Here is a 71,683-nt window from a genome sequence, read left to right on the forward strand (position 1 = left end):
CTTGTAATAATATGTTTGTCGCATAAGATAGAGACAATAGTAAAATTTAACTCAGTTGATTTATCAGGTATTATTTGGTTTTGATTGAAATTTCAAATTTAAAAAGTATGGGGCTAAAAGTGACCAAATAATAGTTCAGGGATTAAATCCGCAACATACTCACAATGTCCTTTAACTATAATCCAAATCCTATAAACTTCAAAACGTTGTAATTGAGTTCTCGAAATACGAATCTTATATCAATCAGGTCTCTTTGTTAATCTAACCATCAATTTAGACAACGTATATTTTTAAATATGCCACGTTAAATCTGAACTAACATTTAATACCTAAGTTAATGATTATGTTGACAGAAGAACATATTTATTATAATATCGATACTTTAATAATCTAATTAGAATATTTTGAAGTTGAAAAGTAATTTAAAATTCGGGTCTCAGAAAGAGAACATTACGGGCCATTAACCCTAATATTTAAGTAAAAAATGATTAAATCACATTCGTTTATAATGTATTAATAAAAATATTAATAAAAAAGTTAATACATACACTATTTTTTATTCCACAAGCAATATTAAAAGATTATCACATGTTTTTTTAATATTTTATTATACCCTTATAAAATACTTATCAATTTCTTAATTGTGCTTGCGAAAACTAAAAAACAGTGTAACGAATGTTTTCTCTTAAACAAAAATTGATCATATCTGCCCTCCTCAATCCATAAATAGGAGGATAATATGCTTCAACGCATTCACATCCACGTCATCCTACATTAACAACAATGTTCATATTAATCGAGTTAAGACTCAATCAACAGTCTTTTTTTAATTCATTGAATTTAAGAGTGCCGGTTAATATAAAACCCATTAAAGATGGATATAAATAATTAAAAATTTATTATTAACTCTAAAATTAAATTAATTAAGTCAATAACTCATTATAGTTTTTAAACTAAAAATAGCTTACGGACAAAAAATACTTGATTACCGACTAAAATCTTGCATGAAAAGTGTCGGGAAAATTAAATTTTCAAAGGAAATCACAAATTGAAATTTTAAAAAAAAAAATTAGATATTATATAATAAAAATAATTATATAAATTAATTGAATTAGATTCCAAATTCATATGATAAGGTGTTTGGACTACATAATAATGAAAAAAAAGCATGTCATTAATTAGCAATATTTTGTAATCTTCGATAATCATGATTAAGATGAAGGATACTAAAGTTGAACATTTTGTTTTACTATTGTGAATACTTAATCAGCAATGCACGTAATCTCGATGTGACTTATTAACCAATAGTTGGATTTGATCGGTTTTAAGTCGATCGAGTTTTAACTCAATTAATATTGGTATTATTGTTAGTGCAGGAGGATGTGAGTTCGAGTGCGTTGAAACACATTATCCTTTAGTAGTTTTAGTTATTGTATCAAAAATGATAAATATGATAAAAACCTATAATGAAATTAATGTTCGAGAAAAAAATTGTCGATTTTTGGACATTATTTTTTCTAAATTTTTAAAGTTTTTTCCTTGAATTTTTTTTCAAAAATGTTTGTAAGTTATTTTCATTATTTTAAATATAAACTATTTATTTATATAATAAAACATTAAAATTATAATTTGTTTGTTTTAAATTAAAATAGTCATTCGTCGAGTTAAAATAATTTGGTATTCAACATATCCATTTTACCATTTATGTTTAAGATTCATGATTGCTTCTCCCAGCAATATCACCTCTAATATTCAAATTTTGATTCTCTCATTAAGATGCAATGTGTTTTACCTCTTCGCCCAACAGCTTGTTATTATAGTTACAAATTAATTAGTGTAGACAAAATGATAATTAGTAGCCGCAATTAGGCGCATGTGGTGTGATGAAAGAATGTGATTAATGATGTAATGGATGCATAGTTAAAATATTATTGAAGTCCCTGTATTTTTTACATATTTGGAATTTAGTTTTATTATTTTATTTTTTTTAAATTTAGTCGTTTTACATTTTAAATTTCAAAATTTAAATTTACTTAATATTGTTAAAGAAAATATTAAATTATATGATATTTTTAAATAAAAAAATTATTTAATAGTCATGTAATAAAAAATTGTAATCAATATGATTTTAACAAAAATTAATGATATTAATAATCACTCTTACATTTTAAATCCCAAAAAATAAAGGATTAAATTCCTTAAAATAAAAATCAACCTTATTTTAACACACACAATAAAGGGTTAAAATATGTCATTAGCCTCTATACTTTGACAAAATTTAAGATTTAATCCATGTACTTAAATTAAGATTTAAAAATCTCAGCCCAATCATAAAAATAGAAAGTATTGTTTGTCAAAATTCATTTATTCTGCATATTGATTAAGTTGCCTTCATATAATGCGGCATAATTTTAAATTGATAAATTTTAACGAAATTATAGACGATAAAAGCGATTGGACTAATATTTTTAAATTGAAAACATAAATAATTGAATCTTTAACTTTTTAAAGTATATGGATTAAATTTTAAATTTTATCAAAATATAAGTACTAATATTATATTTTATCCAGAATTAAGCTAAGAGGCGACAAAGGTGAAAGCAAAGCAAAGGCAAAATGAGGCTTGAAGCATGGTTATGTAGTTGGATTCCACATGCAAAAACGTCAACTCGGCCACTCAAATCATGCACGTTCGGTTCCCACCCGCGTGCAGTTTTTGATTTGACTCACTCTCAGACTCGGGTGACTCCCCTAATCTTTCACCTTTATTTATTTTGTCTTGTTTCTAATTTTTATGCTTTTATCTTCTTCTTTTTACATTTTTCAAAATTTGCAATTAAATATTTTTTTAAATCATGTTTTAAAGTTTTCTTTAATATATTTAATTATAAAAAATTACAAAACAATCACGTAAATATTTAATTTTATTTTTTTCCATTAATTGCTTAATGTTGGTAAATTTTAAATTTAACATAATAGTAATTTTAACCCTCAATATTTTATATATTGCGTAATTTGGTCTTTTTAGTAATTTTTTTTAGATCTTTCACTTAAAAAACTAAAAAAAAATTAATTTACAGCTAAATTTGATTGAAAACATACAAAAAAAAAACACCGTAAAGTCCAAAATAATAAATTTTGCTTTTTTCTCATTATTTTAAATTTTAATCCTCAATTACACAAAGGAAAGTAAAACTACAAAAAAAAATTACATAATGTATAGATGTTGTGGGTTTTTTTTAGAATCAATACTAAATTGATATAATTTATAAATATTAAAGATTAAAGTTACTATAACGTCAATTTTAAAAACTATCACTGTTAACCCGCTAAGGATTAAAAATAGACCACAAATATACTCAATGTGTAAATGTTAAGATTAATTTTTTTTAGCATCAAAGACTAAATTGTCATAATTTATAAATGTTGAAGGTTAAAGTTGTTATTATGTCAATTTTAGAAGCTTCCATTGTTAACTTGCTGACGAATAAAAAAACAAAATTAAATAGTTTGTTAGTTGCCCATTTTCTATCTAAGATATTTTAGTTGCCGGTTGTTCTAATGTTCCATGTGAGAATGAGGGGAGGTAGGTTGGGAGTATTGGGTAAGCTTGACGGCTTGGATTCGGTTGCTCTTCAGTTTTCTTCTTGTTATTACTTTGAATAATCTGATTATAAGTTTTAATCATATCTGTTCTTTTTGACATAATGCCTAGATTTATCTATAGTCCATTCCCAATCTATAAATGGGAGGATAATGTGTTTCAACACACTCGAACCTACGTCCTCTTGCATATCACATATTATTTTATCTTTAATTGGTTAAAAATTAAAGTAACCACCAAAACAATAATTCATCCAAAAGGAAGTAATTAATATTATTAAAATAAAATATCTTATGTCTACTACATCATTCACTATTTTTTAGTGTTTAAAAATATATTATAGTGTAATTATAATATAATCACATATGAGATTTAGGTAATTATAAAGTAGGACTAATTTACAAATAAATTAAGAATTAGAATAATTTAGATTAAATTCTGTTGGTGATTGACCCTCAATGCGAAAATAAAAGTAAAAATAGAGAAAATCGAACACATAAATATTTACGTGAAAAAATATAGTAAAAAATTACAGGCAAAAGAGATTTCACTAAACGAGCAAAAAATCGAAAGAGTACAAGATGGAGATAATCTCAACAAATAATCCTAAATCTCGAAAGAACAAAATACTTTGGCTAAAACTCGAAATTCTCAAAACTCACAAAATTCAATCTCTAAGATGATTAAGATTATTATTCTAGGTTACAACAACCCTTTTTATAGGCTAAATTTATAGATTAAATATGAAAAAAATAATATAAACTAATCAGAGTTTAAAAGGGAAACAATAGCAAAATTTAACTAAAAGAAGAAAACCCGGAATTAAATTAAGGAACACGTCACCATGTTGCATGCTTCTCGTTGAAATGCTATTTTTCTCGTCGTTGGGACATTATGGTCATCTTGTCACGACGTCGGCTCGTAAATACAATACACACTCTACAAAATCCACATATGATAACAGTCTATAATGGGACTGAAAATTTAGATATAACAATCGTGCACAGTAAAACTTGAGTCTAGGTAAATAAAATCTAAAACTTCAGCTTTTGTTAACAATACCAATGCATTATTGACTACATCATTAACTATTCAACAATAGAAAGAAAATACACTAAAAAAGAGAGTAAAAGTATCATAGCAGTCCTTGTGCTATATCATGAATTACATTTTGGTCCCTCAATTGAAAAAGTGGACAAATTAATTAGATGAAAGGCTAATTTTTTTTTCAAATTTTTAAAAAATAAAACCAATGAAAAACTTTAAAGTATTCTGATTTTTAATAAAAATTCTAAAATTTAAAAAAAAGTAAAAAAGTGAATAATTTGTAAAGAAAGGCTGAGAGACAATTTAATCCAAATAAAAGATTATGTGTCAAAATTAAATAAAGATGAAAAGATTGAGAATTAAATTTATTACCATTCTTTATACATAAAAAATCAAATAAGCATTTCATCACACAATTTTAAATAAAAATTATTTTATTCCTTCATTAAATGTAAAAGGACCAATTTGATTATTTAAAAGAATTACTACTTTAAAAATAAAATTCTGAAAACCATGCCAAAAGTGAAAGCAAAGGTCCCCCCTACTTCCTATGGAAAACCTAAGAAGCATTAAATCCTATATGTTGCCTTTACTATAACGTTAAACAAACAATCAGTTACGTGTGGCCACACAAAATTTTCCCGAGAAAGTGAAGGATACCAAAGAAGAAAGTTTTTGATAGACACTTGGCTGGGTCTTTGCCACGTGTATAATATAATTACATGCAATTTTATAATTAAGAAGACAAGCTGTCAGGATTAGTTTAATAATTCACATCTTTATTCTTTCTAATTAAATAATAATCTTTGCTTGGAAATTGTTCCCCTTAAGCTCACAAATTAAAAAAATTGATGATTTAATTTAATTTAAGGGTAAATTGTTAAAATAGTCACTTTTATTTATTTTAAATTATATTTTACTTTCTGAACGATAATTTAACGTAACATTTTAAATATTGAGTTTACAATAATAATGTAAATGCCTAGTTGGGATGAGAAAAATTATATATATATTTATAAAAATTGAATGCAAAATTTACTGTAAAACCTAAATCATTTACGCTAGACATCCCAAAATTTTGTATTTTATTTTCATAAAAAAATTTTAAATTTTTTCATCCCAACTGGACATTTACATTAATATTTAAAATCCATTTTCACTACCACGTCGGACTGTCATTTGGAGGTAACAGATCTTAACAATAGAGTAACTATTTTGTAACAAAACGATAACATAAATAACTAAAACGTAACATTTCAAGTATAAATAACTAAAATGTAACCTGACGTAAACAAAAGTGACTATTTTGATAGTTTACCCTTAATTATATTTCAAGTAGCCCACGAGATACTGTTTCAAATCTTAAACCCTAGCCATTAGTTTTCATAATAAAATATATAGAAACTAAGACAGAAAGATTATACAGACACATGTGAACATAATGTTTCCTCATTTGTAATCCAAAACAAAGCTTTTTGTTTGTGTCCGGTCAGATACATAGAGAGAATTACGAAGAAATATTAAAATTAGAAAGTAATCAAATTGCTTTTTCTTTTTGGAGAAAAGTTAATTACTCAATTTATACAATTATTTTATAAATTTAATATTTAAGTATTAATATTTATAATAATTTTTTAAAATTTTTGTCAACAATATTGACTAGAATTGCTTTGGAACATTACACAATCATGCATTTTAATGTTCAGAGAATCTATAAGAGTCGTAATTGACAAGAAAATAAGAAAAAAGAGTTGTATAAGCTAAGAAAAGCATGACTTAAAAAGTGGTGGAACGAGTCAATGCTTAATTAAATTAAATTAAAAAGTTGTATGTGATTCATGTTATTTTAGAGATTTGTTATGTCGAGATTAAGATATTGGTATTAAATATGTGCATCGAGAATGTGATAGATAACTGATAGCTTAACAAAGGCTGCAGATTGAATGGTTATTGGTTTTTATTCTTGGTCCCAACCTCTTAATTTTGCTTTGAATGTGCTGCATGAGAATGTTACCGATTTATCTTTTCTTAGATTGATTGCTATGTAATAAATTTTGCCCTTCTTAATAATAATAAAAGATAAATTAATGGAATTGTGGATTACCGAGAAGAATCGAAGAGGAGAGAAGAGAGAAAGTGAGAGTTAAGAGTCTCAAAAGAGTATCCTACCGTGTCTTGATGTACACGAGCTTTGGATTGTCTTCAGTGATTCTTAAGGTGCCACATGTCCATATATTGGTTCTAAATTCCTCGAGATTTAATACTATTGATGTCTTATCGTTATAGGTATGAATTATCATATTAGGACAATGGATATATGTAACATGTAAATGATAGATACATTATTCATTTCAAGCGTAGAGTCCCAATGGTATGAGGTTGTAAAGTTATGAGTTTGCACGTGTTTTTAGCTTGTAAGATGATTCTTCTAATTAAGGACATTAATCTATGAAGTGAGCTCGCAAAATGTAAATATATATATTTTTTATTATGTGTCATTGTGATTCATTGACAATGTATAGAATTATATTATCAATACGTATAGATGTTAACCAAAGAAAAAAACTAATAAAAGGTGTATAAAAATTAATCTTTTGAAGTTGGTAATTAAACCTTTTCAATAATATTACCTTTAAAATTAGATTTTAGAATTTATATGTCAAACTTGCCTAACCACGAAATCTCAATAAGCCATTGGTTAGGCCATTATGGAGTAGGCTCTTTCCATTGATATTAACATCGAAAGCGATGAATGATCAATGCAATTGCTGCAGGCGCATTTGAAGCTTCAAGAAGAAAAAAGAAGACACCCATTCAAGTACATACATATATACATATTTAGACAGAGAAAGAATCTGACATGCACACTAAAGAGACAAGTTCAGTGCCGTGGACCAGCATTCCAGCACTTTAATACCTGCACCCCACGAAAGCTGAAGTGGGGGTCCTCTTTTTTTTTTTTAATCTTAATTTTTCATAATCATAATCTTAAGCTTAACCCCATATTTAAGACATTCTGGAATTGAGAGAGCCTTCATGTCTGAATTTGATGTTTGAGTTGCAGAGAGTGAAGAAGAAAAAAAAGATTAACAAAGGGTTTCACAATAATTAAGAGCTGGACCAATGTACAGCCTCTGAGAGAGAAAGAGAGAAACATAACATGGTCTTGTCGGTTGTTCTGCAAGAAAAAAAATACTGAGTTGAGTTTCACCAGTAATCTCTAGTGGCCCATCACCTGTTCCTTACATAGATGGATTTTACAAGCTTAGATGGGTAAGTTAGAAACATATATATATGTATGTATGTATATTTCCTTTGCTTAATGCTTCTAGTTTTTAAGCTCCAAAACTTTTGAGTTTCCCCAACCTTAATCTATGCTTTAAAAAAAAGAAAGAACTTGTTCCTTTGCATTGTTTTGGTCTTTTACTACTATAGAACCAAGCTACAAGGGGCCCATTTTTTTCTCTTTATTTTTATAACATTAAATCTCAAAATTTTTCCTTTGTCTCTTTACACTTTGCTTACGTCTGGATGAAAAATGGAAGGTTTCTTAGGGTGATGAAAATTGGTGGGTTTAGCACTAAAAAGTGGGGGGAAAAGACCATAAATTTTTTTTGGGGGGGTTAATTAGCTGCTGATTATACACTATCTTTCCATGATAATGATGATGATGAGTTTGAAAAAAAAAAACATATTTTAGTTAATAGTATTGTTTTGTTTTGTTTTTAATAAAGGGTTTGTTGGGATCAAAGACTTAGATCTAGGTTTTACATTAGAAAAAAAAATTATATCAAAAAATGGAACTGAGAGACCAAGATAAGGAAATGGGGTTGCCATTGCCATTGTCAAGCTCACAAACCCCAAATCCAAGGCCACCCCAAACCCTAAACCATTACCCTAATATAGATCCAGTGCCACCTGGTTCAGTTGCAGGTGCTGAGCCTGAACCAGTAGGTTCAAGCCTTGTGGTTAGGTATAAGGAGTGTTTAAAGAACCATGCAGCCACCATGGGAGGACACGTTGTGGATGGTTGTGGTGAGTTCATGCCAAGTGGAGAAGAAGGTACCATGGCAGCCATGAAATGTGCAGCTTGTGAATGCCATAGGAATTTTCATAGGAAAGAAATCAATGGTGAATCACAGTATATACCACCATTACCAAGGAGGAACGGTGTTGTTCATCTTCAACAACAACCAGTAAGGTTTCCGGCGCCGGTTATGATGAGCTTTGGTGGCGGCGGTGGTGGAACGGCGGAGGAGTCTTCGAGTGAAGATCTGAGACATGATGAACTTATTAATGTTCCACAATCATCAAAGAAGAGATTTAGAACAAAGTTCAGTCAAGATCAAAAGGAAAAAATGATGGAATTTGCTGAGACATTGGGATGGAGAATCCAAAAACAAGATGAACATGAATTGCAGATGTTTTGTTCACAAGTGGGAGTTAAGCGACAAGTTTTCAAAGTATGGATGCACAACAATAAACAAGCCATGAAGAAAAAACAAATGTAAGAACCACCAAAATTTTCCTTTCTTTCAATTTTTTTTATGACATGTTACAATTCTTACAAACTTTTTTAAACATTTTGGATAAATGGGAAGTAATTTTCATATTATATACAAGAGAAAAGAAACTGATGGGAAAATTTTTATGTATTCTTCTTTCCTTTTTTTTTTTTTTCTTTTCTCCCAAATAGTTCTCATATATATGCCCCATTTAATCATTCTACCTTTGGTTGCTCAACCCTACCATGAGAAAATCTTCTATTTTACCTCTAGAATTAAAGCCGGCCAAAACGGAAGTTCACGAGTTTTCATGATATCGATATGATTAAAGATTTAGCTTTAGATAATAAAATTCGTAGTATTTACCTTCGATAAATATATTAAAAAAATAAATTTATATTGAGTGAATCAAATAATATCATCTAATTCATTATCAAATCCCATTCTTTCTAGCTAATTTCTTATTAAAGAAATATAGGTTGAAGGAGACTTATCCTAGTTATTGAGAGATTCTTTCAAAGGATGTGCTTGAAATTGGGTAAATACAAAGGATATTAATTGTATATATAGTATATTGATAAGCTTAAGGTAGTATATATCTTTCTCATTTTCTTTTCTCTAAAAAAAAATAAATGAGACATTTGAATGTTTGACTTTATAATTGATATAACTATTATATATATATGATCATTCCATGATTTGATTCAATGATTTTTACTCAAATTATTGATGAGTGATGCTCATACATAATCCTAAAGAGAAACATCCCTTTATTCCATATCTATAAATACCTCATATGCTAAGAGATAAGCTCAAACCACCTCCAAACAATGACCCTTCAAGAATTTTTATCGAAAGAATCGATCTCCTCTCGGCAATATATGTATAAATTCCTCAGTGATAATTAGTACTTTGGATGTCTTCGGCAGCACCTTGCACTTGATTTCTTCACTTCCCAAGCAAACCTCCACTGTTAAACATCGTCACCACCACTTCCTTTGCCTCTAGTTTTCCATATCTCTTCTTTTATTTTCTGTAAAGGTTTTGTTTGTTTCTTAGGGGAAAAAAAAAAGAGGAAAAATTAGTAGTGCAGTAACCAAGACCAAGATCAAAACCCAGATATATTTGAAGATGCTGTGTTGTTTTTGTTGGTTATTTTCTTATTTTTCTCAAAATTCTTTGGTGTTGAAACGTGGCATTGCAATGGGCAACGTGTGGCTGAGTAAGGAGGGCTAGCTGTTTAGGGAAACAACAGCCATGATGTATAATTGAATTGGAATACAAAGAATAATTTATTCTCTTGAGAATTTTTTGAAATTTTTACAGTTTTATCACTTTTAAGTGTATTTTTAAGAATCCGAACTACAATCTTAAAGATTGTATTCGGTAAAACGGATATATTTATTATGCAAAATGTACTTTCAGAGGGGGAATAAATTAATGAGCAGATATTGTTAAATGCATCTATCACTCCATAGCTGATACTTCGTACGCACTATTTCACCACTCGATTTGCTTCATTATCGATATATAATTTTAAAAATTATTATCATTTCTATAGATATTGAATGTATCTATCTTTGTCCGACTTTATCTCGCTCCGTTTCAGTTTAATATTATTTATTTGTTTTTAAACATTATTCTTAAACAAAATATTTAAACATAAAATATATGAATTTTTTCTACAATACGTTATTACAAATTTACTCTTTTAATAGTTTATATATATTGATAAATGATAATTTCATATAGTGAAATGAGACGGAGCAAGCAATTATTATAATTAATTGGTATCCACTACTCAAACAAAAAAAAAAATCATCCCATCTCATCTCACCCCACATTTACTTTTCAAAAAGAAAAAAATTTACTCTATTTAAAACGAATCAATTTATATTCTATCGGGTAATTCAAATTTTATCTTTCCTACTTTTTTGTATAAAGATATAAGTTAACTAGTGTGCATCTAACACTAACAAAACATAACACAACACTTCTTGAAAGTGTATCATGATATATATATATATATATATATGAGTTTAAATCTCTTGAAGTGAATTTAAGAATGATAAAATCTTGAAGAATTTGTGAATACTAAAAAAAATTAGTAATTTCAAATTATGCATTACGACATGATTTTACATGATTTGAGGGGTCAGATCAAATCATTTATACTCTCTGATATTAATATAAAAATAATATTTAATTTTATTATAGATTCGGATAATATTTTTTTTGAAACAATACTTCGAATTATCTATAACCACTCTCCAACCCATAAATAGGAAAATAATGCACTTCAACGCACTCGAACTCGCGTTCTCATACATTAACAACAATACCTATATTAATCGAATTAAGAATCAATCGGCTCAAATTAATTTTTTTTAAATTCAAAACCTAGCTACAAGAATGAGTTTTTCGCAATAGCATTAATATGACAAATTAATGGAACAATGAAACCATGAAATTTTAAGAGGTTGAAATAAAGTAGTTATAAATAATTTAGTGCTGAAAGGATTTAAATTTAAATTTAAATTTTTAAAAGAGTTGAAAGTATAATTTTAAACCCAGTACAGATTTTCTCAATTATGCACTTGGTAGCATACGTATCCAATAATCATAATCAATTTTCATTTTAAAATTAAAATAGGATTAATTCAGTGTTAATTTCTTTACCAGGTGCAATTGTTACGAGTAGCAGATCAAAGTCTGTGATTAACGCACAAAGAGCATCTCGTGAAGGTCAAGTGATTAAATGAGGTTCACTTGACCTACTTGAATTAGTCTGATTTGTGGAACATGTAGAGAAATCATCTACTTGAAGCGTTGGTGATTTAGTGAAACACTTAAAAGAAAAATTAGGGTTGTCATGATAATATTAGGGTATCATGTAAATCCCTTAAGCATCTCAAATTGCAGATTGGCTTAATCTCGTCCATTGATGTAAATTAACCTGTACCGATAGATCTAGGGAAGCTCAATTATAAATAGAGTCATTCCCTCTCATTTTTAATCATCCCACTTAGTTGTAATCCTTCATGGTAATTGAATACTATTAAGAGCATTTACTCAAACACTTACATGCTTTTTCTTTCTTATGGTTTTTCTGTTCTTTCGTTGTTTTTTTATTTTTGAGTTGCTTCCGCTTTATTTTTGGTACCTTAAAGAATTTCTATCGGGAATTTTTACTTTGCATGAGTTAGATTAACTTAGGCAGATTTAAATCTAAAAAACAGCCAAAAGAACATAGAGGATTATTAAATCCTACTCCACCCATAATTGGTATATTATTAATTATGTGTTGTTGCGAAAATTAAAAATACAAATATGATATTTAATAATCGTCCTCTGAAATATAACAAAATGAATTAATTTTATAAATAAATTAAAATATCAAAATAAAATATTTCATCCAAGAAATTAATTGAAAACTTTTACATTTTTTTTAAAAGAACATTTCGTAGCAACATGCTACGAAACTCCATTGATATAAATTCCCTAAATTGTTATCATTGGATCTCTTGAATGTTCGTAAATTGGTGATTAATCGGCTCAGATTTCCTTAGGATGCCCAACGATGTAGGGCCTAGGGTTTAGGGCTGAATGCTAAGGGATTCGGACAACACTTGATAGACTTCTTCTGAATAAATAAAAAAACCTTCTAACACTTATCAATCTAAAATACGAGAGAATTAAAAGAGAATTCACACTCATGGTTATAACATTTAACATCCAAACTAATGGCTAAACTGGCGAAAATGCCTAATTAATATAATAGGGATACTTTATGGATTTAATTAAAAATGTTATAACATTTAGTGACCAATTTAAAATCTAAATAATATTGTGGATCAGTTGAATAAATATTGCCACCAAGACCATTACAAACAAAAAGAAATTGGGTTTTGAGCCTTGGGGCTTAGTACCCATTCGAGCCTCCTAAAATTGGCCACAACAGCCTATTTGGGTTCACTATGGTCTAAAGTTCAAATATTTCGTTTTTTCTTCAAGGGAATAATAAATTTGATACACAAATAAAAAAAATATTTATTTCGGATCAATAAATATAATTATTTGTGTATATAATAAGTATATGTAAAACGGTTTCATGTTAACCAGAGGCTAAATTAAAAATATTTTACGAGAGAATAGAATTGATTAAACTTAAAATTATATAATCTGTAGAAGAATTAAATTATAATTTTACAATTTTTACAGGGACTAGAATTGAATTATAAATTTTTTGATAAATAAAAATATTATATATTATTTTACAATTTTATAGTCTGTAGAATAATTAAACTATAATTTTACAATTTTTACAGGGACTAGAATTGAATTATAAATTTTTTGATAAATTAAAATATTATTTATTATTTTACAATTTTACAATCTGTAGAAGAATTAAACTATAATTTTACAATTTTTAAAGGGACTAGAATTGAATTATAATTTTTTTGATAAATTAAAATATTATATATTATTATATTAATAAAAAATTATAATTTTTAAGCAACTATATTTAATTTATTAAGATGTTAATAAATTTATAAAATTTAAATAAAAATTAAAATCTTATATATATAATTCTACTAAATCAAAATTTAATTTTAAATATTTTCTTAAATAAAGTTGAAGCAGCCTGTATTTCTTTTTAAAGAAAAACTATAAATAAAAAATAAAAAAATTGGTACAACAGCTTGTTTCTAAGGTCTAGTTCATGGATGTCAACTTTTCACCCACTTATATATATAGAGATAGAATGTCAGATGCCATATTATATTAGAGATAGAATGTCAGTGGTGCATTCAGAATATTTTTTTGGTCGGAATTAAATTATATATTTTTATGATAATAAAAATATAATTTTATAATTATTAATTTAAAATTTTATAAATTATAAAAAAATTATATAAAAAAATTTTCATTTTAGGCTACTAACTCCACCACTAATATATATTACAGATAGAATATCATATACAACATGTTATGTTTTGAATGATTTTTTTATGTCAAGTTGGAGGATTAAATAAAGTATCATACTTGTGTATATAATATGAATAATCAACTGTCTAAGAAAATGAATATGTTGGAATTAGTGAAGGGTTTATGTCACATAGCCTAAGAAGAAAAACATAATATTTAATAATAATAAAATATTTAGTTTATTGGGTCTTATTCGATTAATATCGACATTATTGTTAGTATAAAAGGACTTTGAACGTATTAAAGTGTGTTTATTCCCTTATTTAAGATTTTCACAAAATATCGAAATAGAAAAATTACAAACTACTCAGTTGCAAAGCGAGTTGTAACTATAACATCAACAGATATTAACTAAGACAAAGTCAATGGGGAGGCAAGGGACTTGACCCCGGGCCAAATTGAAAAATATCATTAATAGTTTTTCAAGTATATATTAATCATTCACTTTAAGTCCTTCAATCATTTGAATAAATGGAAAATTTGTAATTTTGACCTCTCATACAAATTAAACTCCTTTTATAATAAAATTTTAAAATTTTATCTTAAACTATAAATAAATTTTTTGACTTCGTCCCTATAAATAAGTCTTATGCAATTAACCCGAATCAAAAAGTTTTAGATGTTAAATTAGTGGTCAAACACTTGCCATGCAGATAGGTTTTGTTGCAAGTATCAATCGACATCCTTGTCCTAAACAACGTGAAATAGCCTGTCTCATTTATTACGTTCTACTATTTTTATCCTTGTCCCACTTGCCATGCAGGTAGGTTTTTACATTTTTTGTTGCAATTGTTTTTTTCTAATATCTTAAATTAGAATTATTTATTGGTCGGGTTGGAGTTTGACAAAATTTTAGGTCTGATTAGATCTAATAAGTGGATCTAAAATTGTCGAAATTAGTCCGGATAAAAATTTTAAAACCCGGATCGAGCCAAGTTCATTCATATTAATTTTTTTATATAATTTTTATAAAAATATAATACATAAAAAATACTAAATTATTAAAATAAATGTTTCTCAACAAATTGAAAATAAATTAAAAAAATTATATTTAAATAACACTAACTTATGTGCTACTTAACAAGTAAATGTCTCTAAAATAGTAGCAAAATTAAAAATAAAATAAAAGTTATACAATATTCAAATAATAACAACAAAATAATTGCAACATAATAGTAAAATGACAGAAAAACATTGAAAAAATAGCCTGAAAACAATAAGAAAACAACAAATTTTTTTTTCTTTTTACAAATTTAGGCCAAGCCAAAAAACATTACTCGAGGTCTGGCCCGTTTTCTAAACGAGTTTTATTTTTTGTCCAGATTCATTTTTGAAATCTATATTTTACTTAAATTCTTTTACTTTTCGAGTGGACTCGTTTACAAGTCTAATCTTAATGTAAACATTAGAAGAAGAAAAAAACGTGTTATTAGCCTCCAAAAAGTACATAATTAAAAAGGGAACTCAAAACAAATTTTACAATTTAAAAAGACGAGCGAAGTCAAGTTTCCTGAGGTTGAAATAGGAACATACCAAAACTACTGGAGTAATTAATTATGGTGTTTTTATTTTTATTTTTATTTTTTAATTTTAGAATTTACTTATTTTTTAACTTAGAATTAAAATGTGATCACACTTTGCTAGTTAAATACGAGAATAAGTGAGTATTTTTCAAACTATAATAATGAGGTATGGCAACGAGATAAGGTGATCTTTTACCTATTTGATCCTTGACTTGATTACTATTTGTATATACTCGAATTCATTTTGACCCAAATATTATTTATTATTTTCATTTTTTACTCTAATCTTGACTTTGAAATAAATTCTTCGTTCTCACCTCGCTTTTTCTTAAATTTTTTAAATGATATTTTATAATATGTTATTTTTTAGAAAATTAATTGAATATACATTATAAAAACATTTGAACACAATAAATTATAATTATATATATAAATATTTGTAAAATTAAAATATACTATAAATTATTAAAAAATTTAATTAAAAAAATGATTACAAAATTAATATGGAAGTGTTTTAGTAAAGAGACGTATTTTACCTAAAATAAAATTATATCTTTGTCCAATGTTGCTTAGATTCAAGTTTTAGATGGGTTAATTAATGGTTAAGTAATTTTGCCTTGTCAAAATATTATGTAGATTATTAGAGTTGTGTAATCTGAATCTCGTTTAATTCGACTTAAAAAGTTCGAGGTGCAACTCACTTATTAAAGAAATAAAATAAAAAGGTAAAACTGGATATAGTTGAAAACCTCTTGTATTGTTATTTTTTCCACCTTGGTAAATTTTTCTTCCTCTACTTGTGATTTTTTCCGATAAGAATTTTTCACGTAAAATCTACGTGTTTTTTTTTTACGATCATTTCTATTGTAATTATCGTTTGCTAACATAAAGTAAAGCTAGTAAAGATTTATGGGTTAATTAAGGTTAGCAATCATCCCCAAACCCTTTTCATTTACTTTGACTTTGGATACTTATAGTTTTGATCAATGTCAACCTATGGTAGAAATTTTCATATTATGCACCCAATCCCTTTATTCTTTGAATTTTAATTTTAAGAATTCGGTCTTTATACTTGTCTAATATAAAAATTAAAGTTTAGTTGATAGCGTCGTTAAAATAATTTTTTTTTTAAAAAGGATCACTCACAATCATAATGATTAACAATTAAAAATTTTATTTATCTAAGTCACTATAGCCAAAAAATTAAATATTACAAAATACAACTCGAATATAACCCACTTTCGACTAGATTAACTCCGGGCAAGACTCTAATAAGGCGAGATTTAAGCCAGATATAAATCTAGACAGCTCACACATGATTTGTGGAGGGTGAGACTCAAATTCAGGCACTTGAATGTCACATATTCAAATTTAACAGAAATACATTAAAGTATTTTCAATGTGATTTTAATTTTTGAATCTAACGAATAAATGAACTAATTAAATTTATGGAATTAAAAGTAGAGAGCTTAATTTCAAAACTCTAAAAAATATAAGGATTGAGGGAAAAATTAAACCAATTAAATTAGACCAAAAGTACATATATATATATATATTATGAAATTACATCAAATAATTTTAGTCTCACTTATTTACTTAATTGACATCATGAAAACATCATTGACCTGATGTATAATTTTTCCATTATTTTAATTAATGGTATGACTTGAGAATGGTTTTACGCTTTCAAACTTACAAAATAGTTTATGGTAGTATTTTACTCTTTCAAACTTACAAATAATTTTTCATTGTGCTCTAAAAGGGGGCTACTATAACTTTTAATCCCTAATTTTCCAATCAAGTTTGCTTTGGTACCTGTACTTTTTCTTTTAGTCCAATCGCTACCTAAAGTTGGCAATTAGGTCCATTTTGGTCATTGAACTTAGATTCTATCAAAATTTGATGATGTGACATTTTGAGATGACTTAATATATTATTTGGTACCAGAGTTTGAGACTTTTTTCTAATGTGGTACTAATGTTGCTTTTTGGTCCAATTTGATACCTGTATTTGATAAAAGTTATATATTTTGGTATCAAAATGTGACAATACTAAGTTTTTAGTGTTCGATTAGAGTTTTAGGGTTGATTTGATGGAAGTTAATGACTAATATCAATAGGTTTGAATTTTTTATAATTTTTTAATAGAATAAATCTTTAAATGTGAGTTTATTTAATTTTGTGTTTAATTTATAATATACAATCCGATTAGTGTGATTTAATTCAGGTTTTAAGGTTGATTTGATGAAAGCTAAATGCTAATATTATTAGTTAATTATATATTTTCATCAAATCAACTCTAAAACTCAAATTTAACGCTAAAAAATTAACATCATTACATTTGAGTATCAAAATATATAACTTTTGTCAAATATGAGTACTGGATTGGACCAAAAAATAACACAAGAACCACATCAGAAAAAGTGCCAAACTCGCTTTTATATTTGTCAAGTTTAGGTACAAAAAAATAGACTTAGTTGTTAAGTTCAAATATCGAAATAGACAAAAAAAAAGTACAAATACTAAAGTGACCTAATTGTAGAGTTCATGGACTAAAAGTTATATTAACCCAAGAATCTTTAAAAACTTTATAGATAAGTTATTCCAAAATATTTATAATTATATATAAAATTAATAGATATATATATAAACTAAAGCATCATTTTTTTTTATGCTTTTTGCTTTTGCTTTTTGTATGGGCCAATGACAAATTTTATTTTATGCTGGGATGTTGCATCAATTGGAAATTGACAGGAAAGTCCTTTTCCACGGTTTAATTCATGGGTCGGCTGATCGGACCGGCTCATGATTCGGATTATAATTAGATAAGAATATTTTAATCTCGATCGATTTAATTTAAATAATAAAATATTTTATTAAAATTTTTATTTATAACCTAAAAAATATTTAAATCCCAACCATGATTCAACCCCGTTGTTAAAAGGGATAATATCCATTTAGCCTCTCTCATAATATAAATCATTCAAATCAATTCTTTTAGTTTTTAAATAAATGAAAATTTTGCATTTTTGGTCCTTCCAATATAATAATGGTAATGTAATTTAAGCATTTTAACACAAATTTTAACTTTAAACCCTCTAAAATTGTATAATTTTATCTCGACCTCCTAAATAAAATTTCCAACTTCGCCCCTAATTCAACCCGATCTAAAAAAAAAATCTAAACTCTTTATTTATTTAGCAAAAAACAACCTAGGAATTTTTTATGGCTAAGATTGCTTTTCAATTTCACCTAATCTTCAACTCTTTTTCTCCGTTGCTGTTGATGCTCTATTTTATTAATTACGATAGATTAGGAATTATTTCATTTTCTCAAATATATACAGAAAGATTTCTAATTATTTCCGAAAGAAATTTGTGAAGTATTGTTTATTTGAAGTCGATGAATCTCTCAACAGGTCTAATATTGTGATTAAATCTCTATAGAAAAGAATTATTGAACATTTTGAGAGGTAAATACTCAATGGGCTTTCGTATCCAACTTTTTTCAAAAGAATCAAAAGTCATTATGTTTAACGGTAGATCATAAGATTAAGTTTCGAAAAGCCTAATTAAAATTTCCAAAAATTTTAGGAGTTTAAAGAGTTTTTTCCTGAAGAAAATTGGTGGTCTAATTTAAATTTTAAGAGTATTGTTTATTTGAAGTCGATGGACCCCTCAACAGGCCCAGCATTGTGATTAAATCTCTATCGAAAAGAAATATCGATCATTTTGAGAGGTAAATACTCAACAGCTTTTGTGTCCAACTTTTCTCAAAAGAATCAAAAGTCCTTCAATAATATATAATCAATGGTAGATAATGAGATTAAGTTCCGAAGAGCCTAATTAAAATTTTTAAAAAATTTAGGAATTTAAAGAGTTTTTTTAAAGAAAATTGGTGGTCTAATTAAAATTTATAAAATTTTTGTGAGATTAATAAGAATTTTGAAAAAAAATAGAAAAAATTAATTAAAAATTTTCAAAAAAAAAGGGCATAATGAAAATTTGAAAAATTTAAGACACTAAATTTTAACTCGTTCGAATTAATTTTTTTGAATAATCTGATTATAAATTTTAATTATATCTATTTTTTTTACCCAATACATAGAACTACACATAACCCCTTCTTAACCCATAAATAGAAACACTCAAACCCACTCCTTCTGCACTAGTAATAATACCAATGCCAATCAAGCTAAGACTCAATCGACCGTTTGAATTAAAATTTTTAAATTATAATTATTATAATTAAAAACTCAATTATACTTCAAATGAGTTAACTCGGTATATTAAACTCGACTCAACGCGTTTTTAACTTGTGGTTGAAATTAAGCAGCCCATTTTGTTCCCATCTTAATTTAGTAAATGATGTTTAATAGGGAAAAAATATCTCCTATATATTCATATACGAAAATAGACCTAGTTTAGTGCATAAGTTGACAATTTCTAACTTTACGTTTGAACATGTTGCATTTTTAAGATCAATGCATGGTGTGTTTGATTTTAACATTAACTTTTTTTTAAAAATTATGTATAGGATATGGTATTGGTATTATTGACAAAGATTAAAGTTTTGGATTATTCAATACATAAATTCGATTTCTAACATATATAACTACCACATGCTTAGTTGTCACATGTGAGTTTTGTTTGATTATATTCCGATTTATAAAAATATGTTTGACTTCAATCACCCAATCCTCTCGAATCAAGAGCAAACAATCTTAAATGAAAATGTTCAACATATGAGAAACTTACCACCCAATTAAACGAGTAACACCCAACCCCTCCCCATCATAAGTCTTCCTCAACTCCCCAAAATCCGAACACCACTGGCCGTATTAAGGATTACTTCTTTAAATTTATGTGAATATATTTTTTGTCTACTTTGTTTGTAATGATTATGTAAGTGGAATAGTAAAGTGGGTACAAGGATTTTTCCCCATTAAAATGGTCTTTAAAACGTGATGTAAGTTCATAATTTTTTTTATACACGATGTAAGTTTACATTTAGTCATATAAGAATCCAATTTTGTTTTGGTTTTTTATGCCAAAACTTGGTTAATTCATGTGCTTACTTGATTTAAAATCTAAAATCTAATGATAACATTATTAATGATTTTTTAAATTTAAATATATGAAAATTTAATTTTTATTTCAATTAATAACATTGTTAAAATTTTAAATCAAGCAAGTAGAAGATTAAATTCTAGAAATTAAAAATAGGAGGACTGGATTTCAAAAGTATAAAAGTTACAAGACTAAGAGCATAATTAGACCTAAATTAAAAAGTTGGTCAACGTTTTAATTTCTCGGCGAGGGGCGGGCTTTTCACAATAATGATTAGCTGAAATAAGTGGCACTGAAGCATGGTCCTTTCCCACTCTCAGTAGCAATAATTGAAGATAAATTCAATGTATAAAGTGATAAATAAACTAGGTTAAAATATGTTATAAGTATTTATATTTTTCAAAATTTTGAAATTTAGTCTTTTTATTTTTATTTTTATAAATTTAGTCCTTTAACTTTTCAAATTTTAAAATTCAGGTCATACTGTTAGTATTATTAAATTTTTTTAGTGTGACATTTTGAAATAATAAAAAAAAACCTCACTTAATAGCTATGTAATGTAAAAAAAGATGTTGTAAAGACCTTTAATTTAATAAAAAAAATTAGTATTAGTAGGCAGACGTGAATTTTAAGATCTAAAAAGTAAAGGGACTAAATTCTAAATTTTCTAAGAGTACAAGGATTTATGGCGTCTTAAAAGTATTTTCGATTTTTCTATTGCGAAGTGTCGTTCACTCGAAGAATCTCTTAACATGTCTTATATTATTCCTGATGGAGTTTTGTCTCTTAATTTTATGGAGAGTTCGAGTGCTCGAAGAGACAGCAGGTTCATAGAGTGTGAGCATCTCATCAAATGCTTGACAAGGTGAACTATGAGCAACCCACCAGGCAGGGGCGAAGGCAGAATAATTTTTTAGGGGGCAAAATAAAATTTTAATTTTTTATAGTCTACATCTTTATAATTTTTAAATGATTAAAGTAAATTTTTATAATTTCAAGGAGAAGCGAAGCTTCGGCCTCCAGAATAGTAAATTTTAATTTAATTACTATACAAATTTTGAAGTGTAGATTAATATAATGGTAAAATGATAATTCCGTGGTATTAATTTTTTATTATTTTCTTCTTAAATAAATTAAAAACTAGAATTTTTTATTTTAAATATACCCCTCCTTTTTTCAAGTTGGTTTTGATTTTAGTCTTTTGACCATTAAAAAGGAAAGTCTATGCTTATAGATTTCAGTTGAGGCATTTATATTTATTATTTAAAAAAAAACTTATTATATTATAATACCAAATAAAAAAAAAACAGTCGACTCTTAATATTTATATATATTATATGTTATCGGATAAAGAATCAAAGGAAGAACAATTTTTTTAAAAATAATTTACACAGAAGAATAAATTAAAAAAATAAAAATTTAAATTAATGGATTAGGAAACTGTATAAATTCTCTTATTGTAATAAATAATAGTCATTAGCCACCAACTATTTATTTATTCCACTTTTAATTTAACAAAATAAAAAATGGTTAAACTGCAAAAGTGGTCACTTTTGTTTGCCTTAGATTACATTTTAGTGACTTATGTTTGAAATGTTACGTTTTAGTCACTTACGTTATCGTTTTGATACAGAGTGGTCACTCTACTGTTAAACTCTGTTACCTCACTAACGACAGTCCTACGTGTCAGTTCAAATGGGTTTTAAATGTCAACTTGGATGTTCAAATTCTAGGATGAAAATATGTTTTTAATTAAATAAATTTAATTTGAACTACCACGTAAAATATCCAAGTTGACATTTAAAACCCATTTGGACTGCCACGTAGGATCGTCGTTAGGGAGGTAACGGATCTTAACGGTAGAGTGACCATTTCATAACAAAACAATAATGCAAGTGACTAAAATGTAATATGAGGCAAATAAAAATGACTATTTTTGCAGTTTACCTATAAGATATATATGTATATAGAATGTGTTGATTAGCTTATTTATTAGAAACATCCTTTTGATTGAATATTAGCTCAATTAGTATGGATATTGTTGTCAATACAAGAGGATGTGGGTTCGAGTGCGCTGAACCGTATTATCTTCCTATTTATGAATAGGAGAAGAGCTATGGATAGTTGTAGACATTCTGTCAAAAAAGAACCAGATATAATTAGACCTATAATAATATTCTTAAAAAAATCATCCTAAATCAAACTAAAATAAAAAAAATTCAGAAAGAAAAATACATTTTATCAAATAAATATTATATTTAAATTTAGGGAAGAATACATAGATGTTGTTTATGCTATGTGTGTTTGATATTAGAGCTAAATTTAGAATTTTTTTTGGGATTTGAAATTAAGTTATATATTTTTTATAGGAGTAAAAATGTAATTTCACCATTATATTAATATACAATCTTAAAAAAATCAAATCAAATATTAACTAATGAATTTATGGACTTTATAAAGTCTAAAGAGAAAATTTTCCATTTTAGGTTGTCAAGGCTAAGCTTTTGCTTGCCTTTGCACCCACCCCTGCACTCTACTATAATTTGATCATATTTAATCCATTTAATTTTTTTCGAAACATGTATTTTTAATCACGAGACCAACTATTTTTTATTTGAATTAATAAAAAAATTTGGCTTCGAAATTAAAAATACATGTTTCGAAAATAGGATCGTTTAAAAATACAGGGACCATTTATAAAGTTTGACCTAAAATTTTATACAAATATACGAATATCTCGCACCTTAAGCCGTTCAAGAGAGACTGCAGGTAGAAATGTTCTATACGTAGAAATGTCAGCGTCTCTTTGGTCAACATCACGAGCTAGCTACGCTCCCATCATCGTTGGATTCAATCAAGTGACCCACGATGAAGATCAACGGTAGTAAATCAATCACAGACGCCACCAGAGAGGCGTGTGGGACAACACGTGTGACTGTTACAAAACGTCTGAAAACTTTTACCTTTCTCAAAAAATCATGGGTAAACTACACCCAAGTCACTAACTTATTAGTAAACTTATATTTTGGTTACTTAACTTCAAAAAGTTATAAATAATCACTAAATTATTCTAAAATTTGTATTTAAGTAACTGAGTTGTTAAGTCTTTTTCTTTTCAGCTAGCAAGCTCTAAGTAATGATTCAAAGATCAGTATGGTGAATCAGTATCTATCGACGAGTAGAAGAACATACATTATATTCCAGTATTTGATGGTCTGTCTCAAAATTGAAAAAGAAAGTTGTTTCATGAAAAAAACTAAACTGTAAAAAATAAGAGGAAGAAAAATGTCATACAATAACAATTTTAACAGCTCAGTAACCTAATGAAAACTTTGAATAGTTTAGTGACCATTTTCAAACATTTTAAAGTTAAGTGACTAAAACATAAACTTACTAATAGTTCAGTGATCTTCGGTGCAATTTAACCTAAAAATTATTAGTGGAGATAGCCAGTTGACGGGTCTTTGTATATATTTTTTTATTTCTCCCCACAAAAAAAAAATCAAAATTAAGAAACTCTTTTACTTTTAAATATCATTATCGTCTTCTTTGCAAAGGCTTTTTCTTTGTCCAAAAGAAAAAAGAAAAGCAGCTTTATTTACAGCTTTTGATTTGATTTTTTTTGTTAGGTTTTTGGTTTTCTTGTTTGCCTTATCTTTGAAGAGCTCTAAAAAGCTAAATATTTCACTATATTTTGCTGGGTTATTGAAAAAAAAATTTAAAAGCTGTTTTTTTTTTCTGTAAGCAAGAAGATTATGCAATCGATTTGTTCATCTTTAAAGCTTTACTTGAACTATTGTTTTCTTTTCACTTTAGTCATCTATGGTAGAGCTGCAAGAATTTTGCTTTTTTTGGCTTGAAATTCTCTTCTTTGTAATTTTTTTCGTTTAAATTTGGTTTTGTTTATTTTTTATTTTTTGCTTAAAAATAGAGTCTTTGATTCTACTGGTTCAAGTTCTCTGCACATTTGGGGTTATTCTATATCTTCACAAGAAAGGTAATTCCCTAATTTGTTTCTCAAATCCCATAATTTTTTTATCATGATTTAAGTTCAAAATTAGTATCTTTCAAGAAAAATATTGCATCTTCATGCTTCAAATTTGTTATGTTTACCATTTTCTTTTATATCTATCTTCATTGACTGAAAGTTTAGTACAAAGTCTATGAGCTAAAGATGTATAATTAATGCAAAAATCATAGAGTTGGACTTAGAAATGTCACCATATGAATCAATATAGTAAAAGGGTTTTCATCATTATATGGTGGGGTTCAAAGGCCTGGTTGATATATATATATACACATATATCGTATCTTTCTTCATTGACTGAAGTTTAGCACAAAGTCTATGAGCTAAAGATGCATAGTTAATGCAAATCTTTGACCTACACTTAGAAATGTCACCATTAGAATCATATAGAAAAAAAGGGTTTTCAATTTTCATCATTTATAGCTTGTTTGCAGTTTTTGATCTGTTTAATTACTTGACTTGTGTTCTTTGTTTATATATAGTCAGGGATATATATATTGAATGGGGACTGATGCTATTGAAGCAGGGGAGACTCCATTTGACTCCTATCCTAGTTCCTTTAAGGTACTATTTTCGAGTTCGTTTCACTTTTTTTCTGTTCTAACTTGGAATATATTACCGGGAATAATTACATGCATTTGTTTGTGTGTGTATTTTTTTTTTTTTGCTTATATGTTAAGGATCATATCATCATACCATGTTTGTTTTAAGGTGTTTGATCTTCGTCTAATATGGTATGCTTTGATTGTAGGCGCACCACTTGATGTGCACAGAGCTTAGGAAGTTTGTTGATAGAATTTTAAAGATATTTCCGGAGATTGAAGCTGCTCGACCTAGATGTTCCTCGGGAATAAAGGCACTATGCTCATTGAACAATGCACTTGAGAGAGCAAAGTTGCTTCTTCAGTACTGCAACGAATCAAGTAAACTGTATCTGGTGTGTATTTTTGTAGTTATTGCCTTACTGATTATGGAGGAGTTTATTGCTATTTCGGGTTTTTGTTAAAACGAGTATGAGTTTACAATCTGGCTGTTGCACGACTGTTTCTTTTATAACAATCTGATGGATGAAAGTACCATAGAGGCCATTATATTAGGAGTCAAATTGCATTTTGCCTCCTCTACTCAAAAAAAAGGAAAATTAGTCCCTGCACATTAGATCAAAGAGCAAATTAGTCACTTCTTTTAAATTTTTTATCTATTTGTACTGTTAAAAATTGATGCCCCTGACGGAATAACCAGACTTGTGCTGACGTTAAGAGACCAGTTTTTAATAGTAGAAATGGATGAAATTTTTAACAGAAGGATCAATTTGCTCCCTGATCTAACATATAGGGACTAATTTGCCTATTTTTTTGAGTAGAAGGGCCAAAATACAATCTGACTCCTACTATAGGGGCCTCTGTGATACTTTTAACAATCTGATGATATCTTGTAGTCTTCCAAAGAGTTCAATTTTTCATTATTGGCCTCTTTTATAGAAATAGAACCTCCATGGAAATGTTTTGTTGGTGTTTGTGAGCTTAATCGTTTCTCTTTATTTTATTGCTCATTTGATCGATCAAGTTATACCCTTTGGTTGATAGTTCTCCTTAATCACTTTCAGGCAATAACAACAGATGCTATAGTTTCGAGGTGTCAAAAATCAAAGAATTTTTTGGAACAAGGTTTATGCCAAATTCAGAGTATGGTTCCAGTTATGCTTGCTGTCGAGGTTTGTCAATTACATATCTTATTGTTCTTGTTTCCTATTGTCCCAAGCAAGTGGTCTGAAAATGATCGATCAAATCCCATTTGTTCTTTAATTAGCCTGTCGTTATTTATTGTTGGCAATCTTAGTATAGTGATTGAGGATGGTCCAACATGGCCAATATAACGTTTGGATAACTTGTAAACTCGGACAGGGTTCATATTTTCTTGCTTTTTGTTCCCTTGAAAGTTTACAAATTCATGAAAAGCAACCGTGACTTTTGCATGAAACTAACTCCAATAGGGCCTGGAGCCACCTTACTGCCAAATCAATTATACTTATGTTTTACTTGAGAGGTCCTTCTATTATAGAGACCTGATCAAATTAGTTCCTCTACAATTAAATAAATCAATTTAGTCTTTGTACTATTAAAATGAATCAAATAAGGCTAAATTGAAATAAACGTTTATTGTTTAACAAAGTTAATATTTTTAAATTTTTTATAGTTCTGTAAATGAAATCTTTTGTTTGAAATTGAACTGCAATTGAAAAAGAAAATTTCAAGACAGTTTTTATATAGTAAATGTTAACTTTGTTACAATTTGGACTTATTTGATTCTTTTTTATGGTATAGGGACTAAATTGATCCAGTCCCTATAATACAAGGACCACCTAGGCACTTTGACCCTTTTATTTTAGATACCGTTTTTTCCATATATCAAGTTCTTTGATTAAGCTGATAATGGAATGTCTGTGCAGATCTCTCAAATTGTTGATGATCTTCGAGCTGCGTGTTTCGTCCCTGATAAATTCGAAGAAGAGGCTGGGAAGGTTGTTAGAGAATTGCTTCATCAGGGAGCAACAACGTCGGATTCAATGGAACTTGCTGAAACGAGTGCTCTTCAAACGGCAGCATCTCGACTTCATATTAATTCTCCAAAAGCCATCTTGATAGAGAAAAGATCCATTAAGAAGTTGATGGAAAAGATCGCAGATACCGACATACAAAAGAAGAAAATCTTGAAGTATCTTTTGTATCTGTTAAGGAAGTACGGTCACTTGATTATCGGGGAGCAAACAGACAACACGGTTGATCGTAATCAAGGAGCTTTTATGGTTAATAACCCCAGTAGCGATATTGTACCCGATGTGGCATCTCACAAGGAGTATAAGCAGCACGATGTTGAAGCTGATAAGTTAAGCGGATTAATACCACCCGAGGAATTTAAATGCCCTATATCTTTAAGATTGATGTATGATCCTGTTGTTATTGCTTCGGGACAAACATACGAAAGGGTTTGGATCCAAAAGTGGTTCGATGATGGTAACGATACGTGTCCAAAATCCGAAACGAAACTGGCTCATTTGTCATTGACACCAAATACTGTCATGAAGGATCTGATATCAAAATGGTGTGCGAAGCATGGAATCACTATTCAAGACCCTAGCTTGCAGTCAGATGTGCTTCATTTGTTGGAAAATTCTTCCACTTCCGTAGCTAGTTTTGGTAGTTCTATATATGATATGCGCTTCCCGGTTGACATCAGCAATGTATCACTTGGATCTTTAGATACTAGCTATACTTCTGATGGATCACGCAACAAGATTGCAGAGGGGTTAAGTTTGAAACCGGAGCAGGGCAGTGATGATCTTCGCCAATATCAAAATCCTCGCAATGCAAGTAAAATGAATTTGGAGTCTCTATGTAGGCTTCCCGAGCTTGATTGGGAATCACAATACGAAATGGTTGAAGATATGAAAAACCATTTGAAACGTGACGAATTAGCTTGTATGTCCTTGTCATCCAAGAATTTCATCGAACCGTTGATTGAATTTTTGAGCTCTGCTCTTGATATGCACAATATTAGAGCACAAAGAGCCGGATTTCAGTTGTTGTTGACTTATGTGAGCCAACACAGGTAATGAATTCATGCATGTGCTGCATCTGTACCATGATTTACCTTTATTTTTGACATTTTCATTCCTTGGGCTTCATGCAGGAGCGGGATAAGGTACTTAAATGAAGATGCATATAGCCTGCTATCATCGTCTCTCGACTCAGAAGTGACTAAAGAAGTTCTTGACATTATTGAAGTATTGTCCGGCAATAGCGGTTGTTGGTCTAAGATTGCTGCATCTGGTGCTCTTGTTTCCATTTTAAATATTCTCAACTCTAAGATCACAGCATTCCAGGAACGAGTCATTAAAATTTTGCACAATCTGTCCTCGAGCCACGATATTTGTTCCAATTTAGCATCTTCTGAATGGATCCCAAAGTTTGTCCCGTTCCTAGAAGATGCTTCTCTCGCAAGGCACTGCATAGTAGTGCTGAGGAACTTGTGCAACAACCAAGAAGCCCGGGCTTCTATTACTCTAACTCCAGGATGTATTACTTCTATTGCTATGTTAATCGAGACCGGCACTCACGAGGACCAAGAGCATGCACTGGCTATTCTTCTCGCATTGTGCTCGCAACGTGTTGAATATTGTCAGTTAGTAATGGATGAATGCGATATATTCCCTGCCCTTTTCGATGTATCTGTCAACGGGAGTGATAAAGGAAAGGCAAGCGCAATGGAATTGCTACGGTTACTTAGAGATACGAACCATGATGATGATGAACAAGAACATCTTCAATATGACAATGTCATTTCCGAAGATGCCAACAACTATCCCAAAGATAAAAAGTCTCATAAGTCATTGTTCGGAGTGAAACTATCTATGTTCTCGAGATCCAGTGCACAAAAGAAGAAGAAATGAAATTCGGATTTTCTCATGCTCGGGTTAACAAACATCCTCCCTGGTAAGATTCTTTCCCCTTTTTTGGGACACACTTTGCTTACCAGACTTGAGGAACCGATATCATCATATTGTAACTAAATGTAGTTAGTTGGTAAATGATTTTGTCCGGCTCAAACAGTACTAATTACCACGATCTAGTTTCTTAGGTTTGATTTATGATTATTTGTATGATATATCTTATGTCATATCCTGGTTGTATAATTCTTATGAATGTACAGTTTTCCAGCAAGTGGTTGAATTTCTCTTTGTATCTACAAACCTAGTGATCTGTTTACCTTCCTAGGCATGCATGCATACATACATACATACATACACATGAAATGATATATATATATAATTTTTGTAGTTAAAATGGAGTTCATGTGGTAAAATTACCATGGAGGTCACTATATTGAAAGTTAGATTGTATTTTGTCATTTTTTACTTAAAATGGACAAACAAGTCTATGAACGTTAGATCAAAGAGTAACTTGATTTTATTAAAAGTTCCATCTATTTTTATTATTAAGTGTTGACGCAATTAATGGAGCAACTAGACAATAACACTTGGTGTCATGTATAACTCATACTGACATGAAAGGATTAATTCAAGTAAAATAAATGAAATTTTAACAAAAGGAATAGAGAATTTTCTATAAACGGTGAAATTGATGGATTTTTTTATGTGGAGGAATTAATTCAAGTAACCAAATAGTAATACGTCATCACTAATAATAGAAATTAATGGGATTTTTAATAGGATTAAGCTGTTTTTTTTATCTAATGTACCGAAACTAATTGATCTTTTTTGAGTAGAGGGATAAAATGCAATTCGACTCTTAATATAAAGGTTACCATAATAGTTTTGCCAAGTTCACTCTTATATATAAATGATATTATGTATATTTTATGTTGTGTTAAACATGGTTGCCTTAAATGAATTGGCATATATCTATAGATATATACATGGATGTCGGTAGGTTACTTCAATGAATTGGCATTGATGACAATAGCCCCAATCGTGGGGTTAGTGAGGATTGAGGAGCCTTAATGTTGATGGCTAAGTATCTAAATTTTGGTGACATGCATACCCCATATAAAGTTAATGGAGGACCTTCAATACACACATTAATTATTCAAGCTATTTGCACTCTTAATTCTTGGATGTTATTGCTAAATCTTATATAGTCCCTAATTTTTCTTTGTCATTACTAGTAACTATAACTAAAGATATTTAGTTCCTTTTTAATAAATTATAAACAGAGTCTGCACATAGAAATTGAACTTGGTATATATACGTGTATATATATAACCTTATATTTTGATCAAAGAGCTTCAAGCTGTATAAGAATAACACTCAAATAAAACAAAAGCATACATGTGTATATTCATACGTACATATATAGACATCTGCAAAGTACTTATATTTAATAAAGTTGCTGTTTTATCACGTGCTGGAGTAGCTCAGTCGGTTAGAGCGTATGGCTGTTAACCATAAGGTCGGAGGTTCGACCCCTCCCTCTAGCGTTTTAGTCTTCCTGAAACTTTTGGTTTAATTCTGGTTTTACCCCTTTTGGGTTAATTCAGGCTTTAGTCCTTCTGAAATTTGACTTCTTTATATTAATCTGTAATAATTAGGTGATCTAATAATCTTTTTGTTTAATTATGGTTTGGGTTCTATTTAATAATTTTCTTGTTTAATTATGGTTTTAGTGCTTTTAGGTTTTTTTTCCAACTTAGCCCCTAAACTTTTCTTTATCCACATTAGTCTCAAGACTTGACAACTTGTCTCAATTTGATCTCTGAACTTGGATTATATTAAGGTGTGATGACATGCTACTTACTCAAAGTGCCACATCATCACTTGAGATTTAATCTTTTTTATATAAAATCTAAAAAAATACAAGAAAAAATTAGGTGGTGAAATAACACAATCTCATAGTGTTATATCATCACACAATGGAATCCAAATTTAGGGATAAAATTGAAAAAAAATTATCAAATTTCAAGACTAATGTAAATAAAAAAGTTTAGGATCTAAACATTGTTTTATCTCTTCTTAAAATAAATTTACTTTTATTTTTAATTAAAATAATTAACGATTTAATTGAGTTGGTGGCACGAGTTAACGGGACACCATTTCAATAGAGCAACGATTAAAATATAGTAAATTTACAAAGTAGAGTATATTATTTTGAGGTGTTTTTATCTTTTTATATAACTTTTTACATCTTTTATAGAAAGAAATACAAAAATATAGTCACAAAATATTTGAACTTTAAACACTATGTTTTCCAACATTTCAACTAAAATTTAATTATTTTTGGGTAAACTACATTAATAGTCACCCAACTATGTTTTTGTTTTTGATTTTAGTCACTCAACTATGAAAAGTTACAAAATGATCATCAACTATTAGTAATTTTCTTTTTTGGTTACTCAACTATGAAATGTTACAAAATGGTCACTCAAGTATTAGCCAAAATTATCTTTTTTGGTCATCCAACTATTTTTATTTTTGGGTGTTTTCATTTCTAGGTTAGTCAGGTGGTAATCAAAAAAAAAAGTTAAGTGATAATTTTGTAAATTTTTATAGTTGGGTGATCAAAAATAAAAAAAAATGTAATTGAATGACTAATAATACAGTTTACCTTTTATTTATATATATATATATATCAAGGTACTTAGATTTCTAATGTGTTCTTATTATAAAAATTTGCATGTTGCATGAAAATAAATAAATAATTAAGGGGGGAAAATTGCAACATAAACCCCTCCTCAATCTTATATAAAATTTATTGGTGTTCTACAAATTATATTTTAAATAAGTCCTCCAATATGTTTAAAAAATTATATAATATATTCAATATTTCAAAATAAGTCCTCCAACATGTTTTTTATTTTTAATTTTTTCTTTCATTTATGTCACTTCTTTATAATCATTTAGGTAAAATATACCATTCTGACAAAAAAAAATTGTAGTTTTAAATTTTTTTTAATAACAATTAATTTTAATGTTTAAATAAAATAACTTTTTAATAACAATAATTTAATTAGACACCAATCCTGTTTTCCTAACTTTTAAATGGCTGTTTATATTTTGGGAGGGCCTTTAGCATTAGCGGGGATTTCAAAAAAAGTCAAATTAGGGTTTTTCAATTTCAAAAAATGGCTACGGAATCTTCAGAATCGGAAGAAGAAGGGAAGATCACAGGAGGAAACCAACACCTAATCGTTGAAGATGACCTGAGAGAGATGGGCAAAAAAGCAGCTTGGAGTGTCAGCTCTTGTAAAACTGGCAATGGCGTCTCTTCTCTCCGTGACGACAATCTCGAAACCTATTGGCAGTTAAAAACACGTAAATCTGTTCCCAAATTTGACCCAACTTTACTTTCGATTCTCACTTGTTTTCATTTTTTTAATTGGTTTTTCAGATCAGATGGTGCCCAGCCTCATTTAGTTAACATTCAGTTCCAGAAGAAAGTTAAATTGCAGGTAATGGAGAATTTTACTTTTGTTTGAATCAATTTTTTTTATTAACTCTTGATGATGGATTTTTGAAGCTAGTTGTACTTTATGTGGATTTCAAGCTTGATGAGAGCTACACACCAAGTAAGATCTCTATTCGAGCTGGTGATGGCTTTCATAACTTGAAGGTATATAATGTACTATCTTCTTTGTTGTTATTGTTGTGTCTTTTTTTTTTTCGAATAGTGGCTGTAAGATCTTTACGATGTTGTTTAATTTGTATGTGAATGTTTCTCTATAGGAGATTAAAACTGTGGAACTTGTCAAGCCTACTGGTTGGGTTTATCTTTCATTATCTGGAAATGATCCCCGGTGAGTGAGAAAAAAGCTTGTTTCAGTGCAAATTTTTTCGAATTATTTGAATTGATCTTGTTTCTCTTGTTGGCTGCTATACTGTTAATCATGTTTAAGATACTAATTCATTGCTTTTTTCAAAAATCTTTGGAAATTCTTCTTTGGTACTATGTGGAGTGCCATTGAAGACATAGTATGGATCAAAAGTCAAAACAAACGGAGATGTTTCACCATTTTGTATCCTTGTTTGTTTAAGTAACAATGTTAATAGTTAGTTCTGTATTACTATTCTGCTGTTAGTTAATATAAACAATTTGCAAATTGAGCACAAAGATGCATATACTACATAATTATTGAGAAAATTGCACTTAGCAAGCAGAGATTTATTTTGTGCACTGATTGATTAATGAAAATGTCTTGCAGTGAAACTTTTGTCAATACATTTATGTTGCAAATTGTGGTTTTGTCAAATCACCTTAACGGGAGAGATACTCATGTTCGCCAGATCAAAGTTTATGGACCTCGACCGTATGTACCATACATCATAAACGTCTTTTTTGTGCATAAGTTTTTGGAGGTAAAAGTACCATAGAGGCCCCTATACTAGGGCTTAGATTGCATTTTGGCCCCCTTACTAAAAAAATAGGCAAATTACATCTTGTACGTTATATCAAAAAGTAAATTATTTACTCCTTTCAATTAAAAATTTCATCCATTTCTATTGTTAAAAACTAGCATAGCTGACATACAGGGACCAATTTTGAACAGTAGAAATGGATGAAATTTTTAACAGAAGGACCAGTTTGCTCTTTGATCTAATGTATAAGGACTAATTTGCCCATTTTTTGAGTAGAAAGGGCAATCTGACTCCTAGTACAAAGGCCTTCATAGTACTTTTACCATTCTGGATCACCAATGTTTGAATTTATACTTGTTTTGATGTTTAAATGCTCTATTGCAGGAATCCTATTCCACACCAACCATTCCAGTTTACGTCAAGGGAATTCATTACATACTCCACTTTGAGGTAATAGATGTGACGGAATAGCTAGTTTGGGGTAGAAATGAACATGGCATATGAAATGTAGAATATTGTCTCTGATAGAAGAGATACGAGCTCGTTAGAACTATGAGGAGTCTGTAAATCTCTCAATGTTGGTAGGAACAAAAAGAGAATGATATTGTCAGTATTCACTCTCTTGTGCTTGTGCTGTTCAGATGGTACTAGCTTTGATAGTATCCCATTTCGGGTTCTTTTCTGATCATTTTCCTCTGTCTTTAGACATTGTGACATTCTATTATTCAAGAAAAGTCCATATAGTTTTGATTTGTCACTCTGCACACCAATTTCCTTTTTCCTTGTGTTCCCATGTCATATATCGTATTTAATCCAAAGTTTTATCATCATTTGAAATATTGAAGTTGGGAATGCATATTCCAACTTGAGATTCAAATCATCTGGTATACTTTGGAATATTATGTATTGCTCTCATATATGTTGATAGGTCCCTGGATTCCGGGCATTGCTTTAGTAGGGCAGCTGATTGTATTATAGGCCTTGGTTCATTTTCGGTTCAGATGAGTTTCGGCTGGGATGATACTAAGATAAGGAAGCTCCCAAGTGTGTTCAAATAGAGTTTGTCCCCCAAAACAAATCAAGTGGATATAGACAATTTGTTGTTAGCTTAGATTTGATTCTAAGATGATAAAAGTACATACTAGGCTAGTTGGGGATCTCTAACCAATAGTGATCATTGACAAGCCGGTTTGGTGTCGAAGCTGCTTAGGCATATTGCAAAGGCTTGGAAAGCAGATAGAGGGTATCCATAATCCATGGTGAAGATATCCTTTCTGATGTTCCCAAACTGTAAGACTACCTTCTCTTGCTCTTCAGGTGATACGTTATGGGATTGATCAAGAGCTGCAACAAGCTGGAAATTCTTAACAGAAGCCGTGGTCACACGCCCTCTGAAGTTAAGGCACCAGCACTGTAACTGTTCATAGGAGCCTTGTTTTTAAGGGTTAATGGCTCTCCTGAGCCAAGAGAGAATACCAATGTGGCCGGGAGCCTTGGGGAGCTGATGTCTATCATCGATTCATCGAAGGATTGCATAAATGCTGATGGTGTCAGAGCAGTGCCTCCTTCCTGAATAGCTGAGACAGGAATTGAGTACAAAAAATGATGCATTCTCCATGGTCCTTGTGCTCGAAATACGTTGAGCTCGTAGGTAATGGCACCTATGCTGTAGTTGCATGCTGGTAATCTTGGAGAAACCTGCTTGAAATTGAATCTAAGATTTGATCGGGAAGTTAATGGGATTATCGAGTCACATGGCGATTGACTGTCGAATATGGTGAACTTGGTACCCAAAATTTTAGACCTGAAAAGAAATCTCAATGTGTTCATCATGGACAAGAAGAGAGATCAAAGAAATCGAAGAAGCAACATAAGTGACTTTAACTCTCAAAAAGCAAGGAAGCTTCATAATAGTCAATATATTCAATGAGGTTTCTAAGGTTTGAACACATTATTAGGTGAAAAAGATGTGAAACAACTACAAAGCTGAGTAACCCCAAAGAAAATGGCACACTATGTTTCACAACCTTACAATAACAAAGGACAGACTATCGAGCAAAATTTTTTAAGGTAAATTACATTAGTAGTCATTCAATTATTAATTTTTTTTTGTTATCCAATTACGACAAGTTATAAAATGTCATTTAACTATTAGTAAATTTTTTTAATTACTTAATTATGAAAGGTTATAAAATTTAATCTTAGAAAGAATATTTTGGTATAACCTTTTTTTCAAGTGTATAGCAAAATTCCTGCTTCGCATCGTTATTTCGTCTTTGAAATATTATAACTTTGATTTAAAAATCGACTTTATTCATGATTTGACCCGTTAATTATATTTATTTTTCATTTTAGAATTTAATTTTTTTTCCATTTTGGTAATTAAACTATTACTTGGTTATGATTTTTAGCCCAAAAAATTGATGGTATTAAAAAAATAGGTAGCATATTCAACAAATAAAACATGTCATGCATATTGATTATGTGGCCATTGATTAAGCGTTGATCGGCCTATAAATATTAAATTGAGAAAATGGGTGTAGTTTAAAGATTAAATCGTAAATAAAACTTAAAAATTATTGGAAATTTTACAAATTTTAAAAAATCCTTATCCCTCACAGCCCCCCCCCCCAAAAAAAACTAAAAATGAGGATACTTTTATATTAAATATCAAATTTTAATATAGAAGGGGGATTAAAATCAAAATTAAACCTCTTTTTTAATTGGTCAGCAAGATATGTGTGTGGAATTCCTTTTCAAAGGTACCCTTTGGATTCATATGGACATGGAATTTTCCGAGATTTTTCATTATTGTGCAATCAATTGTAATTTGTAATTGTAATAAATAGAGTAAAAACCTCGTAAATAATCTAAAAATGTCTGAAAATTGGAAAGATTTATAGAGGGAAAAAAATCAAAACTCCGGTGCATGGCTTGGACTTAGCCACAACTCCTCAAAGTTACAGCAACCACAGAAATGGCCGGCATAGAACCTTAAACCTTTAAAAACCATGTCTTTAAATATCATCCTTTTGTATCTTTCAATGTCTCTCATTCATGTTCTTAAAAACCCCAATTTTTCCCCTTCTCAGCCATTAATTAAAGGCTTCTCCTTTGTTAGTTTCAGGGGTTTTAGTTTTAGAAAACATGTCTTCATCTTCTTCATGTGGTGTCTCACCTCCAGTTAGGACTGAAATTTTAAACCCAATCTCTAACAGGTTCTTTGCTCCTTCAAGAATCAATTTTCAACCAAGTAAGCTAATTTTGAGCTCAAAATCCTCTTCTTCTTCTTCTTCTTTTTTTTAAAATTTGGAGGTTTTGTTTACTTTATTGTTTAATCTGCCATTGTACTTGAAGGAAGCAAATGTGAGATGATAAACAGGAGGGGTTTTGCTTTGAAGGGGATTGTGGCATCTGGTCTCTCAGTTATGGGATCTTCTTTGACCAGTGAACCTGTTCAAGGTTAGTTTTTCATTTTAAAGATTATAATATGCCATAACTCGCTCTACTCTTTGTAAATTTAGATATTTTTATTTTCAGGAATTTAGTTAATTTACTTTTCTAGATTTTAAAATTCAGATCATTTTGGTAGATTCAAGTTCATTATAGCATATTTTTTTCAATTACTAATTATTTTTTATTTCAAAATGTCACACTTAACCAAAGAAAAACTACAATGTTAACGATTGGACTTGAATTCTGTAATCTGGAAACTAAAAGGATTAAATTCCTGAAAATAAAAGTATAGGTATTAAATTCCAAATTCTTGAAGAGTACAGGGACTTGTGGCATATTTTATCCTTTTTTAACCACTGGTTAAATTGTTCTTTGCTTTTTGAACTCTGGGTTTGTTTAATGGAATTAGGGTTCTTGCAGAAGTAGTAGTTTTTTGGCTGAGAAAATTGTGATGTCATAGATTAAGACCAATTGGTCCATAACTAGGTTTTATTCACATAGGACAGTCTATAGTTGAGATTGCTGTACCTAAGCTGCATTTTGGGAATATAGAATTCTTTGGAGAGATTACTGTTCAAGCCGGACTGATACAATATCTGGACATGGCGCTGTCGGAAAATAGATAGGGCAGTCTTTAGCTAAGAAATTGTGTGTTCTGTCTTAGATTAAGGCCAATTGGATCATAACTCAGTTTTGTTCACATAGGACAGTCTAGAGTTGAGATTGTTGTACTTAAGCTGCATTTTTGGAATATAGAATTCTGGGGAGAGATTACCGTTCAGGCCGGACGGATACAATATCTGGACATGGCACGGTCGGAATACATAGGGCAATCTTTAGCTGAGAAATTGTGTTCTATCTTTAGTTTAAGACCAACCTATTGTTGGACCGTAACCAGGTTTTGTTTCACATAAGGCAGTCTAGAGTTGAGATTGTACCTAAGCTGCATTTTGGAAATATAGAATTCCTTTTATGAACAAAGAATTTTTCTATATTCTTGGGATTTCTTTTGGCTTAATTTTGGTTTTGTGCCCGACGGATACAATTTCCAGACATGGCGCGGTTGGAAAATACATTGGGTGGTCTTTAGCTGAGAAATTGTGTGTTCTGTCTTAGATTAAGACCAAACTATTGTTGGACCATAACTAGGTTTTGTTCTGTCTAAAGTTGAGATTGTTGTACCTAAGCTGCATTTCGGGAATATACATTTCCTTTCAAGAACAAAGAATTTTGATCTATTTTTGTGATTTTCTTTTGCTGAATTTAGGTTTTCTTTTTCTTTTTTTTTTGGTTTAGGAGTTGAGAGATTACCGTTCAAGCCAGATGGATACAATTTTTGGACATGGCGTGGTCGGAAAATACATTACGTAGTACAAGGAGAAGGATTCCCTATTGTTCTTATTCATGGATTTGGTGCTTCAGCTTTTCATTGGAGGTTTGCTATCTAATGCTCATATTAATCCGAGTAGTTGAAAAGGGTTTGAGTAGCTACTGACCCAAACTACTTCCGGATCGATTTTTGGTTGTTTGAACTGTAAATAGTGTACCTTTTGATTTTATATTTAATCACAGTTTCTGGTGAAAATGGAACGAGTAGAATTAGAGGCTCGAAACGTTGTTGTGATCTCGGGTTCTACATCATATATGCCTTAAATGATCGTTATGTTTTTCTAACTTTCGTAGGTACAACATACCTGAATTGGCTAAAAACTACAAAGTTTATGCCGTAGACTTGCTAGGATTTGGGTGGAGCGAGAAAGCGATTATCGAGTACGATGCGATGATATGGAGAGATCAAGTTGTCGATTTTTTGAAGGAGATCGTAAAAGAGCCGACGGTTTTAGTCGGAAACAGGTAGCAATCGAGAACTAGTTAATAGTTATCTCTCATGACTTATAATCTTAACTGCACGGTTATTTTAAATGCTATTCGCATATGAGTCTGAATAACCACTCAACACCAAGCTTCGATGGCAATTGATGAGGTAAAAGTATCATGGAGGCCCCTATACTAGGAGTGAAATTGCATTTTGCCTCTTTTACTCAAAAAATAGATAAATTAGTCGTTATACGTGATATTGAAGAGCAAACTAATTTTGTTAAAAATTTCTATCCATTCTATTGTTAAAAACTTGCATAGTTGATAGAATCACTTGATGCCATGTATACCTTATTTTGACATACAAAAATCAGTTTTTAACCATAAAAATGAAAGAATTTTTTAACATAAAAACTAGTTTGCTCTTTAATTTAATTTACAGGGACTAATTTGCCTATTTTTGAGTAGAAGGGACAAAATGCAATCCAACTCCTAGTATAAGGGCCTCCATTGTATTTTTACCCAATTGATGTAGTTTCCATGCTAAGAGCTTCATCTTTACTGTCAAAATTCCGAAATTTGCATTAGTATAAAGCTTGCTGTGAGCTTTACTTTCTTTCTTTGTGTTTCAATGAGTTCCTTGTCCAGAAAATTCGGTTTGGTCCCTCAAGCTGGTACCATTGTTCATGTATCTTCAAATGATCACCGGTGTATTAGATTACAATATCTATAAGATCAAAAGTAATCTACTTGACTGCTGGTTTTGTTTTGCTGTATGATGAGGATACATTCATCCTCCGAGTCAGGTTTAGAGGTTTCTCATACTAGATGCCCATTGTCGCTTTATCTGCGAATTTAGATATATGCATCCCTTGTGACAGTCTTTTTGTTCATTGTAAATTTCAGTCTTGGAGGGTTCACGGCTTTGGTTGCAGCGGTGGGGTTGCCTGAACAAGTGGTTGGCCTAGCATTACTGAACTCCGCAGGACAGTTTGGAGACGCGAAGACTAAAACCACGGAATCTGAGGAAACATTCCTGCAGAAATTTGTTTTAAAGCCATTGAAGGAAGTTTTCCAACGTGTAGTCCTTCAGATTTTATTCTGGCAAGCGAAGCAACCAACTCGGATCGAATCCGTCCTAAAAAATGCAAGTTACTTGCAGCTTCAATTAATCAGGTTCTTCACTGATTATCGTACATTTTTAATATCGCATCGGTTTCGTAATGCAGGTATATATCAATACCTCCAATGTGGATGATTATCTCGTGGAATCCATTAAAATGCCTGCGGATGATCCCAACGCTGGAGAAGTGTACTATAGGTACTTACGTTGTTCCGACTCTTTTATTATTCTCAAAGTAATCAGTGTTTGAAGCCCATGTCCAAAGCATATTCAAACGGTAAAAGTATCATGGAAATCTCTATATTAGGAGTTAAATTACATTTTATGCCCTTTAATAAAGAAAATAGATTGAAGAGCAAACTGATTTTTTCTATTAAAAAATTCATCCAATTTTAATGTTAAAGTGACTGGCGGAATAATCAGATAGTTACATGTGGTATGCTTACGTACATGGGTCAGGTTTTAACAATAGAAATAGATGAATTTTTTAATAGAATGACTCTTTTACTCTTTCATCTAATGTACAATAATTAATTTACACATTTTCTTAATAGAGGGGCAAAATGCAATCCGACTCTTTTATTATTCTTAAAGTAATCATGTTGGAACCCGTATCCAAAGCATATTCAAACATGATTATAGGAATATAAAGCCTCCTAATAGGGTCCGACTCTTTTATTATTCTTAAAGTAATCATGTTGGAACCCGTATCCAAAGCATATTCAAACATGATTATAGGAATATAAAGCCTCCTAATAGGGGCGTAGACAGGGAGGCGGCGGCTAAGGCTGCGCAGAAATGGTAAAATTGCCTTGTATTCCCTTCAAAATCTAAAAGATTACAAGTTAATATAATGATAATTTTGCTGTTTGACCCTCCAAAAATTTATGATTCATCTTTAGCTTCTCCCCTAGCTCTTAATACATGAAAAAACTTGGAAAACTGAGCTGTTGCCACCGGTTCATATGCGTTTTATCCCACATTCATTCGATTTCACTATTTGGTCCCATTGGTTAACCGCAGGTTGATGACACGGTTCATGCTGAATCAAACCGAGTACACCTTAGACAGCTTCTTGAGCAAGCTAACATGTCCGTTGCTGTTGCTGTGGGGTGACTTAGATCCTTGGGTCGGTCCAGCAAAGGCTAATCGGATCAAAGAATTCTACCCGAACACAACACTCGTAAACCTAAAGGCGGGACACTGTCCGCACGATGAAGTCCCAGAACTTGCGAATAAGGCTTTGGTGGATTGGTTATCCACTATAGCAACAAAAGCTTCTTCTCTCCAAACAGTGTGAAAGATACCCATTTTTATGACATTATATCTAATCACTCTTTGGTAATAGGATTTACTTGTAATATAATTGTTAATACATTGATTGAATTAAATCCATGAATCTCACTATATTAATCCATTTTTCAATCATATGCAAGACAGTTTATAAGTGTTTATTACAAGTTTTTTTTTTGGTAATACTAATAACAAATTGTTGTTTTGCGGTAAAAATACCATGGAATCCCGTATTAGAAGTCAATTGTATTTTGTTCTATTTATTGGAAAAAATGGGTAAATTAGTCCCTTATAGTAAATCAAGGAGTAAATTGATCTTTTTATTAAAAATTTTATTCTTTTTTACTATTAAAAACTTGTCATTATATGTTAACATGAGATATACATCGCACATCGCATGTAAGTCTTTAATTATTCCGTTAGCTACGTAGACTTTTAATAATAGACATGGATGAAATTTTTAACAGAAATAATCAATTTACTCATTAATCTAATGTATATGGATCAACTTATCTATTTTTAAGAAAAGGAAGCAAAACGCAATATTCGACTTATACTATGATAGTTTCCATGGTAGTTTTATGTATCTCGTTTGCTATGATTCATTAACGGTGTAGGAGATTCATGTATAAATAATGCATCAAATACTTACTTTTATTAAAAACATTTTTTAAAATTAAAATTTGATCGGAACATGTTTAGTTTAGAAAATTGTCAAATAAAAAATTTGTAATTTATGCACTCTTCGTCCCCCTTAAATAGCAATATCTTTACATTTAAGATACCAAATCATCTTGCCCGAACTTAAAAACTTAATTTGAATATAAGATCAACTCAATTTGATTTAATTATAAAAAGTTAATAATATTTATCTATCCAGTTTGAATCCTAATTAACTAAAATCCAAAATACCCAAATTTAAAATAACCCGAATAAGTAATCTTAAACAATTCAAATAATTCAAATCTCAAACACGAATAATTCGAAACCAAACCTTAAATAATCCAAACAAAAGCATAAAGCATTTAGTGTCAAATGGAATATATTTTATTTTTGGAAAGCCTTGTGTGCAATCTAAATGACAATATTTCAAGTTGTCTTTAATGTTTTCTGCAACACCTTGTGTAATTTTTTTACAGCTAAAAAACACAGACAAATACAACCAAAAGGTGCTGACCTTGTTTTCTTAGTTCCAAAAACATTGTCGACTGATACTACAATATTTGTTTAAAGAAAAATCAAATTTTAACTCAATTCACTTTAATAGACAATAATAACGTTTTAAGATAAACTATATTGATAATCATTCAACTATGAAAAAGTTATAAAATAGTTTCTTAAGTACTAGTAAATTTTTTATTTGGTCATCTAACTATTCTATTTTTGTCTTTTTGGTCACCAATTAACTGCTTTAGAAATTGGCATAATAACAACTTTAGCACTCAATATTTATACATTGTGTCAATTTAACCTTGATACTAAAAAAAAACTAACTCTCAGTATTTACACATGATGTAATTTAATCTTTTTTTTACAATTTTGCTTTTCTTTGTAACTTTTTCACCTAAAAAACTTAAAAACAAATTTATCGGCTAAATTTGATTGAAAATGTACAAAGAAATGGTAACACCCAATTCATCTTTTTCTCATTTTTTAAAAAAATTAATCTTCAATGTCACAAAGAACAGCAAAATTGCAAAAAAAAAAAAAAAACAACTTGCACATTGTAAATGTTGAGGATTAATTTTTTTAAAATCAAAACTAAATTAATATAATTTATAAATCTTGAGGATTAAATTGCTATTATGCTATTTTCAAAAGCCACCACTATCATCAGCCATCTGGTAAGGAAAAATGTCAAAAGTGAATAATTAGGTGGTCATTTTCATAGTTGAGTGACAAAAAAAATTTACTAATGTAGTTTACCTTTTAATAGGCAACAAGAGCATCTAAATAGTATAGAAAAGGTCGTTTATATGATACCGGCAGTGAAGAATGAGACAAGGAAGCTTAGAAATTACAGGAAACTAAAGAATAAGGAGGCTGTGAAATTAGTTAATAAAAATGTTATTTTTAAAACTGTCCATTTCAAATGGCCATAGTCTTCAACGATGCATATGCTTTGTAATCACCGGATTCCACGAATTTAATGAGCATCTTAGTTCATGGTTCTTTGGATGATCTTTCGGACATTATTAAACATTGTCTTAAAACCGGTATGAGAAAGAGAAAAGTACCTGTTGGCTAAGAGTTTTGGTTTCAGGTTTCATAGAAATGGAGAGCTTGTCAAGGAGCAATAGCAAAGGTGGCCAGCCTCATGTGTTAGTTCCATTGAAGCAAAGGCGGAGTGGATACGAGCCATCAGATACAGAGACTGAGTGGCAAGAAAGTCCCTGGCATGATCATAATAACCGACACAACGGGACATCGGATCTTGTCGAAGCGGATAACATTAAGTCCAATTTGCCGAGAAACCTTAGCCCTTTGAAACTGAGCCGAAGACAGATTCCGAAGGTTGATTATGATAAAGGGTCTCCTCCTAGAACTAATCCACTTCTAAGGAGACATGGAAGCAGCAAGTCTCCTTACAAGACACGAAGGGATGATGGTCGGAACATAAGCCCCTTGCCGAAACCCGAGCATCGGCGGCATGTCTCTCCTTATAAACAGGGAGGAGTGGAGCATACATTGAATGATGGCACGGGAAATGGTGAGATTGCTGGCTTAAACATGAAGCAAAGTTGTAGATCTCCTACAAGAGATGAAATAAAAACAATCAGCCAGCTTATCGAGGGTGGTAGAGGGAGTGCAAAATCAAACTATCGTCGATCAGTGACTGCACCACCAAGACAAAGAGGGGAGAGGACACCGTCACCAATCGGAAGGAACACGTTTTGTAAGCAAAGAGAAGCTTCCCTTGGGAAACAACAATCAGTAGGTGAAATCAATGAAATGGTTGCAAATGCAAAGATTCCTAAAAGTCCTACATATAATGATGCCATTCTCGAAAGCACAGAGTCCATTTCACCCGGTGATATCTTCTTTTCTCGTGATGCTGCAGCCTTGGCAATGCAGAAGAAAGGCTTGCCAAACAATGGTGGCTTCGGAAACCATGTTGTCCCCAAGCCACCATTGTTGCCCCAAAAAGACCCCACTTCCCATCAACGAAAAATGGCTAACCGAAACATTGATCCAAAAGCTCGATCAAACACTGGTTTATCAAGAACAACTATGACTCCAAGTTCAGCTACTAGCAGACAGAGTAGTTTAAACTCCAAGCTTAGTGATACTAGTGGGAGTAGTTTAAACTCGGAGAAGTTCGCAGCCAATAGACGAAAGAGCCAAAATGAAACCTGGTTTGGATGTGTAATGAGGAGAGGATCCTGCAGGACCTCAAAAAAATCACCCGAAAGAGAAACACAATCCTTCGATGAGGCCTCGTTCATTGGGAAGGCATTTGTTGTCGAAAAATTGAGGCAGTTTTGGGCCGATAAATACCAACCAGCTTCCTTGAACGGATTCACCTGTCACAAACAAGAAGCTCAGCTTCTGAAGCAACTAGTAAGTGTAAGTCCTTCACCTAAAAGTCTTTCATATGATGCAAGTTATTCGATATACGAAACCGTAATGTTTTACGCTAAACTTTTAGGCATCCCATGAGAATTGTCCTCATATACTGTTCAAAGGACCATCTGGTTCAGGGAAAAAAGCACTAACAATGGCTTCCCTGCGCGAAATGTATGGTGACCCTAGCTGGAATGTATCTCATGAATTAAGGCAATTCCAGGTTCAGGTAAAAATACAATATATATATACAGATACATATATATAGCCTGAAGATGACAGTATCACCATTGATTCTAGAGTTTGAAATCTTTATGATTTGAATATGTGGATAGGAAAAAAAGCCAAAGCAAGTTCACGTTCCAATTGCTTCAAGTGCTCATCATGTTGAGCTTAATGTACACTTGGAAACAAATGCGAAATATGCATTAATGGGATTAGTTAAGGAAATAAGCACCAATTTTACCACTATCCCAGAAGTCAGCATTGATTATTTCAAGATAAACTACAAAGGTTTAGCTTTTTTTCTTTTTCCTTTTTTAGTTTCTTGTATGTAAAGCAATCGACTTATAGCTAATGAGGTTTCTATGTATATTTTCAGTTATAGTTCTTTATGATGTTGACAAGGCACCAGAGAATATTCATCACTTGATAAAATGGATCATGGACTGTCATTCGGATTCGTGTAAATTCATAATCTGCTGTGAAGATGACATAAGTATCCTAGAATCAGTAAAGAGTCGCTGCAAAGTTATAAAAGTAGATGCCCCGGCAACACATGAAGTAAGTATTCCTACAAGTTTCGCAGTATAATTCATATTATATCAACATACCTCGGTTTGCTTCCAATTTGTATTACGGGACGGACCGGCCTCGGCCTTTCCGAGCTCCTCGATATGAAGACTGAATATGCTTGTATTGCAATGGTATCATAATGATGAATCTTTTGGCTAAGATCAGGCATGTGAAATGTTGGTGTATAGGGTTGATCAGATCATAACATTCCTTACAAAATGCTTTAAGATCTAATCGTGTCACTGCTACGACTGTTGATTCTGCAGGTCATGGACGTACTTATCCAAATTGCAAGGAAAGAAGACTTTGAACTACATACGAACTTTGCTGCAAAGATTGCTGCCAAGTCAAAGCAAAACCTGAGGAAAGCAATCATGGCACTTGAAGCCTGCAAAGCACACAAGTAAGAACTTAAAGCAAATCTCCAATAAATTGATTTAAGATATAAAGGCTCCATATTTGTTCTTAGATGTGAATGTCATATACTCTGCCATTGCAGCTATCCTTTTGCTGATGACCAACCTATTCCACTCGGATGGGAAGAGGTCTTGACAGAACTCGCAACTGAAATCCTGGCCGATCCATCACATAAAAGGCAAGTTCTTTTATCTTTTCTGTTCCGAAAATACTCTGTTGATTTCAAATAAAAACAACGACACTTTATGTGTATGCATGATTTTTTCAGGTTACCTTTTGTAAGGCTTAAGCTTCAAAAGCTTCTTGGGGACTTTGTTCATCCTAAACTGGTCCTCCAGGTGATGAATTTGAAACCATTTAAAGAAAAATAAAAACTGCAAAGAATCCCTTTCTCTGATAGTTTTTTAACATGCTGCAGAAGCTGGTAGAAGAGTTTCTTAAGAAAGTTGAAGTTGGTTTAAAAAGGGAACTTTATTACTGGCATGGTTACTATGTAAGTTCAGTTCCTGCAATTGTCTTCTTGTTTTGCAGACAGGCAAAAGTTTTAACTCAAGTTTGTTGTTATAGGAAAAGAGACTCCCAACAGGAACAAGTGCTTTGTTGAAACTAGAAGGTTAACTCTGTCTGTTCTTATGATGCTTTAATTACGTCTTGTCTTAAAAGTTTGATAAGAATCCTAAGTTTATGCTCCATCTTTTTTTCTTTTTCTTTTTTTGCAGAGTTTGTGGCCAAGTTTATAGGCATATATAGGAAGAGTTCTGGTAATAATCAGTTTGTGTAATTTAGGTTAACTATGCTTTGGTTCAAATCATTTTGCTGCAGTAAATAGTGAAATTTTCAGAATAGGAGCTTTTACTGCAAATATTGTGGTAGAAGTATCGTTATCACTATGGGTTTTTGGATAAGAACAATGGAGCTCAATTATCAAACAGAAGAAGCATATTGACTTGTATCAATGAATGAAATGCAGTTCTAATTTTGCATATTTGTTTCACGGACTTTGAACTCGAGTGCGAGCATACTTGTAAATGTCCAACACACGTATATTCATTTTTTTCTAAGTTCGAGTCCCCACAACATTGGACTATTGTGTCAAACATGCATACATGATAGTTTGAGATTAAGGGTTTTTGAAGTGAAACCACCCCCCCCCCCCCGCCCCCAAAAAAAAAATCCACTCATCCTTAAAAGATATGAAAATCAAGGCTCATTTAGATTTGTGCATAAGCCATATTTAAACCAGATGCTGAGTAATTGAGTTCCTCGAAGATTTGTGTCACAAACTTTACAATTGTAATAACACTATCAAACATGTATGAGAGAGAAAAGTTTGGAGGGAAGAACATAAAGAAGAATGTCTCAAGATATGTTTCTTGGCTATATTTATCAACTAGTATGACCACACATTGAGAAAATAGCATCTTCAGTACATATAACAGTGGTTAACTACATACATGAGAACCCAAACTAAAAACCTTCTATTTTTGCCTAGTTTTACCACATAACAGTAAGTAGAGGTACAAGTAGTCAACTACATAGATGACAACCCCGAACTAAAAACCATAACATCCTATCCAGAAAGTTTCTAAACTTTAACACATGCATGTTCTGTTTTGCTTTTGGGATAACTAAAAGCAACCAAAAACAAGTTAGCTAACCAAATTTCACTTTTGTCATCACCCTTCAGTTTCTTGGTGTACCGCTACTACTTGCAGACTTCTTATTGGTATACCTCTGTCGATATGAACAGACATATTATAAGTTTCAAGAAGAATGGAAGAAATTGAAAGAAAAAAACAAAAGGGAACTTAATGAAGTTAGTCAGCTAAGCTAATACCTGTTTCCCAATGTCGAACGGAACATATTTGTATTTGATCATGTGAAGAATTTGGCGTTTCATTGTGAGGAAAAATAGAAAAATCCAGTAGCATAGCAATATTGGCCAGAAAACAGGTACATCCAACATGGAGAAGAAAGTCAATACAAATGCAACTACAAAGGCCTTTGTGATGGCATACCTGAGACCACGAATGAATATTTAGTGAAAATATTACTTCAAAACTCTGTACAAGGAAAAAGAACAGAAGTCGACAACTTAAAAGCTTACATGAATGGAATAAATTCAAAATTAAGCTACAACTTTCTTAAGAACCACACATGAAACCAATACACAAACAAAATAACATCATGGACCAAGTGAACAAATGCTGCAAGCTAAGCTTGAATGGTAGAAAACACTTGCATTAAGCTAAACTTTTAAAGAAATTATGGCAGAGATCCCTTAAAAACTTGCATAAATGGGATAAATTGAAATTAAGCTACAACTTCTTATGAACCACACATCAAAACAACATAAAAAACCCAGTGACCAAATGCTGCAAGCTAGCTCAAATATAGTGGAAAACACTCACGTTAAGCTAAACTTTTACTAAAATCATGACAGAAAGCCCATAAAACTTACGCATAATGGGATAAATTGAAATTAAGCAACTTCTTAAGAACCGCATATCAAATCAATTTACAATAAAACAACATGAAAAACACAGTTACTGGATGCTGCAAAGTAGCTCAAACAGTATGAAACACTCACCTAAGCATTTTAGGATTTGTTCATGTCTATGCAAAACAGATAAGTTCACCTCCAACTGATATGGAAAAGTTCCCAATTAACGGTACACAAATTCTAATAACATGTATCATTAGTAAAAATTGTCACGTGATACTAATTTATCCCATAAAACAGATGTAAGCAGAAATTTTCCAATATAGTCTTAATTTGGAAAATATGAAAGGAAAATTTAATACATTACAAGAAAACATCAAAATAAGGAATAATTAGAACTTGAACTCATGTAAACAATGAATAAAAGGCTTGAATTGGTAAACTACGCTAGTTGTTATGACATGGATTTTTCTTTAAAAATAACATCAAATTTTATTATTGGTCGAAAATGATTGACAACATTTCTGCATTGCTCTAATTGTGCAATCCAATAACAGTAAAACAATTCCATATCATCACCTTAAGGCAGCAACTGCTGGTGTTATCAATTAGGACCTACTAATAACAGCGTAAAGCTAGCAGAACAAATTATGTCAAATTAGAAGGATTACATTTCAAAATTCAACATAGTACAATGACTAAAACCATAATTAGACCCAGGAATTTTCCAACATAATCTTAATTTGTGCAGAAATGAAAGGAAACCATCAAACAGTTAATACTTAACATCCAAGAAAACACCAAATTAAGAAATTTACCAGAACTTAAATTCAGGCAAACGACGAATGAAAGGCTTGAATTCATCAGAACCTTTAGTTGGCAACGAAGCACCATCCAAAGCTTCAAGCTCAGGATCAACTTTAGGAGATAAAAACCCAATCAAGAGATTCAATACGTAAATCCCTAAACCGTATGAAATTACATAAAACCCTTGAACGTAGTAAACCCGCAAAACGTAGATCATCGCCACCGCCAATGTCCCCAGCCACCTTTCCATCGTGTGTGGTGTTGACCTGTCGAGAAAATACTGAAACTTCCTCGAGAACTCGGTCTTCCACTTCGCGATCGGCGTAACATTTCCGTCATTTTCCGATCCCTCCATTTCAAAAAAAAAAAGTTGGTGATTTTGCAAGTTAAAGCTTGAGTCTTTGAGAGTTACCAGTTTTTAGGGTTTTCGAGTTGAAAATTGGTAAGGGCCTTTCAGCAAATACTTTATTGGATTCTCTGGTTTTTCAATTATTTTTCAAATAACTGCGTAAAATAGAATTTTTAACTTTTCTGTACGGATAAGGTGATGAGCTACGTGGCAAACAAAATGGCCGTTAAAGAGAGATGAAACTTGTTGGATTTTGGGCCTTGTGGCCCGTTTTCTCGGGCCTTTTAACAGTTTGTAACCAAAACTTTTAGAGTACATTGCATCAAAGGTCCCCAAACTATGACTCTTACTCTAATTGGTCCTCAAATTTTAAACCGTTTTAATTACATTCCCGTACTTTAAAGGCTTGATCAATTAGAGCCTGATATGTCACTTAATTGGCAAAGCATTGAAAGTGTGGAGATGTGATTAGAACATTTTAAACTTTGAGAATCAATTTAAAATGAAAATCATAGTCTGGGGATTGTGTCTAGCTGTCATTTTCACATAATACACGCACATACAAAAACAAGGTCATTTTAATAAATGAGTTCAACAATCACCGTTTTAAGATAGAATCGAAATTTCAAAATTCAAAAACTACAAAACTAAAAGTGATCAAATTGAAAAATATGAACTAAATTCACAAGTTACCTACAGTATAATATTAATAGCATAATTTGACCTAAAGAATTAAATACATCACAATTGAAAATGCAAAATTAAAAAAAAAATTGATCAAATTAGAGTATATATGTAACACCCAAATATCTGTGTCGATTACTAGAGTAGGTTCATAAAACATAACATGCTCAACTTTTCAATAGAACACTTGAGATACAAAAGAAATTTGAAAAATGAAATCTTAAAATTTACGAATAACATTACCCGATTAAAACCCTTCTATTCATTTTATGATTTATCCCCTATTGACCGAGTGCACATACATAATATATATAATTCAGTCATATCACAAATATGAAGTTCTAAATCAAGATTTATAACCAAAACATTTTCAAATTCATACATAGAACTTTAGCCATATTCGTATGGCTTTATATACAATTATATCAAAATAGCTAACCTCCCAAAATTACTATCCTATACATGCCATAATGTCTACTAAAGTTTCAAACAAAAGTATCAAAAAGGTTGACAAAAGTTGCGATGACTTCGTGATGGTTCCCAAGCTTTCCTCGAATAAAATGATCTATACCAAAGCGAAAAACACACTAAGTGAGTTATTAACTCAGTAAGTCCTAAGAAAATTTCAATACTATAATAATTCAATTATCTACAAACTAAATAATTAACTCAATACTATTCGAACTTAGCCATGATATCACAAGGAAATATATTATGTCACAAACGTACCTTATGCATTTGGTACATACTTACCCGAATACACCATATACTCCTACTCTAAATATTCACAATTAAAATACCATGGCAATGTCATATACAACCATTGACGTATATATATGTATATATATAATATACAAAGCCTAAAATTTAAAGCATAAACCAAGCCACTCCATCTATCAATCAAATCTCCAATTTAATGTTTAGTTGCATTCTTAATTGCCACAAATAATACTCCATAATCAACATTTCACACTTAGTGCTCGATTTGAAAGTCCGCACACACAGTGCTTTTACTTATTCACACACATAGTGCAATGTTTTCTCGCACACATAGTGCCACATAGCTTCGCACACATAGTGCTGTATTTTCTTATCTTTAATCATCATATTATCATAGATTGATCAATAATTTCACATTCGATTCCCAAGAACATATATATACTATGATATCTTATCTAACTTAATTTGTCTCATCTATGCTCAAAGTTAACTATAACTTGATTACCTAAGGACTTACCTTTTTAATTGGATGACAACTACGATCGGCTACTCCATCACTCTTGCTTTCCCTTTTTCCGAACTTGGCTCCCTTTGATCTTGAGCTCCAACTCCAGCTAAGCAAATAAAATAACTAAATCATCGTAACCCCAATTTATACTTCTTCCTCATAGACAACACACAAAGATTCGGTATTTGCTCATACATAATTTAAAATTTAAATCTTTAAACTTAATGTATATCCAACATACTTCTCATATATTCCTATAATTCAATACATTATAAGATCAATTTCGACAATTCACATTTCCAAATTTTATTAGCTAAGTTCATTTTCGGTTAGTGCTCTTTTAAAATCTATCAAGCTCGTATTCATCTAATTTCATGAGTTCAACGTCTTAGTGCCCATAGTAACTACTCAAATAAATTTCGAATACATAAATTAAGTCACCCCAGACTATCTTGATTTAAAATCGACAAACATACACATGTCAAACTATTTTAACCAAATTTTACTTATCACTTATACTAAAATATGCACTTAAACTTTCTATGTTTACATCATGCCTTACACTCCCAAAACATAAGACATCAATCTATTTCCTTCTTCCATGTCTCAGTCAACTACTCATTTTACCTCATAATCTTGAATTTTGCATTTTAACGTATCTATCATGACTTATTCGACTTACATTGAACCATTACTCATACAAGAAAATAGCAAACAAAATGAATATTCCATTCAAATCCTCATATGGCCGAATACACAATGTACTACCCAACTAATAATTCAACAAGTTCAATCTCATTCTCTCATCTACATATTCAAAACAACATGAAAACAACCTCCAATTCTACTACATTGATATACGGCTTAGTGCCCAGACTACCATAGAACTTTGATTTCTTTTTTTTTTTTTTGACATTGCCAAAAGATGCATTTACAATTAACTTAAACATTTAAAGGAAAAATTCCAAAAATAACTTCAAATCTTACCTCCAACTAGCCAAGAAGGTGCCGAATTGCCCTAATGAAATTTCTCTTCTTTTTTTTTTCTTTCCCTTTTGTTTCGGTTTGTAACCAGGAAGAAGATGAACACTTTTCTTTTCTTTTATTCATCTTTTTATTTTTTTATTCATTATGATTTGAATATTTTATTCCTTTGCCAATTTAATATACAAATTAATTTAAATTAGTGGAAGGGCATCATTACTTGGCTGGCCACTTAGTGCAAAAATGGGCATTTTGACATGAAAATCCATGCTTTCTCACCTTATTGTTATTTAATCCTTACAATTTACCTATCATCTTTTCTAAATTTCTCAACTAAGTCCTTTCAAGAAAATTCACATTCCTAAGGCTAATTTTAAGCATTTAATTTTTTTTTCACACATACACTATCACACATAAATATATGCAATTAAAACAAAAATAAATTTTTGTGACTCGGTTTTGTGGTCCCGAAATCACATTCCGACTAGGGTCTAATTAGGGCCGTCACAATATAGCCCAAATCCATATTGGTTATGAATTGAGTCCATTTTTATTTTTTTAAAATTTGGGTTATTTCAATTCAAGTCATTTCAAGTCGTATCGTTGTAGATACTAGACGTTTTTTCAAGTTTAAGTTATTTTAGGTTCATTTGGATTTTCCAAGCAAGCCATTGTGGGTAGATCAATTCATGGGTTGGACTACTTACTTAGGCCAAAAGGCCTACCCAAAATTGAGAGAGATTGGGCTAAAAAATTTAGGCTCATTTAAAATATGGGCTTAGCTTGGGCTTGAACATTCAATGCCCCAGCCCAACTCGTTTTTAAGTTTATAATATTTTATATATTATGTCATTTATAACACATTAAAAAAAATATACTAAATATATAATATTGCTCAAATGCAAAAATTAAAATAATATTAAGATGGTTAAATAAAAAAATATTAAAATATTAAATATCAAATTAAAGTAATATAAAAATTTTAAAAAATCTATATGGGCGAGCTTGGGCAATTTTTTGGGTTAGGTTGCGATTGGGCAAATATAAAACATGTTAATATCATGCTTAAGTCTAGCCCAACCCATGAATACCTCTAATTATGGGTTCGAAACTAAAACAACATGAATTAAGGTATTTAGACAATTTATGAAATACAAAAAAAAAATACTTGGACCCTTTTTTTTAATTAATTTATTTTTTATTAGTAAAATAATTATTGTATATTTAAAATAGTGAAATAACTTAAAACTTCTATATAAAAATTTTGATTATCATGCACTGTCCAAAAAAATTTTCAAAAGAAGCTTAATCTAACTAGACTTACCCATAGTTTTGAATAATTCAATTTCAAATCACTTTAGTCTTGTCGAGGGGGACTGACTCATTTGGGAGAATTTTTCGAAGTGCCGTCCGTTAGGGAGTCGATATTACCCCCAACAATTGTAGGTATTGTTTCAGGACTCGAATTTTGTCTCTCAACTCCACTAAGAGCCCTAATGGTTCACGGAGTGGGAATGTCTCGATTGGTGGGGAGAGTATATATCTGAGGGACACGTATATAATTAATCGATGAAGTCACGAGCGATGTGGATCAAACCACCAACCAATACATAACTAGCATTTTCAAGGAAACATGATACCTCTGCCTTGGTTGGTACTTCGATTCACATCATGCACGACTTTATTAATTAATTGTCTAAGCGTTCCTTAGGTATGGACTCTCACCACTAATTGAGTGCTTACACTTCCTGAACCCTCTAAGCTTTTTACATAGTTGGGAGACAAAACCCGAGTCTTAAGATAATACTTACGATTGTTGAGGGCCATATCAATTCTTCTGCAGACGACACTTCAAATACTTTTCCCGAAAGAGTCGATCCCCCTCAACAAGGCTCAAGTTTTATTTTGAATTGTTTATTCTAATCATTTCAAGTATCTAACTGGTCATTCAATTAAAAATTCATTCTATTTTTACTATTAAAAATTAATAGTCATGAAATACATATGACATACTATATGTCACTATATGATTATTTCGTCACTTATATCAATTTTTTAACTATATAAATTAATAAATTTTTAATAAAAAATTCAACTTATTCTTTGATCCAATTCATAAAAATTAATTTATAATTTTTTTTAAATAAAGAAAATATAATTTAACAACCTAAAAACGATGGTTTTAATGGAAAATAACACGTGGCAGAAAATGATTGATTAACAGAGAGGAACTGTAGGACAAGTAACCGTATGGAACGAGAAGATGGTCACTGAAACGGTGGGTACTGTTTTTTTATCTCCATTTTTCTCCAGTTCAAAAGCTTCACTTTCGCAGCTGCTATTTTTTTTTTTGGGGTTCAAACCCTCAAATCTATTTTCTCCATCAACCTGAAGTAGAAGATGGGAACATTGGGTAAAGCAATCTACACCGTTGGATTCTGGATCAGAGAAACCGGCCAAACTCTCGATCGCCTTGGCTGCCGCCTCCAGGGCAACTACTACTTCCAAGAACAACGTAACGTTACCCTAAAACCCTAACACCTCATTCATTTTTTTTCGTGATTGGATCGATTTAGCTACGGTGCTTCGTTTTTATATGCAATTCTGTATTTTTCGTGATGTAATAACCATTGCCTTTTCATCAATCGAAATACGAAGCTACATTTGCGTAGATCTTGACCGGTTATAGCTGATTTTTTAAAGTAATTGTTTGTATTTGGTTTGTTGTCAGTGTCGAGGCATCGGACGCTGATGAACGTATTCGACAAAGCTCCTGTTGTTGATAGGGATGCCTTCGTGGCACCTAGCGCTTCTGTCATAGGTGATGTTCAGGTCGGACGAGGTTCTTCTATATGGTATGGATGTGTTTTGAGAGGTAAGCAGTTTTAACTTTTTTATTAGTTCTTTTCACTCATTTGTTTTTATCGAGTTTTAGGGTTTGGATGATTTTATAGTTGAACAAGTGTTGTTTTTAGGAAAATGAAGCTAATGATACTTGTTACTGCAACAAATGTGTTGATAGGGATATAGTACTTTACATATTGCATTTCTTAGATGAAACATTTTGCCATCGAGATCCGCGTTTGAGAACATTGATGATGTTTTATAAGTGAAAGCAATTATGTGGCTTAGATGCGAGAATGTGTTTCAGCACAGGGTATACATGTTTTTCTATCTTGTGCTGTAAGTGCAGAATTTAGGAAATTTTGAGTGACGGAGCTGGAGTTCACTAGAAACTTATAATGAAACTATTTTGTGTATAATTAAAGGTATGTTCATTTAACAGAAGCTATAATTCACTACATGTTGGATGGTGTTTGCTTTTATGGCAAATAAAAATATGAATCTCATAGGTTAGTAATTATCTAGCTCTCGAAGTAATACAAGACTTCAGAAATTCATGACCGAACGAACCTTGATCCATCCATTTTCCTACTGAAAATGAGATCAATGTAAAAGTTTCCAGTTTTGTATCTTGTCTCACTTTCTGAATAATTGCTTTGTCTCTTCCCTTTGTTCTCTCATATATGTGTGTTAGCAAGTTAAATTGAATTTTCTGTGTAAGTTCAGAAATAAGAATTTTTGAGTGATGGGGCTGGAGTTCGCTAGAAACTTATTATGAAACTATCTTGTGTATGATTAATGACCAAAAGCGGTATGTTCATTTAACATAAGCTATATAATTCACTACGTGTTGGATCATGTTGCTCTCATGATGAATAAAAATATGAATCTCATATCTAGTCATTATCTAGCTCTCGAAGTAATAAGAGACTTCAGAAATTCATGACCGAATGAGCCTTGATCCATTCATTTTTGTTGTTCCTATTGAAAATGAGATTGATGTAAAAAAGTTCCCATTTTTGTATCTTGTTAAACTTTCTGATTAATTGCTTCGACTCTTCACTTTGTTCCATCATATGTGTGTGTTAGGAAGTTAAATTGAATTTTCTGTGCAACTTCAGAATTAAGAATTTTTTAGTGACAGTGCTGGAATTCGCTAGAAACTCATAATGAAACTATATTGTGTATGATTAATGACCAAAACTGGTATTTTCATTTAATACAAGCTATTCACTACATGTTGGATCATGTTGCTTTTATGACAAATGAAAATATGAATCTCATAGGTTAGTACTTATCTAGCTCTCAAAGTGATACAAGACTTCAGAAATTCATGACCGAACCTTGTTCCATCCATTTTTGTTGTCCCTATTGAAAATGATATTGATGTAAAAGTTCCCAGTTTTATATCTTGTTGAACTTTCTGATTAATTGCTTCGTCTCTTCCCTCCATTCTCTCATATGTGTGTGTTGTTGCATGCCAAGTTCATGCTGGCTGTTCATTTCCAAATCTGATTTCGATGCGCACAGGTGATGTTAATAACATCAGCATCGGGTCTGGAACAAATATCCAAGATAACTCCCTTGTTCACGTCGCAAAATCTAACCTGAGTGGAAAGGTTTTACCAACTATTATTGGAAGTAATGTTACCGTGGGTGAGTGTCCTGTCCTTTAAAGTCGTCTTTGTCTGCAGTTTTAGTATGTTGAAAATGTAATTACTGATAAAAACTGAACAGGTCATAGTGCTGTTTTACATGGATGTACTGTTGAGGATGAAGCGTTTGTTGGTATGGGGGCTACCCTATTAGATGGAGTTTATGTTGAGAAGCATGCCATGGTTGCTGCCGGAGCTCTTGTGAGGCAGAACACTAGGATCCCATGTGGAGAGGTTTGTGGACATTTTACTGAAATTTGGGTGTTAATCTTGCTTTAAATCCTATAGATTCTATTTAACTTCATAACTTTGTTATTGTTTTGTTTTTTTTTCTGGTTTAGATATATACATGAAACGCGTATTTTCGTTCTTTGTTAAATAGGCACACTTGGACTCTAAATTAGACACAGTACTTAGTAGTTTAGTACTCCATATGTAGACGACATGTAGCGATAGATGGGCAAAATGCTATAGATTGCTGTTGTAATTGGTTGACTGTACTGATTTCTAATGGAAGTCGAATCAACTTGCATTTCTAGTATCAGTTGGTATGAATGTTACATATTTTTTAAGTGTTTTGGAGGGAGAGGAATTAATGGCAATTCGGATTGTGGATTCGGATGATATTGGATTTAGATTTTAAAATTACTATCTGCTGAGATTGCGGATAGATACCCCGGACGTACATTATCTGAATCTGCATTGCTTTTTTAGATAATGAATGTGGATTTGGATCCAAATCCACTGGTTATAAAATGCTTATAATTTTGATTTTATATATAAAAGAATTTTAGTGAAATTGAATTTGAAATTTTTTTCAGATTTTGATATTTGAAAAATGATTGAAAATTTTGAAATTGGCTTTTTAGCGGACTAGGATATCTTTAGGCAGATTTACGGATTCAGATAATTCAAAAAATGTAGATATCTCACCTGCTATCATTCCTTTGAGGAAACCTCCTGCCATTACTCGATGAGTAGCTTTGAAGCAGCGATTAGCTTCCTGCTTTGCCGTGCCTATCATTGAGTTAAGATTAACCGGTTTTCTCTTTTGTAATTTACAGGTTTGGGGAGGTAACCCGGCCAAGTTCCTAAGGAAGCTAACGGAAGAAGAGATGGCCTTCATTTCCCAGTCAGCCTTAAATTATTCCAATTTAGCTCAAGTTCATGCTGCAGAAAATGCAAAGAGCTTCGATGAAATCGAATTTGAGAAGATGCTGCGCAAGAAATTTGCTCGCCGGGATGAGGAATATGATTCAATGCTCGGTGTTGTTCGTGAGACACCTCCCGAGCTTATCCTTCCGGATAATATTCTCCCCAATAAAGTCCCCAAAACCGCTTAGGCGTTGATACTCAATAATGCCTTTCTAGGTTAATTCTCTTGAGATTCAATGTTCCCGGATATTTTGTTATGATCTGCGGATATACAGAGAATGGCTGCTTTTTCAGTTCCAATAATTTTGGGGTACGGCCTCGCTGAGATCTTAAAAGTTGAATCATGGTGCCGACATTTTGGCTACGCCTAGCGTCTCCTCGTAGTTGCTAAACTGGCAAAGACAAACTGGATGTGCAACTCATCTAAGGTAGTCTTGTGTGGTAGTAACAGAGCATATGAATTTGCTTCTTTATATATATATATATATATATGTTTTACTGGCAATAAAATTTTAAAAAGAAAAACCAATGTGCTGAGTATGATGCATGCAAGTTCATAATGAATGTTTAATTCCTTTCAACAGTTTTGAACCAAATGTTTCTTTCCAATGGTTCCTGGTGAAGAAGACAAGTGCCTGAAATTTTATTTCCCCCATGTTTGCTAAATATTTAGGTCGGTAAAAGTATCATGGAGGTTTATCTTTTTTACTAAAAAAGTGAGTAAATTAATCTTGATACATAAAATTAACGAGTAAATTAGTTCTTTTGTTAAAAATTTTTCTATTTTTGCTGTTAAGTGTTGATGGAGGAATCAAACAATGATATTTGATTTATCACGTGTATCTAATGTTGACATGGAGAGACTAACTTAAACAAAATAGATTAAATTTTTAATAAGTAGTGGAAGGGATGAAATTTTTGGCATGGAAGAATTAATTTAAACAATTAGATATTTAATAATAAAAATAGATAAATTTAACAAAAAAATTAATTTACTTTTTAATGTAACTTACAGGATAAATTATTTCTTAAATAAAAATAAGAATGAGACCGGCTAAGTTGCCCGGTGGATTGAATTGCCAACAAGTTCTAAACTGAAACCCATAGTCTTTATTTCGAGTGGCTTGCCATGGGTTGGGTTAAAGAACTCAACTTAAAAATTTGATTCGATTAATCTAATTTGATTAAAACAGTTAATAATTCGAATATGTCAAACCTTCAATCTAAAAATAGTTCAAATTCAAAATAAATTAAATCTAAAATAACTCAAAATAATTTGAATTCGAAAACTCGATTCATAAACTTAAATTTCACAACTTCAAAATATTTACAACCCATGTTAACTTAACCTAATTTAATCCGATCTAAAATCAGTCCAACTAGGGTAATTGATATGCCATTTTTCTTTAAAACCTATTAAAATTTTAAAATTAAATATTTTAAATTACAATTATATTAACAGTTAAAATAAAATTAAATAACCAATTAATATTGAACTTCCTTCCCTATTTATTCCAGCACAAAATCAAATAAACAGTAAACCTAATCTCACAATCTGTCTTTGGTCTCCTTTTTTTTTTTTTTTCTTCTTTTTTGCTTTTCCTTTAAACAAACCCGCAAATTCAGGCTAAAATTTCTAGTCGCTGTCCTTTGACCAAATCACCAATTCCTTTGAATTTACTCATAGCCTATATTTTTTATTGTAATGATAAAAATAAAATCTTTTGACACTCTTTATTTTCTAATTAAAACAAATTTTCTCTTGAATCTAATCATTTAAATTTTATTTGGTGTTGATAAGGTTGTTTAAATGATTAATTGAATCGAGTTAACCAAAAAGTTAATCTAACCAAAATATTTCGGTTAATTCAGTCAGTTAACCAAATCAACCAAAATTTATATATTTTTTTTGTTTTTTTGTTAAAACAAATATAAAATATATCAAAAAGAATAAATTGATAATGTTCATTTGACCAAATTATCTGAATTAGCTAAACTAAAACTACATATAATTTGTATTATTAATTATTAAGTTCGGTTAATTACCTGATTTTGAATCAACCTCCGACCAAATTAGATCGTTTAACCAAATCAGATTGATTCGGTCAATTAATTCGATTTTAACCGAAATTTGAACACCCCTAGGTGATGATTGAGTATTAGTTCGATTGACATGAACATTATTGCCAATGCAGGAGAAAGCGAGTTAAGTACGTTGAAACGCATCATCCTCCTATTTACTGGTTAAGGAAAAGCTATAAGTAAAAGTAGTAATTTTTAATACCATTTCTAGTGCAAAATCCAATATGACAAACTGTTATTATATTGTTTCAAAACCAGGTTAATATCAGAACATGCTCAACCACTCATCAACTCTGATTTGTAGGACCAAGCATTTCCTATATACATATATATATATATATGTGTTAGTTTCTTTACCAAGCAAAAATGATTCTCACTTGATTATTTTAATACAACATGGGATTTAATTAATAATATCCATCTGTATAATAATATAATCTCCCTCTACTCTTCAACTCTTCCTTCCCAATCAATCTTTGCTTCTCCAATTAATCATATTTCAATATGTTTAATCCGACAAAAGTATCACCGAGAATTTTGTATTAAAATTTAGATTGTATTTCGTTTTCTTTATTCAAAAAAATTACTAAATTAGTCAATGTACATTAGATCAAAGAGTAGATTGGTCTTTATGTTAAAAATTCTATCTATTTTTCTTGTTAAAAATTGGTCCCTATACATTAAGAAGCCACGTATCATTGTCTTGTTATTCTATTAGTCATACCAATTTTTAACAGTACAAATGGATAAATTTTTTAACAGAAATAATTGATTTGCTATTTGAATTAATTACCTATTTTTTTTTTTAAAAAAACAGTAATTGCCGATAGGAATGGTGAGGAAAGTTGGGGTTTTTTTTCTTTTTTCTTTTAAGGAAAAGAACAAATCACAACACATGTAATTTTTATAGTTACAATTATATATATTTTGAATAATAATATCCGATTGAATTTATTGAGAAAAAAAGAAGGGTATAAATTAAATTTAAAGTCCTTGAAAATAGAATTTTAAGAGACTGAAACATATACAAATGAATAAATTGACGATTAGAATATATTTAAACATGGTTTATGCGTATTAAGATTTAAACTCAATGAATATCTAAATTGAAAATCTTTATACATATAAATACACGTAATAAAATTCGAATATGAGTACTCAAAGTCGGAAAAATTTTAATTTTGAATTTAATAATTATTATAATGTGTATTGATTACAAGAAATATTATTACATGATTAAACAAAACAAAAATAAGGATTTTTTTTTTTTGAGCTTTGCATAGTGTGAATGACAAAAAGTGGGAAACATGAGGGCCCAATTTTAGCCTTCTTTTATGGTTTTGGTAAAAGGTTATAAGATAATACAAGGGGCCCAACTTGGGATTTCTTTAATTTAACTTTTTCTCTTCAAATTCTCACCATTTGACAAAACCACCCACACTAGCTAGCTAATAATTTTGAAAAATAAAATCAAGGGGTAATATAATTGTTGGTCCTTGAATTTAGCAATTAGGTCCGTTTTGGTACTTGAACTTGATAATTAGATTCATTTTTTGTTGTTGAACTTGGATTCCGTCAAAATTTGATGACGTGATCAATGTTCTTGAAGCAATACTAGATTGATCAGTAGGAAAGTACAGTTTGAACCACACATATATAAATTATGTCATGTTTACGATGTGAGTGAAAAAATATGAAATATATTTATTAAATTTTTACTTAAAAATTAAATGAAGCTTTGACTGAAATAGTAAAATTGGAGGTTAAAGATTTTAGTGTATTGATTTTGACTCCGTAGGCTAAATCAAGAACAAAAGCAATACATGGTTTTAGTCTTTCTATTATATCGGGATTTAATTTAACATAAATTAATTCCCATGCTTTTATAATGGTGTTAGTAAGTCCAAATTGATAATATCGTTAGCTGTTGTTGTTAAAGTGATGATTGGTCATGCAAACAATGTCACTTGAAAATCCAATTAACCGTATTCAACTAATAATAAATTTTACATATAAGCTAATAGAGTTATTATTTTAAATTTAGTAATAAACAATAAAAGTAAATAATCAAATTATGTTAAATTAAAATCGAGAGACTAAAACCAAAATTACACTTTTAAATGATTCTTTTTCTAAAACTGTTCGATTTAGTGTTTGTATGGTTAAAAAAATTAAATAAAATCAAATTTTATTAAAATCAACATTTACTATTTAAAAAAATGCCGCTCACGATTTAACATGACTAATATTTTTAAACTTTTTATGGTTTTACAAATGAATTTTTTATGGTAAACTCGGATAAATTTGATAGCTTAAATACCACGTTAACAAACAAAAAAAAACTTTAAATACCAATTTGAGAATTGAAATATAATTCAAGGGCTAAATTATAAATAAACCTTTTTCTGATGCTATCCCAAATTGCAATAATCACCCATCACTGTCAAAAACCTTGCCAAAGAAAGGCAGGTGAGAAACCTTACCAAAGAAAGGCAGGTGAGTTTGCATTTTCATCCTACTTTGCTTGTATGGACCCTCTTATTTTCAAAGAATTTAATGCCATCCCCCATACCTAATATATATTGGTCCTCATCATAACTAATTTTCATAAATTATTAATTATTTTTTTCTTTTTTCTTTCTTTCTTTTTTTATACTTTAGGTCCAATGATTAGCCTCAGGCTCTCACCTCTATTTGGATTCTCATTTATATTCCCAACCTAATCTTCTACTCCACTCATTTGTTTGCCTTTAAAATATATATATATATATTCAAAATTTCCTCTTTTTAATTTTGGAGCCACCCAAAATTTGATTTTGAGGATATGCTTCAATGTTTAAATTTATGGTCAAATTATGATCTTGATCCTTTTATTATGTTTAAATTTAAAATTTAGTTTTAAGAGTTTAATTTTACATAAGTTTAATTATTCAAATTTTATAATGTTATTATAAAAGTAAATGCAAATAAAAATAAAGAAATTAAATTTAAAAATTGAGCATAGTAAAGGATGAAAACCATAAATTAACCTAAACACAATTTATTCTTCATTTTCAATAGTTAAATCCCACGTCAATAATTTCATCTTGAATTTTAAGACTTTTATTTGAATTTAATTTTTTGCAATATGAAAATTAGAGGTGCTCATGAGCCGGGTTCGAGTTGAGTCTAAGATATTAACATACTTTATACTTACTTAAACCCATCCTGACCTGAAATCTAAACATAAAATTTTACTCAAACTAGCTCATATTTGCAAAATACTAACTCAAGCTATTTTTGTGCCCGCCCATATTATTTAAAAAAAAATTATATTATATTATTTTAATATTAATAATTTAATAATTTTTTTATTTAGTCATCTTAACATTATTTTAATGTTCACACTAAAGTAGTATTATATATTTAATATAAGTTTATTTTTTTAATCTATTCTAAAATTATATAATACAAAATATTATAAATTTAAAACGGATCAAACCCTTAGATCTGGACGAGTAATCTAACTCATAAATAGATCTAATAAAAATATTAATATGACATTAAATTAATAAAAAAATAAATAACGTGAAGTTATAATTTCATATCATATTTCCTGATCGAGGATGTTGGGAAATTATGAATAATAATTAGTGGCAAAGAAAATAGATAAAAGCAGCTAAGAAAGAGAAATGCAAGGGAGGGTTTAATGATTAAGGGCTTAAAAGACAGCTGGAAGTTTTGAAATAATCAAATTATTAAAATAATTTTATTAAATAAATAAATCATGCTGGGGACAAAGATAATTATGTCTGGATAAGATATCTGAATATTAGCAATTAAGTCTAGGGTTCAAACCTTCACCATTACAACTAAATAATTTAATTGATTTATGTTAATTTTTTTCTAATTTTTTTGTTAATTGATTTTCAAATTTTAGTCAATTTGTAATTTTAAGATGGAAAGATTGATTAATTCGTAAAAATTTTAACAACGTTAACATAATAATCCGTGTGACAGTTCACTTGTATTTTATAAATATTAATAAATTTCATAAAATCTTTTTAAATTTTTATTCATGTCAGTAAGGAAGAACATGTAAACTATCATGCGAGTTGTCAGATTAGTACCTTTAAAATTTTTATTCAAAATAGAGTAAATTGATTAAAATTTGAAGGTTAGTAGTCAAAGTGATAAAATATATAAATATTAGGGGCTCAATTTGTTATTATCTCTTAATTTTTAAATTAGACATTTGAGTATTAAAATGTCAATTATTCAAATTTAACATAATTTTCATTTAAAATATTATCGATTGGACTTTAATTTTTTAAATTATACGAATAAAGAGATTAAATTGTTGAAACTAAAAATAGAGTGATTAAATTTCAAAAGTTTAAAGAGTAAAGAGGCCACAGCAAAATTAAACCTTTACTGGTTTTCATTTGTAGTACTACTTAATTAATTATAACAAAATTATAAAGGGATAAATACCAAGACTATACATTAACTTCTATTTAATGTGTAATGTCATACGTAAATTTTGATTTTGTGCAATTTTATACATTAAATTTTGATTTGATTCATTTTTCAGGAATTACTAACGAAATTATCAAATTAGACCATTTTAAGTTGATTTATTAGATATACAAGTTATTATATTAATCCGATATGAAAGTAAATGTATTTATTAATTTTTTAAATGTATACATTTGAATCGAAATAAAAGTTTCATATATACATATGAACCACAATTCAAGTTTCAAGTGCATAATCAAATCGAAGTTTATGTATCAAATTGCATATGAGAACAAAGTTTATGTATAAAACTGATATTTATCCTAATTATAAATTATGAGTATAATTAAGGGTAAACTACCATAATAGTCACTTTTTTTTTCCTCAGGTTACATTTTAGTAACTTTTATTTGAAATGTTACGTTTTAGTCACTTACATTAACGTGTTGCAACATTTTAGTCACTAAGCCGTTAATTGTCGTTAACGGTGTAATTATAAGCTGATGTGGCACGTCAAATCATCATTTCAGATAAAAAATTAGGTTAAATTATACAATTGGTCCCCATATTTTTTGTTTTGAGCAATTTAATTTGTTTCTTTATGTTCTTTTAACTTTCTTTTTTTTTTCGTTTATTTTTCACTCTCTTCTACTTCTCCCCCTATTTTCTCCCTCATCAATCTCTTTTAATGTAAAAGAAAAGAATTACTCAAGATAAAAAAAATTATAGGGATCAATTATATAATTTAACCTAAAATTTTCATTTGAAATGACGATTTAATGTGTCACCTTAGCTTACGGTTATACCATTAACGACAATTAACGCTCAACGACTAAAATATTTAACTAAAATGTAACACGAAACAAATAAAAGTGACTATTTTAATAGTTTATCCTATAATTTATATATGAGAAATTTTATATGCATTAAATACATCATTTTCAGAATTAATTCCCATCACATCAAAATTTTTTCTCCATCTTCTTACATTATCTAAATTAAGATTATTATATCTTAAATTCTAAGGTTCAACTGTCAGCCACCTAAAAATAAATAAATAGAAAAAATATTAATTTTTAAGAGAAACCCAAAGATGCCCATATTTAATACCATATATTAAAAATATACAAAATGGAAAATTGCAAAACGAGGACATCTTATTTTTAAAAAGCTTCCAAATAAATCAGTTTCAAATTTATAACAAAAATATATCAAATTTCAAGCCTAAAGGAATACAAAAATAAGTATTATGTTAACAATAATATTAATACGACATAAATATGTTTGTATATTAAAATTTATATAAGAATGAATTTAATATAAATATGTGAAAACCGATTAGATAGCAAATGAAAATATTTAGTAACAAAATTAAATTGATTTACAATTAAAATTAATAACAAATTACAGATTGAGTCATAGTTTGATTGATATGGACATTGTTGTTAATGCAAGAAGATGAGGGTTTTAGTGCACTGAAGCGCATTATTTTCTTATTTATGGGTTTGGGAGGGAGTATGGGTAGTTTTAGGCATTGTGTAAAAAAATTAAATCAAATTTTCTACTTTTTTTGGTAAAATTACTATGGAGACTCTTTATTAAGAATCAGATTTCATTTTTCCCACTTCACTTTAAAAATGGGCAAATTAGTCATTGCATGTTAAATCAACGAGCAATTTGGTCCTTTCTGTTGAAATTTTCATTCAGTTCTACCGTATGTACCTTATGTTGAGATACATGGACAAAATTTTAACAGTAGAAATGGAAGAAATTTTTAATAGAATGACTAGTTTATTGTTTGATCTAACTTACAGGGACTAATTTTCTAATTTATTGAGTAAAGGGCAAAATGCAATCTAATTCCTAGTACACGGATCTCTATGGTACTTTTATTATTTTTAGTAGTACGTGGAAATAATAAGTTGATCTAGCATTGTACATATGATGATATGTTTAATATATCATATTAGAAATAGTAGACCTCAATGAATTCAATAAATACTATATGTATTGAACTAAAATTTTAAAATTTAAAAAGTACATGACTAAAAATACCAAATCCAAGTACATGATTTTACGTATAGTACATGGACTAATTGCAAAATTTAACCATTAGTTTTGGGATAAAGCAACCATTAGTCCCTAAACTTGACAACTTAGTCTCACAACTTGCCAAAATTTCCCAGTTTGATCTTGAACTTAGGATTTCGTTTAAGGTATGGTAACGTGAAATTTTTAGATTGTGTTACATCATCACTTAAAAATTTTAAACATTTTATAAGTTTTTTTATGATTTTTAATAATTTTGATACTTTTTATTTTATTTTAAAGATTTGATATAAATTTTAAAAAATTTAAGTCATGGTGTAGTATAAACTCAGAGTGCCATGTTATCACACTTCGATGAAATCCAAGTCAGACTAAATTGGGAAAAAGTTGTCAAGTTTCGAAACTAATGTGGACAAAAAATGTTTAGGGACCAAATTAGAAAAAAAGATACCAAATTCAGGGACTAAATGTTACTTGTCCCTTACTTTTTCCCTTAAATGTAACCGTAAAATTAAAAAAATTTAAGAGGCAATTGAAGTAAAGAATAATAAATTACAAGCCCTTTTCGGGAATTTCCATGATTATTATTTTATTAATTTAATTTCTTTTCGTCCTCCTCCTCTGACTATCTCTCTCTCTCTCTTTCTTTTCAGTAATGCCAGAGACAGAGACTCATTGTAAAAGCAGCAAAAAAAAAAAAAAATACACACACATACACAAACGAATATTATAAATACTAATATTTTAAAAAATAAAAATAAAAAATAAAAATAAAAACTCTCTCAGTTTAGAATCCTGGAAAGCTTTCATTTTCATGGAAAATCTTTCACATTCTCGGAGACCAAACAGGGTCGTTTCTCAAGCTGCTGCTACACTCAACAAGCGAACGGCAACTAGCAACGGCGCCAACAGCTTCTCAGGCAGAACCGTGTACGACGACGTTTTCGGTGGTGTGCAGAGATTCGGTACCGTGGTGGTCCGACTTTGTCGCCGAGGCCAGAGGATTACAGCGAGATTTTTGGCGGATTTCACGCTTCCCGAGGCGCGTCGATTCCGGTGCTGGATCTCCCGTTGATAGACAGCAACAATGGGGCGATGTTTGATGTACGGAACCCTAGGTTTAACTACGCCGAGGTTTTTGGTGGATTCGACGGGTCGGACTTTGCTGCTACGTACGAGGAGCTGATCAGACAAGCCGACGGTAGTGATCGTCACGATTATGATGGTGATTCATCAGATGAAGCTTGGTATGCTCATTTCCCTTTTTTTTATTTTATTTCTGTAGTTTTTTCTTTGAGCTATATGTTAGTTTTAGCTCAAATTTTGTTTTTGGTCCCTATACTATTGTAGAAGTTGGAATTTAGTCCATGTGCTTTAATTTGGCTTAATTTGATATCCTACTTATTAGTTAGTTCAAATTTTTTTTAAAAATTTCACATGAGCACTTGGAATAGTTAACGTGTTAACAATTTGGACTAACTAATAGATTATGAAAGTAAGAGGACTAAATTATGCCAAATTGAAGTATAGGGACTACCTCCTAAAAGTTTAGCATAGTAGAGGGACCAGAACCATAATTTGACCTATTTTTTTAGGTAGTGTTAACATGAGATTTGCTCTAATCCAAAGTTTTAACATGATAGTTACTGGAAAATTACCTGTTCTTGGGGGAATCTAAGAGAGCTTATGGCAAAGACTGATATTTTCGATCAACTTTTATATTTTGATGTACTTATTCATTCTTATAGGGGGCGATGATATATATATATTATGTGATTCTAGGTCTTTGCTTCTTCATTGTAATGAAAAAGCATGTAAGGATTGCTTTATTTACATTTACTTTTGATGTTTTGAGTTAATATTATTTTGAAGAACTGATTTAGATTATTGCTATAGGTTCTATGTAGAAATTGTATGCATGTTATGTTTCGAGGTGTCCACCTTTCTGGGTTTATTTTTAATGTAGTGATTAGTAAGGGGTATGATTTTGGTTGGTGAATTTATTTTGTTGCCTCTTATAGGATGCAGGATGAAACTGAGTTTCTGTCAGAAGGGTCGGACCATTCTGGAAATTGTTAGTACTTCTCAAATGGGGATTATTATGAACCAGTCGATAGCAGTATGGAGTTCAATATGTCGTATCATAAAGCCAATGTTAGAAGCAACAGAGATATGTCGAATGCGGTTATGCATGTTGCTGAGCTGCATGCTGAACCTGAATATGCTTATATAATTGAAACTTCATTGGGAAAGACAGAAAACAAGAATCCAATATTGCATACGACGGATGACATCAATCTTGAGTTCACTGGAGGAGTTGCAAAGAAAAAACATCTTTGGAAAACTGTGTCGCATCCTTCTAACGGGGCTGCTGGTGAGCAAACATTTGCATACGATTCCACTCAAAGACGATACCAGGGAAAGGACTCATGTTCAAATGAGTCATTCATAACAATTTCTGAAATCAACTTAAGGACTCAGCCATCTCATGTCCCACCTCCCGCTAGACCTCCACCACATGTCCGTGTCAATACCGGAGACCATCAAAGTGTTCAACATGCTGTTTCTGGAGAGAGAATGGGTGATAGTTCACTTCTTTCTTTGATGTTGAGATAGATGCAAGCTCAGCCGCTGTGGCCTCTGCTGCAGCTATGAAAGAAGCAATGGACAAAGCTCAAGCACAGCTGAAGAGTGCGAAAGAACTACTCGAGAGGAAGAGGGAAGGAATTGAAAACTCTAATAAACTGGGTTCAAAGTCTGATGGGAAAGGTAAGAAGGAAAGGACCAGTAAGGCTATCGAGGGGTCCAGTGATATAAAAGATGACAAAGTTCAGGGCATCAAGGGAAAAGAAGACTTTATGGAACGAAAATATCTGTTAGAGAGGAGAGGCAAAAGGCTGTGAAAACCCTGGCACCTGATTCAATGGAAGGTGAAAAGCTTTTTAATGTGTCCAAATATTTTGTAGTTGAGAAGCATGGGAAGGAATCCCAGTCTATTGAAGAGTGCGGTGAACTTGATGGAGCTGATGAATGGCAGGAGGAAACTCAATTTTTTGAATTGGTTCGAACAGATAAATCAAGAGTGGGATTTCAGCACACAAACACTGATAAAGTTTTTGTCCAGAGCATGAAATTTAATGAGCCTCAGTATAAATCTCAAAAGGCAAGCATCGGAGCAGTGGAGCAACTGGAAAGTGACATGAAAGTTGAAGCTGTTAGGGAAGACCATGAACTGGAGAAAGTCGAGAGAGACATGAAAATGGCAAAAGAAGCTAAAGAGGCCCGTAGGCATAAAGGGCATGAAAAAAAGTTAAAGTCTGCTCAAGAGGTTGGTGCAGAGGAGAATGAGCAATCTATAACAGCACGGAAACTTTCGGGAAATGGTAAGAAACCGAATGGAGCCGATGAACTCGGAATACGTGAGAAACGAGTAAATGCTCAAGAAAAGGAAAATAAAGTTGAAGTTCAGCGGGCAATGGAACAGAAAGAGAGAGCACAGCAGGAGAAAGAAATTAGTAAATATATTCCAAATCCAAAGAGAGTTGAGGGGTGTCAAGAAAGAGAAGATGAGGAAAAAAGTTGGAGGGAAGTTTCTAAGCAGGAAGAAAATGATATAATACTTGAGCAGGTTCTTGTACAAGCAGAGAATGAGACAATGCTGAGAGATGCTGTTCAGCAGGAAGAGAAAGAGAAGAAATTGAAGGAAGCTCATGAACGAGAAGAGAGAAGGAGGCACGTGAACTAGAAGAGAAAGAGAAGGAGAAGAAATTGAAGGAAGCTCGTGAACGAGAAGAGAATGAGAAGAGATTGAGGGAGGATCGTGAACGAGAAGAGATAGAGAAGAAATTGAAGGAAGCTCGTGAACGAGAAGAGAATGAGAAGAGATTGAGGGAGGCTCGTGAGCGAGAAGAGAAAGAGAAGAAAGAGGAGGCACATGAACGAGAAGAGAAAGAGAAGAAATTGAAGGAAGCTCGTGAACGAGAAGAGAAAGAGAAGAAATTGAAGGAAGCTCGTGAACGAGAAGAGAATGAGAGGAGATTGAAGGAAGCTCGTGAACGAGAAGAGAATGAGAAGAGATTGAAGGAAATTCGTGAACGAGAAGAGAAAGAGAAGAAAGAGAAGGAGGTACGTGAACGAGAAGAGAAAGAGAAGAAATTGAAAGAAGCTCGTGAACAAGAAGAGAATGAGCAGAGATTGAAGGAAGCTCGTGAACGAGAAGAGAATGAGAAGAGATTGAAGGAAGCTTGTGAACAAGAAGAGAATGAGAAGAGATTGAAGGAAGCTCGTGAACGAGAAGAGAAATTGAAGGAAGCTTGTGAACGAGAAGAGAAATTGAAGGAAGCTCGTGAACGAGAAGAGAAAGAGAAGGAGGCACGTGAACGAGAAGAGAAAGAGAGGAAAGAGAAGGAGGCACGTGAACTAGAAGAAAGTGAGAAGATATGGAGAATGGCCCTTGAACAGATAGAGAATGAGAAAAGATTAAAACAAGCACGTCTGCAGGAAGAAAATGAGACGAGACAGAGAATGGTAGGGGAGGCAGTTGAGCAAAATAATTACAGCAAACCAGTGAAAGCAGTCCAAGATACAGAAGATGAAGTCAACCAAAAAGTAGTTGAGCAGGAAGTAACTGAAGAATTGCAGGGAGTAAACTATGTATACCAGCAAACTGCAAGGGGTGAAAACGGGATGAAACAGAAAATTGCCAAAGAAACTCATCAGCCTGGGGAGGGAGAGGATCCTGTGATATATAATAAGGTAAACAAACAGGATCATATCAATAATCATAAAGAAAATCAATTGGTTGGAAA

The 71,683-nt window shown here is 30.7% G+C and overlaps 7 protein-coding genes, 1 long non-coding RNA gene, 1 other non-coding gene and 1 pseudogene across 12 annotated transcripts; 8 read left to right on the forward strand and 2 right to left on the reverse strand.

Moving 5' to 3' along the window:
- Window positions 1-7,600: 7,600 nt before the first annotated feature.
- Window positions 7,601-10,460, forward strand: LOC107909407 (zinc-finger homeodomain protein 6). The gene has a single exon (XM_016836908.2). It carries the CDS (start codon window positions 8,449-8,451, stop codon window positions 9,160-9,162), a length of 714 nt encoding a protein of 237 aa, XP_016692397.2. The 5' UTR covers window positions 7,601-8,448; the 3' UTR covers window positions 9,163-10,460.
- Window positions 10,461-24,233: 13,773 nt separating this feature from the next.
- On the forward strand, window positions 24,234-29,484 carry LOC107909408 (U-box domain-containing protein 5). The gene is made up of 6 exons (XM_016836909.2): window positions 24,234-24,733; window positions 25,246-25,327; window positions 25,515-25,700; window positions 26,370-26,477; window positions 27,213-28,372; window positions 28,454-29,484. The coding sequence occupies exons 2-6, from the start codon at window positions 25,265-25,267 to the stop codon at window positions 29,211-29,213; spliced, it is 2,277 nt and encodes a 758-aa protein (XP_016692398.2). The 5' UTR covers window positions 24,234-24,733; window positions 25,246-25,264; the 3' UTR covers window positions 29,214-29,484.
- A 1,202-nt stretch (window positions 29,485-30,686) lies between these two features.
- On the forward strand, window positions 30,687-30,760 carry TRNAN-GUU (transfer RNA asparagine (anticodon GUU)). Its single transcript has one exon. It is a non-coding gene; the product is annotated as a tRNA-Asn (tRNA).
- Window positions 30,761-32,321: 1,561 nt separating this feature from the next.
- LOC121209724 (anaphase-promoting complex subunit 10) lies at window positions 32,322-35,843 on the forward strand. 4 transcript variants are annotated; one of them, XM_041080963.1, is made up of 7 exons: window positions 32,329-32,580; window positions 32,668-32,728; window positions 32,824-32,889; window positions 33,003-33,073; window positions 33,479-33,583; window positions 34,017-34,082; window positions 34,561-35,843. In XM_041080963.1, exons 1-7 carry the CDS (start codon window positions 32,402-32,404, stop codon window positions 34,688-34,690), a joined length of 678 nt encoding a protein of 225 aa, XP_040936897.1. In that variant the 5' UTR covers window positions 32,329-32,401; the 3' UTR covers window positions 34,691-35,843. The 4 variants fall into 4 exon arrangements, with proteins under 4 accessions (XP_040936901.1, XP_040936897.1, XP_040936894.1 ...); XM_041080960.1 differs by having other exon boundaries at window positions 32,331-32,580; window positions 32,797-32,889; XM_041080969.1 differs by having other exon boundaries at window positions 32,332-32,580; window positions 32,797-32,889; window positions 34,950-35,843.
- Window positions 35,844-36,539: 696 nt separating this feature from the next.
- Window positions 36,540-41,457, forward strand: LOC121209729 (pheophytinase, chloroplastic). Its single transcript, XM_041080973.1, has 7 exons — window positions 36,540-36,885; window positions 36,990-37,094; window positions 38,385-38,523; window positions 38,772-38,942; window positions 39,813-40,053; window positions 40,136-40,227; window positions 41,053-41,457. The coding sequence occupies exons 1-7, from the start codon at window positions 36,780-36,782 to the stop codon at window positions 41,327-41,329; spliced, it is 1,131 nt and encodes a 376-aa protein (XP_040936907.1). The 5' UTR covers window positions 36,540-36,779; the 3' UTR covers window positions 41,330-41,457.
- A 1,676-nt stretch (window positions 41,458-43,133) lies between these two features.
- On the forward strand, window positions 43,134-45,699 carry LOC107936538 (uncharacterized). The gene is made up of 2 exons (XM_041080975.1): window positions 43,134-45,115; window positions 45,222-45,699. Exon 1 carries the CDS (start codon window positions 43,597-43,599, stop codon window positions 44,980-44,982), a length of 1,386 nt encoding a protein of 461 aa, XP_040936909.1. The 5' UTR covers window positions 43,134-43,596; the 3' UTR covers window positions 44,983-45,115; window positions 45,222-45,699.
- Window positions 44,712-47,223, reverse strand: LOC121209730 (uncharacterized). The gene is made up of 3 exons (XR_005904815.1): window positions 46,168-47,223; window positions 45,720-46,069; window positions 44,712-44,846 (listed from the first exon to the last, which is right to left on the reverse strand). It is a non-coding gene; the product is annotated as an uncharacterized lncRNA (long non-coding RNA).
- A 230-nt stretch (window positions 47,224-47,453) lies between these two features.
- LOC107936518 (protein RER1B) lies at window positions 47,454-49,841 on the reverse strand. Its single transcript, XM_016869263.2, has 3 exons — window positions 49,360-49,841; window positions 47,936-48,116; window positions 47,454-47,832 (listed from the first exon to the last, which is right to left on the reverse strand). Exons 1-3 carry the CDS (start codon window positions 49,701-49,703, stop codon window positions 47,782-47,784), a joined length of 576 nt encoding a protein of 191 aa, XP_016724752.1. The 5' UTR covers window positions 49,704-49,841; the 3' UTR covers window positions 47,454-47,781.
- Window positions 49,842-54,798: 4,957 nt separating this feature from the next.
- LOC107936572 (gamma carbonic anhydrase 1, mitochondrial) lies at window positions 54,799-58,828 on the forward strand. Its single transcript, XM_016869328.2, has 5 exons — window positions 54,799-55,108; window positions 55,325-55,468; window positions 56,968-57,093; window positions 57,175-57,326; window positions 58,157-58,828. Exons 1-5 carry the CDS (start codon window positions 54,994-54,996, stop codon window positions 58,433-58,435), a joined length of 816 nt encoding a protein of 271 aa, XP_016724817.1. The 5' UTR covers window positions 54,799-54,993; the 3' UTR covers window positions 58,436-58,828.
- A 9,142-nt stretch (window positions 58,829-67,970) lies between these two features.
- The window catches only part of LOC107936537 (trichohyalin-like), a 6,139-nt pseudogene continuing 2,426 nt past the window's right edge, over window positions 67,971-71,683 (forward strand).

This window comes from Gossypium hirsutum, chromosome A02, assembly GCF_007990345.1.
Source record: "Gossypium hirsutum isolate 1008001.06 chromosome A02, Gossypium_hirsutum_v2.1, whole genome shotgun sequence".
Classification (NCBI taxonomy): Eukaryota; Viridiplantae; Streptophyta; class Magnoliopsida; order Malvales; family Malvaceae; genus Gossypium; species Gossypium hirsutum.

Bases quoted from the DNA above. Each gene is read 5' to 3' on its own strand.
- LOC107909407 (XM_016836908.2), top strand. From the start codon at position 8,449: ATGGAACTGAGAGACCAAGATAAGGAAATGGGGTTGCCATTGCCATTG.
- LOC107909408 (XM_016836909.2), top strand. From the start codon at position 25,265: ATGGGGACTGATGCTATTGAAGCAGGGGAGACTCCATTTGACTCCTAT. The intron at 26,478-27,212 runs GTTTGTCAATTA...ATGTCTGTGCAG, and splicing joins CAGTTATGCTTGCTGTCGAG to ATCTCTCAAATTGTTGATGA. The intron at 28,373-28,453 runs GTAATGAATTCA...GGCTTCATGCAG, and splicing joins ACTTATGTGAGCCAACACAG to GAGCGGGATAAGGTACTTAA.
- LOC121209724 (XM_041080960.1), top strand. From the start codon at position 32,402: ATGGCTACGGAATCTTCAGAATCGGAAGAAGAAGGGAAGATCACAGGA. The intron at 32,890-33,002 runs GTATATAATGTA...GTTTCTCTATAG, and splicing joins ATGGCTTTCATAACTTGAAG to GAGATTAAAACTGTGGAACT. The intron at 34,083-34,560 runs GTAATAGATGTG...ATATGTTGATAG, and splicing joins ATTACATACTCCACTTTGAG to GTCCCTGGATTCCGGGCATT.
- LOC121209729 (XM_041080973.1), top strand. From the start codon at position 36,780: ATGTCTTCATCTTCTTCATGTGGTGTCTCACCTCCAGTTAGGACTGAA. The intron at 38,943-39,812 runs GTAGCAATCGAG...TGTAAATTTCAG, and splicing joins ACGGTTTTAGTCGGAAACAG to TCTTGGAGGGTTCACGGCTT. The intron at 40,228-41,052 runs GTACTTACGTTG...GGTTAACCGCAG, and splicing joins GCTGGAGAAGTGTACTATAG to GTTGATGACACGGTTCATGC.
- LOC107936538 (XM_041080975.1), top strand. From the start codon at position 43,597: ATGGAGAGCTTGTCAAGGAGCAATAGCAAAGGTGGCCAGCCTCATGTG.
- LOC107936518 (XM_016869263.2), bottom strand. From the start codon at position 49,703: ATGGAGGGATCGGAAAATGACGGAAATGTTACGCCGATCGCGAAGTGG. The intron at 48,117-49,359 runs GTAAATTTCTTA...TCGTGGTCTCAG, and splicing joins TTGCCTGAATTTAAGTTCTG to GTATGCCATCACAAAGGCCT. The intron at 47,833-47,935 runs GTATTAGCTTAG...TCATATCGACAG, and splicing joins CGTTCGACATTGGGAAACAG to AGGTATACCAATAAGAAGTC.
- LOC107936572 (XM_016869328.2), top strand. From the start codon at position 54,994: ATGGGAACATTGGGTAAAGCAATCTACACCGTTGGATTCTGGATCAGA. The intron at 55,109-55,324 runs GTAACGTTACCC...GTTTGTTGTCAG, and splicing joins CTACTACTTCCAAGAACAAC to TGTCGAGGCATCGGACGCTG. The intron at 55,469-56,967 runs GTAAGCAGTTTT...CGATGCGCACAG, and splicing joins GTATGGATGTGTTTTGAGAG to GTGATGTTAATAACATCAGC.